Source organism: Meles meles, chromosome X (genome assembly GCF_922984935.1).
Source record: "Meles meles chromosome X, mMelMel3.1 paternal haplotype, whole genome shotgun sequence".
Classification (NCBI taxonomy): domain Eukaryota; kingdom Metazoa; phylum Chordata; class Mammalia; order Carnivora; family Mustelidae; genus Meles; species Meles meles.
Genome location: NC_060087.1, coordinates 65,669,829 through 65,741,917, shown reverse-complemented (window position 1 = coordinate 65,741,917; position 72,089 = coordinate 65,669,829). Strand labels below are relative to the sequence as shown.

At 36.4% G+C, this 72,089-nt stretch overlaps 1 protein-coding gene and 1 pseudogene across 1 annotated transcript; both read left to right on the top strand.

Annotated features, from left to right (window-relative positions):
- Positions 1 to 30,314: 30,314 nt before the first annotated feature.
- CYSLTR1 (cysteinyl leukotriene receptor 1) lies at positions 30,315 to 71,484 on the top strand. Its single transcript, XM_045994445.1, has 3 exons — positions 30,315 to 30,539; positions 65,214 to 65,294; positions 68,791 to 71,484. The coding sequence occupies exon 3, from the start codon at positions 68,818 to 68,820 to the stop codon at positions 69,838 to 69,840; it is 1,023 nt and encodes a 340-aa protein (XP_045850401.1). The 5' UTR covers positions 30,315 to 30,539; positions 65,214 to 65,294; positions 68,791 to 68,817; the 3' UTR covers positions 69,841 to 71,484.
- On the top strand, positions 60,064 to 62,032 carry LOC123934385 (annotated as a pseudogene).
- Positions 71,485 to 72,089: the final 605 nt, after the last annotated feature.

Sequence of the window (72,089 nt, the reverse complement as noted above, 5' to 3'; positions counted from 1 at the left end):
AAATTAAGGAGTCAATCCCATTTACAATTGCACCCAAAACTATAAGATACCTAGGAATAAACCTAACCAAAGAGGCAAAGAATCTATACTCAGAAAAATATAAAGTACTCATGAAAGAAATTGAGGAAGACACAAAGAAATGGGAAAATGTCCCATGCTCCTGGATTGGAAGAATATTATGAAAATGTCTATGCTACCTAAAGCAATCTACACATTTAATGCAATCCCTATCAAAATACCATCCATTTTTTTCAAAGAAATGGAACAAATAATCCTAAAATTTATGGAACCAGAAAAGACCTCGAATAGCCAAAGGAGTTTTGAAAAAGAAAGCCAAAGTTGGAGGCATCACAATTCCGGACTTCAAGCTCTAGTACAAAGCTGTCATCGTCAAGACAGCATGGTACTGGCACAAAAACTGACACATGGATCAATGGAACAGAATAGAGAGCCCAGAAATTGACCCTCAACTCTATGGACAACTAAACTTCGACAAAGCAGAAAAGAATGTCCAATGGAAGAAAGTCAGCCTCTTCAATAAATGGTGCTGGGAAAATTGGACAGCCACATGCAGAAAAATGAAATTGGACCACTTCCTTACACCACACACGAAAATAGACTCAAAATGGATGAAGGACCTCAATGTGAGAAAAGAATCCATCAAAATCCTTGAGGAGAACACAGGCAGCAACCTCTTCCACCTCAGCCGCAGCAACATCTTCCTAGGAACATCGGCAAAGGCAAGGGAAGCAAGGGCAAAAATCAGTTATTGGGATTTCATCAAGATCAAAAGCTTTTGCACAGCAAAGGAAACACTTAACAAAACCAAAAGACAACTGACAGAATGGAAGAAGATATTTGCAAACGACATATCAGATAAAGGGCTAGTACCCAAAATCTATAAAGAACTTAGCAAACTCAACACCCAAAGAACAAACAATCCAATCAAGAAATAGGTAGAGGAAAAAAAAAAAGAAAAAAAAGAAATAGGTAGAGGACATGAACAGACATTTTTGCAAAGAAGACATCCAGATGGCCAACAGGCACATGAAAAAGTGCTCCACATCACTCGGCATCAGGGAAATACAAATCAAAACCACAATGAGATATCACCTCACACCAGTCAGAATGGCTAAAATTAACAAGTCAGGAAATGACAGATGCTGACAAGGATGCGGAGAAAGGGGAACCCTCCTATACTGTTGGTGGGAATGCAAGCTGGTGCAACCACTCTGGAAAACAGCACAGAGGTTCCTCAAAATGTTGAAAATAGAACTATCCTATGACCCAGCAAGTGCACTACTAGGTATTGACCCTAAAGATACATAGTGATCCAAAGGGTCACGTGTACCCGAATGTTTATAGCAGCAACGTCTACGGTAGCCAAACTATGGAAAGAACCTAGGTGTCCATCAACAGATGAATGGATAAAGAAGAGGTGGTATATATACACAATGGAATACTATGCAGCCATCAAAAGAAATGAAATCTTGCCATTTGCGATGACGTGGATGGAACTAGAGGGTATCATTCTTAGTGAAATAAGTCAATCGGAGAAAGATAACTATCATATGATCTCCCTGATATGAGGACCTGGAGATGCAACATGGGGGGTTAGGGGGATAGGAGAAGAATAAATGAAACAAGATGGGATTGGGAGGGAGACAAACCATAAGTGACTCTTAATCTCACAAAACAAACTGGGGGTTGTGGGGGGAGGTGGAGTTGGGAGAGGGCGAGGTGTTTATGGACATTGGGGAGGGTATGTGCTATCGTGAGTGCTGTGAAGTGTGTAAACCTGGTGATTCACAGACCTGTACCCCTGGGGATAAAAATACATTATATGTTTATTGAAAAAAAAAAGAAAGAAAGGATGAATACCCAACTTTTGTAGCAACATGGACGGGACTGGAAGTAATTATGCTGAGTGAAATAAGTCAAGCAGAGAGAGTCAAGTATCATATGGTTTCACTTATTTGTGGAGCATAACAAATGACTTGGAGGACATTGGGAGATGGAGAGGAGAAGGAAGTTGAGGGAAATAGGAAGGAGAGGCTAACCATAAGAGACTATGGACTCTGAAAAACAACCTGAGGGTTTTGATGGGGCAGGGGTGGGAGGTTGGGGGAACCAGGTGGTGGGTAATAGGGAGGGCACGTATTGCATGGAGCACTGGGTGTTGTGCAAAAACAATGAATACTGTTACGCTGAAAAAATAAATAAATATATTTAAAAAGGAAAAAAAACAAGATTCATCTATATGCTGCCCATGAGACTTATTTTAGACCTCAAAACACCTGCAAATTGAAAATGAGGGGATAGAGAAACATTGATCATGCAAATGGATGTCAAAAGAACGTTGGAGTAGCAATACCTACATCAGAAAATTAGATTTTATTTTATTTTTTTTTAAAGATTTTATTTATTTGTCAGAGAGAGAGAGAGTACACACAAGCAGGCAGAGAGAGAGGAGGAAGCAGGCTCCCTGCCGAGCAAGGAGCCGGATGAGGGACTCGATCCCAGGACCCCAGGATCATGACCTGAGCGGAAGGCAGTGGCTTAACCAACTGAGCCACCCAGGCGTCCCAGAAAATTAGATTTTAAACCAAAGACTGTAACAAGAGATGAAGGACACTTTATCATAACAAAGGGACTATCCAACAAGAAAATTTAACAATTGTAAATAATTATGCCCCCAGCTTGGTTGCACACAAATATATAAAATAATTTAAAATAAGCATAAAGGAATGCTTTGATAATAATACAATAATAGTACACTCCACTTACATCAATGGACACATCCTCTAGATAGAAAATCAACAAGGAAACAATGTTTTTATGTGACATACTAGAACACATGGACTTAACATATATATTCAGAACATTCCATGCAAAAGTAGCAGTATACACATTCTTTTCAAGTGTACATGGGACATTCTCCTGAAGAGCTCACATAATCACACACTAGATCACAAATCAGGCCTCAACAAGTACAAAACTATTGAGATCACATAATGCATATTTTCTGACCACAATGATATGAAACTTGAAGTCACTTACAAAAATAAATTGGAAAGACCACAAATACATGGAAGTTGAACATCTTACTAAAAAATGAATGGGTCAACCTAGAAATCAGAGAGGAAATAAAAAAGCACATGGAAACAAATGGAATTTAAAACACAATGGTCCAAAACCTTTGGGTTGTAACAAATATGGACCTATGAGGGAAGTATATAGCAATTATAGCAATATAGGCCTACCTCAAGAAGCAAGAAAAATCCCAAAATACCCAACCTAATATTACAGCTGAAGGACCTAGAAAAAGAACAAGAAATGAACCCTAGAGTCAGCAGAAGAAGGGAAATAATAAAGATCAGAGCAGGAATAATGATATAGAAACTTTAAAAAAATAGGAAAGATCAAGGAAACCAGGAGCTTATTCTTTACAACAACTAATAAAACTGATAAACACCTAGCCAGGTATTTCAATAACAGAAGAGAAATGACCAAAATGAATAAATTCACAAAGCTAGAGGAGAGAAAATTATTTTAAAAATTATATTCTGGCAATTCAGACGATCTGAAAAACTAGATAAAATCCTAGAAATCTATAAACTACCAAAACTGCATCAGAAAGAAATATAAAACTTGAACAGACTGATAACTAGCAAAGAATTTGAATCAGTAGCCAAAAATCTCCTCACAAACAAAAGTCCAGGGCCTGATGGCTTCACAGGTGACTTCTACCAAACATTTAAAGAAGAGATAATACCCATTCTTTTCAAACTATTGCAAAAAAAAAGAAATGGGCCGAAAACTTGCAAACTCATTCTATGAGGCCAGCATTACCCTGATACCAAAACCAGACAAAGACTCAATTAAAAAAGAGAATTACATCAATATCCTTGATGAACATGGATGCAAAATTGTCCACAAAATACTAGCCAATCAAATTCAACAATATTTAAATGAATTATTCACAGGACCAGATATAATTTATTGCTAGACTTCAAGTATAGTTTAATATTCACAAATCAATCAACATGATATACCATATTAATTAAAGAATGGATAAGAACCATGTGACTTCGCAGGACACCTGCAGTCGGTAAAGTGTCTGCCTTTGACTCAGGTCATAATCCCAGGGACCAGGATTTGAGTCTTGCATCAGGTTTGTTGCTCAGGGAGTCTGCTTCTCTCTTTCCCTCCACTCTTCCCCGTTTGTGCTCTCTCCATATGTGTTTTTCTCTCTAATTCAGCTCTGTCTCACTCTCAAATCAATAAATAAAAATCTATTTTAAAAGAACTATATGACACTGGAAAGAAATATTTAAAAATAAATAAAATAAGGGGCACCTGGGTGGCTCAGTGGGTTAAGCCGCTGCCTTCGGCTCGGTCATGATCTCAGGGTCCTGGGATCGAGTCCCGCATCGGGCTCTCTGCTCAACAGGGAGCCTGCTTCCCCCTCTCTCTCTCTCTCTCTGCCTGCCTCTCTGTCTACTTGTGATCTCTCTCTGTCAAATAAATTAAAAAAAAAACAAAATAAATAAAATAAAAGAGCTATATGACCTCTCAAAAGATACAGGAAAAGCATTTGACAAAGTGCAACACCCATTAATAATAAAAACCCTCAACAAAATAGGGATTGAGGGAATATACTTCAACCTCATAAAGGCCATATATGAAAAACTCACAGCCAATATCATCCACAATAAGAGCTTTTCCTCTGCAGTCAGGAACAAGATAGAGATGTCCATTCTCACCACTGTTATTTAACATAGTACTGGAAGTGCTAACCTCAGCAATCAGTCAACAAAAGAAATAAAAGTATCCAAATCATCAATGAATAAGTGAAACTTTACTATTTGCAGATGACATGATACTTTATATAGAAAACCCAAAAGACCCCCCAAAATTTATAGAACTGATACACAAACTCAGTAAAGCCACAGGATACAGAGTCAACACACAGAAATCTGTGGCATTTCTATGCACCAATAATGAAGCAGCAGGAAGCAAAATCAAGGAACTGATCCAATTTACAATTACAACAAAAACCATAAGACACCTAGGAATAAACATAACTAAAGTGGTAAAATATTGTTATTCTGATAACTACAAAACACTAATGAAAGAAATTGAAGTTGACACAAACAAATAGAAAAACATTCCTTGCTTGTGAATTGGAAGAACAAATATTGTTAAAATATCTATATTACCTAAAGCAACGTACACATTTAATGTGTTCCTTATCAAAATACCATCAGTATTTTTCACAGAGATAGAACAAACGAACCTTAAGTTTGTAGGGAACCACAAAAGACTCCAAATAGCCAAAGCAATCTTGAGAGAGAAAAAAAAGCAAAGCTGGAGACATCACAATTCCAGACTTCAAGTTTATTATAAAGCTGTAATCATTAAGAGAGTATGGTACTGCCAGAAAAACAGACAGATCAATGGAACAGAATAGAAAACCCAGAAATGGAGCCACAACTATATGGTCAATTAATCTTCAACAAAGCAGGAAAGAATACCCAATAGAAAAAAGACAGTCTCTTCAACAAATAGTGTTAGGGGAACTGGATGGCAACTTTCACAAGACTGAAAGTGAACCACATTATTACACTATACACAAAACTAAATTTAAAATGCATGAAATACCTACCTGTGAGACAGGAAATCATTAAAGTCCTAGAGGAGAACACAGGCAGCAACCTCTTTGAAATCAACCATAGCAAATTCTTACTAGATATGCCTCCTGAGGTAAGGGAAGCAAAAGCAAAAACAAACTACTGGGACTTCAACAAGATAAAAAACCTTCTGCACAGCAAAGGAAACAATCAACAAAACTAAAAGGCAACCTTTGGAATAGGAGAAGATATTTATAAATGATGTTTCTGATAAAGGGTTCATATCCAAAATATATAGAAAACTTACGAAACTCAACAGACAAAAAAGCAAATAATCCAGTTTAAAAAAATGGGCAGAGGACATGAATAACCCTTTTGTCTCCCAAAGGAGACATACAAATTCCTAACAGAACCATGAAAACATGCTTGACATCAGAAATCATAAGAGAAATACAAATAAAAACTTCAATGAGATATCACCTGACACCTGTCAGAATGGCTAAAATTAACAACACAGGAAACAATGGATATTGGCGAGGATGTGGAGAAGGGGAAACCTCTTACACTACGTGGGAATGCAAACTGCTGCAGCCATTTTGGAAAACAGTATGGAAGTTCCTCAAAAATTTAAAAATAGAATTACCCTATAGATCTAACAATTGCACTATTGGGTATTTACCCAAAGAATAAAAAAGAACTAATTAGAAGGGATATGTGCACCCTGATGTTTATAGCTGCATTGTCAACATAGCCACATTGTGGAAAGAGCCCAAATGTCCACCAAGTGATGAATGAATAAAGAAGAGGCGGTATATACATAAGTGGAATATTACACAGCCATCAAAAGGAATTAAATATTGCCATTTGCAACAACATGGATGGAGCTAGGGTGTATTATGCTAAGTGAAATAAGTCAGTCAGAGAAAGACAAATACCAATGATTTCAGTTATATGTGAAATTTAAGAAACAAAGCAGATGAACATAGGGGTAAAAAAAAAGAGAGGCAAATCAAAAAACAGACTCTTAACTATGGAGAACAAACTGAGGGTTGCAGGAATGGAGGGTGGGGGGATGGGTTAAATAGGTGATGGATATTAATGAGGGCACTTGTTGAGATGCACTGAGTATTGTATGTCAGTGATGAATCACTAAATTCTACACCTGAAACTAAAATAATATTAATATTAATAATGACTCCAAGTTTTTAATGTGCATTGCTGTCTCTTAAGCTTAGAGAAATCTTTTAGACTGTAGTATCCCAGCAATTTCATTTCTCTTAAACACAAATTTAAATTTGATATTTTTATTTGGACTATAATCTCATTAAAAATAACTTACACATAAAAAATTTTAAAAATTTCTGAGTGGACATCCTTTTCTTGTCTCTGACCTTAGAGGAAAAGTTCTCAGTTTTTCCCTGTTGAGGATGATTTTACCTGTGTTTTTTTTTTCATATATGGTCTTTATTATGTGGAAGTAGTTCCCTGTGACCATACTTTGTCATGGGCTTTTATCTTGTATGGATGTTGCACTTTGCGAAATGCTTTTACTGCATCTATTGAAATGATCATTTTATCCTTTATTTCCTTGATATGATTGATCATATTGATTGATTTGCAAATGTTAAAACACTCTTCCATCCCAGGAAAAAATCCCACTAACTGTGGTGAATAATTTTTATAATATATTGTTTGGTTCAGCATAATAGCTTTATCTGTTTTTGTATCAGGATAATGCAGGTCTCATGGAATGAACTTGGAAGTTTTCCTTCCTCTTCTATTTTTTTTTTTTTTGGATAATTTGAAGAGAATAAGTATTAACTCTTCCTTAAATATTTGGTAGAAATCCCCTGTGGAGCCATCTGGTCCAGGACTTTTGTTTGTTATGATTTTGTTAATTAGTGATTCAATATCATTACTGGTAGTTGTTCTGTTCAAATTTTCTATTTCTTCCTGATTCAGTTTTGGGAGATTATATTTCTAGGACTTTTTCCATTTCTTCTATATTGTCCAAAATATGACATATAGTTTGTCTTAAAATTCTCTTACAATCCTTTTTATTTTTGTGGTGTCAGTTGTTATTTCTCCTTTTTCATTTTTTAATTTAATTCTCTCCCTCTCTCTCTCTCTCTTTCATGTCTCTGACTAGAGGTTTATTGATTTTATTAATCTTTTCAAGGAACCATTTCCTGATTCATTAATTTTTGTTTTTGTTTGTTTGTTTTCTTGTTTTTTTTAATATTTCTATATCATTTATTTCTACTCTAATCTTTATTAATATTCTCCTTCTACTGCTTCGGGGTTTTGTCTGTTCTTTTTCTAGCTCAGTTAGGTGTAAGGTTAAATAATTTATTTGAGATTTTTCTTATCTTGAGTTAGGACTGTATTGCTATAAACTTCCCTCTCAGGACCACTTTTTCTGCATTCCAGTGATTTTTGGACCATTGTGTTTTCACTTTCATTTGTCTCCATGTATTTTTTTAAAGACTTCACTTTTAAGTAATGTCTACACCCAACATGGGCCTCAAACCCACAACTCCCAAGATCCTGAGCCATCCAGGTGCCCCATGTCTCCACATATTTTTTTTTTAATTTCCCTTCTCACTTCTTGGTTGACCCATTTATTGTGTAGGAGCATGTTATTTATCCTCTATATGTGATCTTTCCAGAATTTTTGCCTTGGTTCATTTCTAATTTTATAAGTGATACCACATTGTACTCAGCTAATTACTCTTCTAGAATATTGTACTGCAACTCACCCATGTTATATGTGTAGGTCTTGTTCATTCATCCTTACAGTGTTGTATTGTACTGTAGACAAAATTTATTTAGCCTCATGGTCAGAAAAGATGCCTGGTATGACTTTGATTTTTTTTAATTCATTGAGACTAGTTTTGTGCCCTAATATGTGCTCTATTCCAGAGAATGTTCCATATACACTTTAAAAGGATGTATATTCTGCTCTTTCAGGATAGAATGTTCTGAATATATCTGTTAAGTCATCTAGTATAATTCAAAACTAGCATTTCCACTTTTTTTGCTTCAATGATCTGTTCACTGATGTAAGGGTAATGTTAATATCCCCTACTATTATTGTATTACTATGGATTTTTTCCTTTATGTATGTTATTAACTTTTTTATGGTTAATTTATGTTCCCATGTTGGGAGCATAAATATTTTCAATTGTTATATCTTCATGTTGGGTTGTTCATTTTCTGATTTTTGTTTCTTTCTTTGTCTCTAGTTGCAGTATTTGTTTAAAGTCTATTTTCTCTGCTTTAAGTAACACTGCCCTGGCTTTCTTTTCACAACTATTTGCTTGATAAATGTTTTACAGTCTATTTTGTCTGATATAATTATTGTTATACTGGGGTTTTTTTTTCACATTCATTTGCATTATAAATGCTTCTCCACCCCTTTACTTTCAGTCTGTCTCTGTCTTTAGATATAAAATGAGTCTGTTATAGATAGCATATAGAGGGATCTTGTTTTTTATCTGTTCTATCAAACTATGTCTTTTTTTTATTTTAAAGATTTTATTTTATTTTATTTTCCATTTTATTTATTTTTTCAGCATAACAGTATTAGAGCATTTAGTCCATTTACATTCAATATAATTATTGATAGAGATGTGTTTATTGCCATTTTGTTACCTGTTTTATGTTTGTTTAGTTCCTCTCTGTTCCCTTCTTCCTTTGCTCCCTTCTCTTGTGATTAATTGCCTTTCTTTAGTGATAAACTTAGATTCTTTTCTCTGTTTTTTCATAACTATTACAGGTATTTGATTTCTGGTTGCTGTTAGTTTTGTATATAACACCTTGTGCATATAACAGTGAATGTTAAGTTGATGGTCACTTAAGTTTGAACACATTCTTTACTTTTCTCTCTCACATATTTTAAATATATGGTGTAATACTTTACATTCTTTTATTTTGTGAGTCCTTGGGCTGATTTTTATTGATATACTTACTATTTTTGTGCTTCCTTCTATTCATACTCTTACATTTGGTCTTTCCTTTCCATTCAGAGAGTCTTCTTTAGCATTTCTTTTAGGATTTGGTCATGAATTCCTTTAACCTTTGTTTGTCTAGGAAACGCTATCGTTCCTTCTATTTTGAATCGTAGCCTTGATAGATATTCTTGGCTGCAGATTTCTCCCTTTCATCACTTTGAGTATCTCATGCCACTCCCTTGTGGCCTGCAAGTTTTTTGCTCAAAGAAAAAAAAAAGTGCTGATAGTCTTATTGGGTTTCCCTTGTATACAAGTGTCTTCTTTTCTCTTGCTGCTTTTAAACTGCTTTTAAAATTCTCCCCAACATAAATTTGGAAGTCTTCATCACTACTTTTTTCCATTTTAATTACTATGTATCTTGGTGTGGACCTACTTCGGTTGATTTCGTGGAAGATCTCTATGCCTCCTGAATTTGGACTTCTTTTTCCTTCCCAGATTTAGGAAGTTTTCAGATATTATTTCTTCAAATAAACTTTCTCCCCTTGCCCTTTCTTTTTCTTGTCCTTCCGGGATCCCCATAGTGTGAATTATATCATGTTTAATGGTGTTGCTGAGCTTCCTAAATCTATTCTTGTTTTGCATTATTTTTTTCTTTCATGTGCTCAACTGGCTTAATTACCTTTACTCTGTTTACTCTGCAATTTACTCTGTTATTCAGGTTGCTGTCTCATTTTTCTGTTTTTCAGCTTCCTCTAGTCTACTATTTATTCCATCTAGTGTATTTTTTTTAACTTCATTTGTTGTGTTTTTCATTTCTGATTGGTTCTTTTTGGCTCTTTGTTAAGGGTCTCACTGCTGTCCTGCACTTTTTTTTCAAGTCCAGTTAGTATCCTTTATGATCATTACCTTAAATTCTCTATCAGACATATTACTTTTCTCCATTCTGCTTAGATCTTTTTCTGTGATTTTTGTCCTGGTCTTTCATTTGAGACATATTCCTCTGGCTACCTAATTTGTCTAACTCTCTGTGTCTCTTTCTTGAGTTAGGAAAGTCAGCTACATGTCCTTCTCTTGAAAGTAGTGGCCTTATGAAGAGGCGCTGTACTGCCTTGCAGTGCAGTATCCCCTGTTTACAAGAACCTGGTGCTTCAGGGGTGTCTACTATGTGTTTTGCATGTGCCCTGCTATTGTGGCTGAGCCACTTTTCCCTTCAGTACAGGTGTTTTTAATGACTCTCTTTGACTGTTCTGAGCTGTGTTTGGTCCCTCTGTTGTTAGTGGACCAGTCTGAGGCTGCCTCAGGCTTGATTTGACTTTGACCAGGCATTTTTCAGAGATGCAGTAGCACCAAACTGCAGGACCCTTTCCTTGTATTGCTCCCTAAGAAGCTCTTTATTGGTGTGCAGTGCCTAAAGTCAGACCCTCTGCCTACCCTCAGCCCACTGCTGGAGCCACAGTATTCCTGGTGTGTGTGGCTGTCTTTCCCTCTCCCTGGGGCAGGAGTGACTTTGGAGTGGTATTGGCCTCTGTTAGGGATGCTTGAATACTGCCAGGTTTGTGACATCACTTTGGATATGCCCTGGCCACAAGTTTATTGGAGGGGCCAGAACTTCAATGTCTGCAGGGTTGGAAGTTGCAGCATTAGGAAGGATTGAGTGTCAGTCCTCTGCAAGAGGGTACTTGCCACCATTGCAACCAAGGCTGATTGGATTAGAGGGGATGGATCCACAAAGCTCATGGAGGCAGGAGGTATGGTGTTAACAAGGTTTGCCCCAGTCTTCTGTGGGGGGAAAGACCTGCAGTGCCAGTTCTGAGTCAGTTCTGCCTGGAGGGGATGGATTTGCTGAAAGGGGGGCAAGATGTGTGGTATTAGCAAATTAGACAGTGAGTGTAAACATCATGCTGGTTCCTGTAGGTGGCCATGTGTTTTGCTGGAGATTGGGTGAGGGAAATAGCACCTACCAACTCCATTGTTCCTGGAAGTCTCTCAAAGATCTCTGTCCCTCCAGGACATGATCTGAGATTAATAAACAACTATCCCTTCTATATGACTTAGATGTTTTTCAAATTGCTGCTTCTGTGCTATATTTATGGGGTATCTTTGCTGTGCTATCTTATTAAGTGTGGAGACTCAGTTTCCTCCTGCAGTCTTAGCTCTCCCAGAACCAAGCTGACTGATTTTTAAAATTCCAGGTTTAAGACCTGCTGGTTGTAGGAACTCATGAAATTCAGCGCCTCTGGTTTTCTAAGCCAAATGTTATGGGAATTCTTTTTCCCTATGTGGGATCTTCAGTGTGACAGTCTATTTCTCTTCTATGTCTGCCCTTGTAGGTCCCTCCCTTTCACAGACAATCCAGCAAGTCTGTTTAGGTCCACATCTTGTGTGCACCCTTCTGACTTTCTTCAGTGTGACCTCGTTACTACATTAAGTTGTGGAGTTTGTTCTGCCAATCTTCAGGTCATTTTCTGTGTTATTTATACTTAGTGAGTGGTTATATTGTTGTGCCCATGGGAAGAGGTGAGGTTAGGGTCCTCCTACTCCATCTTCTTCCCAGAAATCCTCCCCAACATATAATTTGAATTTTAAAAAGATTTTGGCACATTTTTCTAGTAACATATGCTGTGTGACTGGTGAGGGGGTGACCCCACCTCCCAAGCTACATTCATTCAGATGAGAGGAGCTTTCTGTACCAGATCCTGTCCTGCTGCACAGTGGGGTACACTGAGCAACATTGGAGGTGGAGGGTCCAGCTATCTGAGGCCATTCACAGCTGTATAGCACTGCCATATAATGCAGTGGGATTCTAACTTAGAAGCATTCGGTCATAATCCCACAAATGGTAGCTTTGCCCCACTGGCTCCTCAATCAAGCACAAACAACATAATTTTTTAAAAATTTTTTGTTTTTAAGTTTTCAATTTTTAAGAAACATCTGTACAGAGAAGGGTGACTTTCAATAGATCAGAGCAAGAAAAATGCTCTGTAGGTGACCTAGAAAACACACAAAAAATTAATGAAAAGAAACCTAAACAGAGAAAAAAGAGAGATTGCATTTGATGTTATAGAAAAAATTAATAATCGTTAAATAAAAATAACAGGTTGAAGGTGTCCATTGATAGACAAATAGATAAGGAAGATAAGGTGTATATACACAATGGAATGTTAAGTAGCCATAAAAAAGATAAGATCATGCCATTTGCAACAACATGGATGGACCTAAAGAGTATTAAACTAAGTGAAATAATTCAGACAGAAAAAGACAAAGAGCATATGATTTCACTCATATGTGGAAACTAAAAAGCAAAACAAACAAACAAAAGACAAAATCATACATTTAAATACAGAGAACAAAACTGACAGTTGCCAGAGAAGAGGGGTTTAGGGAAAAATGGGTGGAAGATACAGTTCCCAGTTATGGAATGAGTAAGGCATAAGAATAAAAGGCATACCATAGGGAATATAGTCAGTTATACTGTAATAGCATTATATGGTGACCCATGGTAGATAAACCCAGGGAGCATAACATAATGTATAGAGAAGATGAATTACTATGCTGTACACCTGAAACTAATGCAGCATTTTGTGTGAACTAACTCAAGTAAAAAAATTTAAAGAAACCATTGACCAAAACAGGTTGGTAAGTAATATGTATAATGTTATCCTATTTTATTGAATATATGTGTATACATTTTAAAAAGCATAAAAGACTATAACACATACATATTAAGAGTGGGTTAATTTGGAAACGTGAGATCATGGATGATTTCCTTAACTGGTTCTTTTTTATTTTTTGTTTAGTGATATTTGTAACTTCATATAACTAAAATAAAATAGTCACCTCAGAGAAAAAAAGAACAATTTAAATTTCTTTACACTGAAATGTTAACAATTTCTCAGATCCACTTTCCTTCAAAATTTTGCAACTCAGCATAAGAAGAGAAGCTGTGGATGCCTGGAAAGCAAGAGATTAAAAAAAAGGGAAAAAGGGGCGCCTGGGTGGCTCAGTGGGTTAAAGCCTCTGCCTTCGGCTCAGGTCATGATCCCAGGGTTCTGGGATCAAGCCCCGCATCGGGCTCTCTGCTCTGCAGACAGCCTGTTTCCTCCTCTCTCTCTCTGCCTGCTTCTCTGCCTACTTGTGATCTTTGCTGTCAAATAAATAAATAAAATCTTTAAAAAAAAAAAGGGAAAAGAAGAAGAAGATTAAAATGTACAAACTTCCAGTTATAAAAATCAATAATTCACAGAGAGGAAAAATACAGCATATGGAATATAGTTAATTATATTGTAATGACCTTGCAGGATGATGGATAGTAATTATAATTGTGGTGAACACTTAAGAATGTATAAGATTGTTAAATCACTATGTTGTACACCTGAAACTGACAGAATATTGTCTGTCAACTATAATTCAATAAAAAAAAATTGATGGGGGGATGGGCAAAATTAGTGAAGGAGAGCAGGAGATACAAGTTTTCAGTTATGGAATTAATAAGTCCTAAGAATAAAAGTCACAACATAGGGAATATTGTCAGTGATAGTGTAATAGTATTATATGGTGACAGATAGTAGCTACACTTGTGGTGAGTATAACATAACATAGAAAATGCAAATCACTACATTGTACACCTGAAACTATTGCAAAATTGTATGCCAACTATACTTAAATAAAAAAATTTTTAAGATTTTATGTATTAGACAGAGAGCACAAGCACGGGGAACAGAAGGCAGAGGGAGAAGCAGACTCCATGCTGAGCAGGGAGCCAAACAAGGAGCTCAACTGCAGGACCCTAGGTCCTGGGGTCATGACCTGAGCTGAAGGCAGATGTTTAAACAACTGAGCCACCCAGGCAACCCAAATAATTTTTTTTAATTTTAAAAAGAAGTCAATAATTCTTTAATCTGTTTACAAATTGAATTTGACCTCAGTATAGTTACCATCTGATTGTGTTATGCATGTAGAAACTTTTACAATAAAATAAACAAATAATATTCATGGAAAGTCCAAAGAGGGGGAAAAAAGTGCTCCGTTTAGAAATGAAGTGAGGGGATGCCTGGGTGGCTCAGTTGATTAAGCAGCTGCCTTCGGCTCGGGTCATGATCCCAGCGTCCTGGGGATCGAGTCCCACATTGGGCTCTTTTACTCAGCAGGGAGCCTGCTTCTCCCTCTGCCTCTGTTTCCCCTCTGCCTGCCTATGCTCGCTTTCTCTCTCTCTCTGGCAAATAAATAAATAAAATCTTTAAAAAAAATAATTTTTTTTAGAAATGAAGTGAGCATAAGAACCATTTCATAGGAGAGAAGACACAAATAATATTACACAAATGAGAAAGTTCAACATACTCTAACAAGAATATTTCTCCACCAACAGTAGGCTAACAAAAAAATCATCTCAGACTGACAATGAATTCCTGTTTTTAAAGTGCTTTCACAAATTTCATTTGATCAACAGTAAAAAACTGAAAAACAACAGTTCAAATTCTGCTAAGGGATGTAACAAAAGTGATCAGTTTACATGACTGAAACCAGATAAACCTTTACTCCTCATCCTATTAAGGTATTTTCCTTCTGTATGAAAAATGTTCAACCAACCAGAAACCACAAACTTGTCCCCTTTCCTTTCCCACATTTTTCTCTATGGGTGAGAAATTAATTGTTATGTACAATTTCATGCAACCAAAGGCAATTTGTAAACTGATAATGTGAATTTGAGGTTGATCCATAAAAGTATGTTCCAAAACAAAAATGAAATTAAACAAACTAACCCTTTTGTTCCATAACCATATCTATTATAGTTCCAGGGATTCAGCTTAGCTCCATGAGATAAATACTATCTTTTGTGGTCTTTTAAGAACAGGAAAAAAAAAATCTTCATTTTTGTTAGTTTGTTTTAGTCAAGGTCAAAACTTTGACCAGCCAATCTAGTACCAACTATTCAGTAGTGACGAGCCTTCTGTACTAAATTGGGATGAACATATTTATTAGGATATAATCAATATGAAGTAAAGCAATTTTGATCACCTGAAAGCAACAGTTAAAAAGAAAAAAATTACAGGGGCGCCTGGGTAGCTCAGTCGGTTGAACGTCTGCTTTCAGGTCAGGTCATGATCCTGAGGTCCTGGAATCAAGCTTCACATTGGTCTCCCTGCTCAGTGGGGAGCCTACCCCTCCCTCTCCCTTTGCCCCTCTCCCCTGCTCATGCTCTCTTTCTCCCTTGCTCAATTTCTCTCTCTCAAATGAATAAATAAAACCTAAAAAAATTACAAAAAAATGTAAATTGGAAAGGCAGTGGAAAATCACTGAAAAAAACCCAAAATTTTATTTTGTATTCAAATTTGTGCCTAATATTTCCTGAGTGTTGCTTTACTTGCACAAACCACCAAAACACCAAACCAACAAGGCTAAGAGGCAGGGAAGATCTTAACACTCCAAACTAGAAGTCATTCTTTAGGACAGTGTCTATATCCTGGTTGGTAACTTTAAAATATAACTCTGAGTGAGCAAAATCATAGTTTAAATAAAAATAAAGCTAGAGAGTCAAGTATCATATGGTTTCACTTATTTGTGGAGCATAACAAATAACATGGAGGACATGGGGAGATGGAGAGGAGAAGGGAGTTGAGGGAAATTGGAAGGGAAGATGAACCATGAGAGACTATGGACTCTGAAAAACAACCTGAGGGTTTTGAAGGGTCAGGGGTGGGAGGTTGGGGAACCAGGTGTTGGGTAATAGGGAGGGCACATATTGCATGGAGCACTGGGTGTGGTGCAAAAACAATGAATACTGTTACACTGAAAAGAAATTTTTAAAAATGAAATAAATAAATAAAATAAAATAAAAATAAAGTTATATTTATTGGAAATATTATTTATGCCTGCACTATTGCATTGAATTCTTGTAACAACCCCATGAGGTAGTGTAATTATTGCAGCTATTTTACAGACCAGGAATCTAAGGAGCTCACAGGTTGGATAATTTATCCAAAATCACAAATAACAAATGATGGAAATAACATTCAGCCCAGATCTGTCTGTCTCCAAAGTTCACAATGTTAACTACTAGTGCATACAGCCTCTCAGAATATAGTTACTTCTGCTACCCAGTACATTCTCTAAAGAAGGGGTTCTGAAAGGGATAAGGGGAATCATTGAAAATGTGATTTACTTGTTCCAAAATTTTCCCCAGTCTAGTTCTGCTTGCAATTTTTCAAAGTGTGTCCCAGTAACAGAGGTGAAGCTAGGTTAAGGACTAGACCCCCAAGTCAAATGTTTAAGTCGCTTTCCCTTCTTGGCTAGAGAACTGATTGGTCCCCAATGAAATAAAGGAAATATACAAAAGGTAACTTTTTTATTTTTTTTTAATTTTTATTTTTAAAATTTTAAATAAACTTATAATGTGTGTTTATCCCCAGGGGTACAGGTCTGTGACTCGCCAGGTTTACACATTTTCAAAAGGTAACTTTTAAACATGTCCCTGAAGGATTTCCCCTGATACTTGGAAATAACAATGAGGTTGTTTGTATACCTATTTACAGTTCACAAGTGCTTTCACATGCATTAGCGCACTCTGATTCCCAGTGAAGGACATAGTGGCAATTATTAATCCTTATTGTTATTAATTATGAACAGGAAAACTGAGGCTCAGACAATTCAAATGGCTTGCTCTCTTGCAGGTCACACCAAAAGATGTAGCCAATAAACCCAGGTCTTGGGATTCCATTTTCAAGTTAAATAAATGTTTTCACCTTACCTTCAGAGATCTCTGGTAACTTAGTTTTACAAATAACACTTCACTGGCCCATACACACAGCAAACACACACAAATATGCCTAGCAAATAGTGTCATTGTGACAAACTTACCCCTAGATATAAAAATGGGCTTTTGCAACTAGATCCTTAATGGCATTAATTCCCTGCCCTTGAATTATAACACCTTACAGTATCCCAAAGTGTGCCAAAGTTACCCAAATTGCTCTCAAAAAATTTTTATTTATGAGAACTCCTGCAATATTTTAGGTGAGAAATAACACTGTGCAGAAGATGAAGGAGAAATAGTTAATGGAATAATTTTATCTGAATAATACCTTACAGTCCATAAAGCCTTTTTATGGCCCTCATTTTAGTATTTTTCTCCCAAATTATTTAAATTCATATAAGTTAACATATAGTATAATATTAGTTTCAGGAATAGAATTAAGTGAATCATCACTTACATGTAATACACACTGGTCATCATAACAAGTGCCCTCTTTAATACTTATCACCCACTTAGCCCAACCTCCATCCACCTCCCCTCCATCAACCTTCAGTTTGTTCTCTATCATTAAATCTCTTATGGTTTGCTTCCCTCCCTCTCACTTTTGTTTTTTGCCTTCTCATATGTTCATCCGTTTTGTTTCCTAAATTCCACATATGAGTAAAATTGTATGGTATTTGTTTTTCTCTGAATGATTAATTTTGCTTAGCATAATATGCTCTAGCTCCATCTGTGTCTTGAAAATGCCAAGATTTCACTATTTTTGATGGCAGTGTAATATTACATTATATATATGTATATATACACACATATATATACATATATGTATAAACCACCTCTTCTTTATCTGTTCATCAGTCGATGGGCACAGACTCCTTCCATAGTTTGGCTATTGTTGATAATGCTGCTATAAACATCGGGGTGCATGTACCCCTTTGAATCTGTATTTTTGTACTCTTTGGGTAAATACCTAGTAGTGCAATTGCTGGAATATAAGGTACTTCTATTATTAACTTTTTGAGGAACATCCACATGCTTTTCAAGAGTGGTTACACAGGGGCGTCTGGGTGGCTCAGTCGGTTAAGCATCTGCATTCAGCTCAGGTCATGATCCAGGGATCCTGGGACTGAGCCCTGTGTCGGGCTCCCTGCTCAGCAATGAGCCTGCTTCTCCTTCTCCCTCTACCTGCTGCTCCCCCTGCTTGTGCTATCTCTCTCTCTATCAAATAAAAAAAAATAAAATCTTTTAAAAATAGAGTGGCTGCACCAGTTTGCATTCCCACCAAGAGTGGTAAGAGAGTTCCCCTTTCTCTGCATTGCCCCAACATCTGTTGTTTCCTTGTTATTAATTTTAGCCATTTCAACAGGTGTGAGGTTGTATCTCTTCATGGCTTTGATTTGTATTTCCCTGATGATGAGTGATGCTGGGTATCTTTTCATATGTCTATTGCCATCTGTATGTCTTCTTTGGGAAAATGTGTGTCCATGCCTTCTGCTCATTTTTAACTGGATTATATCGTTTGGGGGTGCTGAGTTTGATAAGTTCTTTATAGATTTTGGGTATTAACCCATTATTACCAGATGTGTCATTTGCATATATTTTCTTCTATTCCACTGGCTATTAGTTTTGTTGATGGTTTCCATCATTGTGCAGAAACCTTTTGTTTTGATGAAGTTCCAATAGTCTGTTTTTGCTTTTGTTTCCCTTGCTTCAGGAGACCTACCTACTAAGATGTTCCTACCGCCAGTATCAAAGATGTTGCTGCCTTTGTTCTCTATGATTTTAATGGTTTCCTGTTTCACAATTAGTCTCTCATCCATTCTGAATTTATTTTTGTGTATAGTGTAAGAAAGTGGTCCAGTTTCATTCTTCTGCATGTTGCTGTCCAGTTTTCCCAACACCATTTGTTGAAGAGACTATCTTTTTTCCATTGAATATTCTTTGCTACTTTGTCAAATATTAGTTGACCATATAGCTGTGGGTCCATTTCTGGGTTTTCTTTTATGTTCTATTGATCTATGTGTCTGTTTTTGTGCCAGTTCCATACTGGCTTGATCACTACAGTTTTGTAATATAATTTGAAGTCCAGAATTATGATGCCTCTAGCTTTGCTTTTTTTTTTCAGGATTGTTTTGGCTATTTGGGGTCTTTTGTGATTCTATACAAACTTAAGGATTGTTTGTTCAAGCTCTGTGAAAAATGCTGTTGGTATTTTAATGGGGATTACATTAAATGTGTAGATTGTTTTGGGTAGTATGGACAATTTAACAATGTTTGTTCTTCCAATCCATGAGCATGGAGTATTTTTCTATTTCTTAGTGTCTTCCTCAACTTGCCTCATAACTGTCCTATAGTTTTCAGAATACAAATCTTTTACTTCTTTGGTTAGGTTTATTCCTTGGTATCTCATTGGTTTTGGTGCAATTGCAAATGGGGTTGATTCCTTGATTTCTTTTTCTGCTACTCCATTAATGGTGTATAGAAATGCAACAGATTTTTGTACACTCATTTTATATCCTCTAACTTTGATGAATTCATTTATTAGTTTCAGCAATTTTTTAGTGGTCTTTCAGGTTTTCTACATAGAGTATCATGTCATCTGCAAATAGTGTAAGTTTGACTTCTTTTCTGATTTCGATACCTTTTATTGCTTTTGTTGTCTGATTGCTGTGGCTAGGGCTTCCAGTACATCTTAAATAGTAATTGTGAGAGTGGACATCCCTATCCTATTCCTGACCATAGGGGAAAAGCTCTCAGTTTCTCCCCACTGAGGATGATATTAGCTGTGGATCTTTCATATATGGCTTTTATAATGTTGAGCTGTGTTCCATCTATACTATTTTGTTGAGGATTTTTATCAAGAATGGATGCTATATTTTGCCAAATGCTTTTTCTGTATCTGTTTAGAGGATCATGATTCTTATCCTTTCTTTTATTAATATGGTGTATCATGTTGACTGATTTGTGATATTGAACCATTCTTGCAGCCCAGTAAGAAATCCCACTTGATCATAGTGAATGATTTTTTTAAAGTACTGTTGGATTTGATTTGCCAGTATCTTGTCGGGAATGTTTGCATTCATGTTCATCAGGGATGTTGGCTGGTAATTCTCCTTTTTAGTGGAGTCTGTCTGGTTTGGGGATTAAGGTAATGCTGGCCTCATAGAAGGAAATTGGAAGTTTTCTTTCCATTTCTGTTTTTTTGAAACAACTTGAGAAGTATAGGTATTAACTCTTCTTTAAATGTCTGGTAGAATTCCCCTGGGAAGCCATCCAGTCTTGACTTTTGTTTCTTTGGAGATTCTTGACTGCTGACTCAATTTCTTTCCTGGTTATGTGTCTGTTCAAATTTTCTATCTCCCTGTTCCAGTTTTGGTAGTTTGTATGTTTCTGGTAGTAATTTGTCTGTTTCTCCTGGATTGACCAGTTTTTTGGCATTTAATTTTTTATAATATTCTCTTCTGATTATTTGTATTTTTGTGGTGTTGGTTGTGTTCTCTCTCTTTCATTCATGATTTTATTTATTTGGGTTCTTTCTCTTTTCTTCTTGATAAGTCTGGCTAGAAGTTTATCAAGTTTATTAATTCTTACAGAGAACCTGCTTTTAGTTTCATTTATCTGTTCTTTTTTTGTTGTTGTTTCTATATCATTTATTTCTGTCTAATCTTTATTATTTCCATTATGTTCCTGTCTTTAGGCTTTATTTGCTCTTCCCTTTATAACTCCCTTAGTGTAAGGTTAGGTTGTGTATTTGAAACTTTTCTTGCTTCTTGAGGTAGGGCTCCATCATGATATACTTCCCCTCTTAGGATTGTCTTTGCTGCAATACAAGGATTTGGAACTGTCATGTTTTCATTTTCCTTTCCTTCTGTGTATTTTTTTATTTCTTCTTCAATTTCATGGTTAACTAATTCATTCTTTAGTAGGATGTTCGTTAACATGCATGTGTTTGTAGTCCTTCCCAATTTTTTCTTGTGGTGGACTTCAAGTTTCATAGCGTTATTGTCTGAAAATATGCATGGCATGATCTCAATCTTTTTGTACTTGTCAAGGCCTGATTTGTGACCCAGTATGTGATCTATTCTGGAGCATATTCCATGTGCTTTCAAAAAGAATGTGTATTTCTCTGCTTTAGGATAAAATGTTCTGAATATATCCGTTAAGTCCATCTGGCCCAGTGTGTCATTCAAAGCCATTTTTTCCTTGTTGCTATTCTGTTTAGATGATCTCTATCCACTGCTATAAGTTTGGTGTCAAAGTCCCCTACTATTATTGTATTATTAACAATGAGTTTCTATATGTTTATTATTAATTTATGTAAATATTTGGGTGCTCCCAAGTTGAGGGCAAAAGTATTTACTAATGTTAGATCTTCTTCTTGTATAGACACCTTATTTATGATAATGCCCTTCTTCATCCCTTGTTACAGTCTTTGGTTTAAAATCTAGATTGGAATTTTTTTTTTACTTCTAAGGCTTTTATTGGAATGCCTTACAAACTTTACATTTTTACTAACATCACATCAAGTGAAAAAGATAATTTAATTAGTACTGTATCCTTTATTTTCTAATATTTGATTATAAGTAACACACAATGTTACATTAGTTTTAGGTGTACAGTATAGTGACTCAACATCTCTATACCTTATGCTATGATACAATAATTACTTCTTATTATCCAGAATTTAGGGATGCTTCTTCCATGATTTATCCTACCAGAACAGAGTTGATAATGTTGGTATTAAAAATAAAACAAGTATAAATAAAAATTCTTAAAAAACAAAAAGGTAAACATGCTATTATGCATCTTAATCCTTGTGTAGAATTTTGGTAAACTATTTTTTTCACCACATGTTCTTTTCATAGGGAAAGCCCGTTATTTTTCTTTTTTGTATGTCTAAGCAGAATTTTTTAAAAATATCAAATACAATGCTTATGACAAGAAATATTATTGTATGTCTCTTATTTTATTTAATTTTTAAATTTTATAAAATAGGGAGAGCTGATATTTCTATCATTTTTTTCTAATAAGAACACCTAGACTCATGAGAGTCAGTCCTTGATGGTCCTTAGTGGACCTGAATTTAAAGGCATTGAAATAAAAGGGACTCTCATTGTGAACTACATTTAATAGTATTTCAGGTTTGGGGTGCCTGGGTGGTTCAATCAGTTAAGCATCCAACTCCTGATTTTGGCTCAGGTCATGATTTCAGGGTTGTGAGGTAGATCCACATATCAGGCTGCATGCTCACTGTGTAGTCTGTTTAAAATTCTTTCTCTTTCTGTCCTTCTCCCCACTCACAGGCTCTTTATCTCTCTTAAATAAATAAATAAAATCTTTTATAAAAAGGTATTTCAGGTTTATGCTAGCATATTTGGAGTAGTAAGAGTTTTGAGTAGCTGTGCATTTCTTAGATATTCCTAAAATAACTCAGTAGTAGTTGTAGTTCCCTGACCACACACTCCCAACATACTGTCTCGCACTTCAGTTGCCAAACTGACCCACCAGTCCAGCCTGTTTCCCCACAAACATCCTTCTCCACCTGAACTCAGAGATATTAAATATAAAGGAGTAAAGCTGGAGTTGATCAATACTATAACTTCCATTTGTATAACTTTCTTTTCACTCCATGTTCTTGTGTACTACCTCTTTTTGTCCTGTCAGGAAAGAATAGTAAGAACTGTACAAAACCAGGTAAAGGAGCTCCCTCATACTTGCTAACTAGATGCTTTCCTCCTAAAACTTCAAGCCCACAAATAATGTCACATATACAGTGTACCTCAGTTATGCCCATAGATAGACAGAGATAGAAATAACTACATAGGGTGTGGAAATGAATCTGATTACTCTTGACCTGGAATCCAGAAGCCTTATTCTTTTTCCAATTGTGGCATTTAATTATATGATCTTGTATTTGTGATACTTCCTAGCCAACCTAGATATAAATTTTAAGCTCTATTCTATTTTTTATTTTAATTCCAGTGTAGTTAACAAAGTGTTATGCTACTTTCAAGTGTACAGTATGGTGATTCAACAATTCTGTATATTACTCAGTTCTCATCAGGATAATTGTATTCTAACTCTCCTTCACCTATTTCACCCATCTCCTGACCCACCTCCCCTCTGATTTCTGGTCTGTCTCTTCTCTACAGACTATATTTTGGTTTGTCTCTTTTTTCTTCTTTTTTTCATTTGTTTTGTTTCTTAATTTCCACATATGACTAAAATCATATGGTATTTGTCTTTCTCTGACTCATTTAACTTAGCACTATACTCTCTAGCTCCATCCATGTCGTTGTTAATAGCACCATTTCATTCTTCTTTATGGTTAAATAATATTTTGTTATATATATAATATACATAGATAGTCTACAAACATGTAAAAGTGCATTAGTTAGGTTTTTTCCAGGGAAACAAAAAGTTTTCTGTGAAGTCATACTAGTATATATAAGTATTATATTACATCTTCCTTATCCATTCATCTGTCAGATGAATGGGCTGCTTCCATAATTTGGTTACTATAAATAATGCTGCAATAAGTATTAAGGTGCATGTATCCCTTTGAATTTGGTTTTTTGTACTTTTGAGATAAATATCCAGAAGTGTGTTTCCTGGATCATAGGGCAGTTCTACTTTTAGTTTTTTTTTTAAAGATTTATGTATTTATTTTAGAGAGAGACAGAGCATGAGTCATGGAGGGGTAGAGGGAGAGAGAGAATCTCAAGCACACTCCCCACTGAGCACGGAGCCTGGTGCAGGGCTCCACACATGAAGCTGAGACCATAATGCCCTAAGCAGAAACCAAGAGTTGGACGCTCAATTGACTGAGCCGCCCAGGCACCCTTATTTTTAAGGAACTTCCATACTGTTTTTCACAGTGGCTGCACCAGTTTGCATTCCCACCAGCAGCACAAGAGTGTTCCCATTTCTCCACATTCTTGCCAAAACTTGTTATTTCTTGTGTTGTTGATTTTAGCCATTCTGATAGGTGTGAGGTGATCGCTCATTGTAGTTTTGATTTGCATTTCTATGATGAGGAGTGATGCTGGGCATCTTCTCATGTGTCTGTTGGCCATCTGGATATCTTCTTTGAAAAAATGTTCATGTCTTCTGCCCATTTTTTTTGTTTTTTTTTTCCAAAGATTTATTTATTTGACAGATAGAGATTACAAGTAGGCAGAGAGGCAGGCAGAGAGAGAGAGGAGGAAACAGGCTCCCAGCTAAGCAGAGAGCCCGATGCGGGGCTCGATCCCAGGACTCTGGGATCATGACCGGAGCTGAAGGCAGAGGCTTTAACCCACTGAGCCACCCAGGCGCCCCCTGCCCATTTTTTAATTGGATTATTCATTTTGGGGGTGTTGAATTTTGTAAATTCTTTATATATTTTGGATACTAACCATTCATCAGATATGTCATTTGCAAATATCTTCTCCATTTTGTAGGTTGTCTTTTAGATTTGTTGGTTGTTTCCTTTGCTGTTCAGAAGCTTTATTTTGATGTAGTCTCAATAGTTTATTCTTTGTTTTGTTTCCTTTGTCTGAGGAGACATATCTAGAAAAATGTTGCTAATGCAGATATCAGAAAAAATTACTACTTATGTTCTTGTCTAGGATTTTTATGGTTTCAGGTGTCACATTTATATCTTTAATTGATCTTGAGTTTATTTTTGTGTTTGGTGAAGGAAAGTGGTCCAGTTTCATTCTGTTGCATGTAGCTGTCCAGTTTTCCCAACACCATTGGTTGAAAAGATTATCTTTTTCACATTGTTTATTCTTGTCTCCTTTGTTGAAGATTATTTGACCATATAATTGTGAATTTATTTCTGGACTCTCCGTTCTATGCCATTAATCTATTAATCTATCTATATGCCAGTACCATACTGTTTTGACTACTACAACTTTCTAGTATAATCTGAAATCTGGAATTGTGACATGTCCAACTTTGTTTTCCTTTCTTTAAAAAAAAAAGATTTTATTTATTTATTTGACAGACAGAGATCACAAGTAGGCAGAGAGGTAGACAGAGAGAGAGAGTAGGCTCCCTGCTGAGCAGAGAGCCTGATGCAGGACTCAATCCCAGGACCCTGGGATCATGACCTGAGCTGAAGGCAGAGGCTTTAACCCACTGAGCCACCCAGGCACCCCTGTTTTCCTTTCTTTTCTTTTTTTTTTCATTTTATTTATTTTTTCAGCGTAACAGTATTCATTGTTTTTGCACAACCTGTTTTCCTTTCTTAATATTGCTTTAGTATTGGGGTCTTTTGTGGCTCCATACAAATTTTAGGATTTTTTTGCAGTTCTGTGGAAAATGCTGTTGGTATTTTGATAGAGATTGTATTAAATCTGTAGAGTGCCTTTGGTAGTATGGGCATTTTAACAATATTTCTTTTTCCAATCCAGGAGTATGGAGTATCTTTTCATTTGTTTGTGTCACCTTCAATTTCTTTAATCAGTGTTTTAGAGTTTTCAGAGTACAGGTCTTTCTTCCTAGGTATTTTTTTATTTGGGGTGCAATTATAAATGTGATTATTTTCTTAATTTTTTTCTGCTCCTTTATTATTAGTGTGTAGAAATGTAACAGATTTCTGTACATTGATCTTGTATCCTGCAACATTAGTGAATTTATCAGTTCTAGTAGTTTCTTGGTGGAGTCTTTAGGGTTTTCTACATACAGTATCATGTCATCTCTAAATAGTGAAAATTTTGCTTCTTCCTTACTAACTTGGAGGCCTTTCATTTCTTTTTCTTCTTTGACTACTCTGGCTAGGACTTCCTGTACTATGCTGAATAAAAGTGGTGAAAGTGGGGGCACTTGGGTGGCTCAATGGGTTAAGCCTCTGCTTTCGGCTCAGGTCATGATCTCAGGGTCCTGGGATCGAGCCCCGTTTCGGGCTCTCTGCTCAGTGGGGAGCCTGCTTCTCTCTCTCTCTCACCTGCCTCTCTGCCTACTTGTGATCTCTGTCTGGTCTGTCTGTCAAATAAATAAATAAAATCTTTTAAAAAAAAGTGGTGAAAGTGGACATCCTTATCTTGTTCCTCACTTTATGGAAGAAGCTCCTAGTTTTTCACCATTGACTATGCTTTGAATCTATTTTAAAACCATGTTATTCAATGCAGTATCCACTAACCATATGTATCTATGAGTATCTGGAAGGTGGCTAGTATGATTGAAAAACAGAATTTATTTTATTTTATTTTATTAATTTACAATTTAGTTTATTGTTTTTTTCTTTTTTTTATTTTTTCAATGTTCCAAGATTCATTTTTTATGCACCATACCCAGTGCTCCATGCAATATGTCCCCTCCTTAATACCCATCACCAGGCTCACCCATCCCCCCTAACCCCCTCCCCTCCAAAACCCTGTTTTTCTCAGAGTCCACAGTCTCTCATGCTTTGTCTCCCCTTCCAATTTACCCCAATTCACCTTGGGGTGAATTCACTTTCCTTCTCCTAATGTCCTCCATGTTATTCCTTATGAACCACAAGTGAAGCCATATGGTAATTGACTTTCTCTGCTTGACTTATTTCACTCAGCATAATCTCCTCCAGTCCCATCCATGTTGATACAAAAGTTGGGTATTCATCCTTTCTGATGTAGGCATAATATTCCATTGTATATATGGACCATCTTCTTTATCCATTCATCTGTTGAAGGGCATCTTGGTTCTTTCCAGAGTTTGGCTATTGTGACCATTGCTGCTATGAACACTGGAGTACATATGGCCCTTCTTTTCACCACATCTGTATCTTTTTTTTTTTAATATTTTATTTATTTAACAGAGAGAGAGGTCACAAGTAGGCAGAGAGGCAGGCAGAGAGGGAGGGAGAAACAGGCTCCTCACTGAGCAGAGAGCCTGATGCGGAGCTCGATCCCAGGACTCCGAGACCATGACCTGAGCCGAAGGCAGAGGCTTAAACCACTGAGCCACCCAGGTGCCCCTCACTACATCTGTATCTTTGGGGTAAATATCCCGTAGTGGAATTGCAGGGTCATAGGGCAGCTCTATTTAACAGTTTAGTTTAAATAACCAAATGTAGCTAATGGCTACCATATTGGACAGCACAGAATAATGTAAGGATGTTGACTTCAATGATCTGTACAATCTGTCCTAGGATTTCATTTTCAACAGATTTTAGCAGATTTCTTTTCAACAGATTTCATTCAAATTCATCTGAAATTCTGTTAGTGTACCCTGAACTCTCCAGAAATGATAATCCAAGATTGCTTTATACTCATGGGGTGGGCCCTGAGGCAGAAAGAGGAAAAATGTTCAAAACCTTATTTTCACAGATAGACTGATTTTTTTTTCTTTTCATTTAAATTCAATTTAGTTAACATATAGTGTATTACTAATTTCAGAGGTAGAATTTAGTGGTTCATCAGTTGCACATAACACCCAGTGCCCTCATTAATGCACATCACCCAATTACTCCAACTCCCCACCTATGTCTCCATCCGTGACCCTGTAGTTAAGAATCTCTTATATTTTAATTCGTATTTTATTTTTCCTTCCCTCACCCTATGTTCATTTGTTTTGTTTCTTAAATTCCACATATGAGTGAAATTATATGGTATTTAGACTGATTTTTTTATTGTCTCTGGGTTTCCATAAGCTGAAAGGATGAATCAAGTCTATTCCAGTTTCTGTGAATGAATGTACATGTGTGTATATAACTGTACTATGATTATAGAAGCACTTTTTATCTTCCTTTCAAAAGTGTCATTAATTTTGATTGTGAATTTATAATTAAATAAGAATTTCAGTTCTGGAAGAAAAAAAATGACTCCTCTTGCTTTTGTGGTAAAACGAGTACATCTTGAGAAAGTCTCTCTCTTAGCCTTAGTTTCCTCATCTCTAATATAAGAAAGCTGGACTAGATTTGTTTATTTGAAAAACCAAACAAGGCAGTAAGCTAGTATCTTGGGACAGAATCATCAGTTAGACCTTTGATACCTTCAAGAATTCAACTGAATAAAAAAATCTAAACAAAATTAGTTTAAGACCACTTTTCAGCTCTATGAACCCATGTAAGCTATGAATCTTATGGCTCATAGTTAATGTGTGAATGTTGTATGCAAATCCTTCCTTCTACCTAAGTCCTACTTCATTAAGACAGAGTTCCCATCCAACTACATGCTATTCCCCTCTTCCTCACCGTTCCCTACTTGATCCCTTCCAACTCAGTAATAAAGTAAGAACTGGTACAGTCTGAGGAAATGAGAAAGAGTAGAGAGAAAACAGCAGAGGCATCAACTTGAGCATTTCACCATTTCCTGAAATGACAGAAAATGTTAGAATAAGTATATAATGAAGATAAATAGAAAGGAGAATAAAAGATGGAAATGTGAAGGAAGGAGATGAGTAGTCTTCAGTTAATTATATCAAACATCCTATAAACTGATACAGCTAAACAGGGGAAAGACCCAATTGGGTATGGCTGGAGCATTACCCTTCCCCATGGCTCAGGAAGCAGAGAAGCAGCTAAGGGAGGAAGTAAGTAGGGGAACACACAGGAGCAGCACAAGGCATTCCCTCTCTGTTATAGCTATTGTGATCCTATCTTGAAGATCAAATATATAACCCCTTTCTCTTTACTTCCTGACTTGAGTATAAACTACTTTTCCACTATAGCTCAAGATGACTGTAACAGTCCAGATTAGAGGGGAAGTGATAAGTCATCCTTTGCCTCCCTTATTAACTTTCCCCTGGGTCTCTGAGGATCCAAACTCAGCTGAAGAAATTCTAGTTATAATGTCACTTTAGTTAGTAAAACTCCCCAGGGGAGGTTTAAAGAGTCTGGTCTTGGATCCAAATGGTATCTTCCTTTTTAACTTGCTTGGATGGCCTTGTCCTCCACCCACTACCACAGCTAAGAATTCTATGAAAGAAAAAGACTTCAGAACTCTTAGTGTCCTGGCTCCAGGTTTCCTCTGATATAATTTAGGTACCTACAGATGTAAAGTTTGAGTAAATGGCTTTGTTTCTGCAACCAGTAGCAAGCCAGAGGGCTCCTGTTTTACTGAGTACCAAATTAATTATAGTTATTGTTGTAGGACCATGTTTAAAAGATATTAAAATGAACATATTTATACCCATCCCCTTATAGTCCACCTCAATGTAACTCAATATAATTGACGTAACCAACTTACACCAAGGTCTCATCCATTTTGTTCATAATATCAAGGTGCCACCCCAAGCTCCAATCAAGACACAGCAGACTGCTATGTCCTTATTCTCCAGAAGACAGATAGAGCATCCCATTATTTCAACACCCCAGAGCCTAGCCAAAATCTAAGAGTATTCATTCGACTTCCAAATTCCTAAGAGAGAATTGATTCCAGGTCATTCATTCCAGGTCATTCTCAGTGTGACAGAAACAAAATTACCTGTTATTCATGGAGGCAATGTCTGTTGTGGGGATTTCAGGAAATGAAACTCAAACTAAACAATTATTTGCCAGAACATAAGGCACCAAAAAGAAAAAGACTCTTTAGAGTGTGGTTACAGCTGCAAATATAATAAAAAGAAAGAGCGACAGAAAGAGAAAGAGAATGGGGGAGAGGGAGGCTTGGGGGATGAAATTTATCTTGCCTAAAATCAAGTTTCACATAATGGCAGTTAGATTAGCATATGCTGGTAAGATTATCTTTCTCAGCCTAAAAATATTCTAACCACCCCCACTCCACCGAGTCATAAAAATTAGAGACAACTAAGCTGGACAGAGTATACTCCTTCCTGTTTCCCATCTCAGAGCAGCTACAAGATTTCCTGAGAATTCTGTTGCTGGAGCTAGACGTAAAAGCTTATTTATAGACACAACAACTTGCAAGTATCCAGTTTCTATTCTTCTTCCCTCCCCCTGCTTTCCCCTCCCCCACTTTGCACCAGAGAAGCCAAATTTAGGCGTGCTTTACAGTTTGAGGACTAATCTGAAAGAGGAAGAAGAATCTGTATACATTGGCTAGCATATATGCCCTGACCTCTTTCTTCTTGAAAATCGTAGCAACCCATCTTTTCAAAGAAGCTTGCCTAAAGAACAGGCACCCTGTAAATAGAGTGTGCTTTCAAGACCCTTCAGGGTATTCAGATTCACTATGAAGCTCACCAAGGGACAAGTAGATTGGATTTAATGAGGACTTGGAGTGTGCTTCTGAGAATAAATGCAAAAGGACCCCGAACTGTCAATCTTGAAGGCAAAAGGTAAGATTTGATATTTCAGTGCTATGACTAAAACAGTATGTAGTAAAATTGTGCTGTTAAGAGATTTTAGCAAATTCCCAGAAGTTTGGGATTCTTAATCTGCTTTGCCTGCTTTAAAATTAAGCTACTACTATTAATTCTTTCTGATTTATTTATTGGCTAGATATTTGATAACTAGTCAGTTTGTCAACAAGTATTGCTAAGTGCTTCTGCTAGGAGCTCAATGTGGCAAAATACAGAGGAGACACTACCCAAGCCTCCAGCTCCTTTGCAACTAAGTTAGAAATAGAAGGCATAGTTTAAAATCTTATTTTAAGGACTCAGTGAGGTTTCTCTAATCTGTAGTGGCAGTTTCTTTCATTTATGGAAAGAAAATAGTGACTGATAAAAATAAAACAAATACTGAAGAATGACCTGGTATATTTACAAAGTAGTTTCACATTCATTATCCCATTTGAACCTCTCAACATCCAGCCTCTTAGGGTGAGTGTTATTATCCTTATTTTGCAAATAAAGAAATAGCTGCAGAGGCATTAACAAATTTGCTAACAAACAGCATACAACTAGAAATTGACAAGTTCCAACTAGCTACTGCAAGTAGGAAGTTCTCACAACTATAAATGACTATCACGAAATTGCATGATCTATTTAGTAACATAGACATATCTGACATAGACAAGGTTTACATAGAGCCAACACTTCATACATTTAAATCAAAATCTTTGGTCTGGAGCATAATGCCATTTAGCAGCAAAGAACCTGTTTTCAAGGGTAAACAAATAAAATGAAAAAAACCTTAAATCTAGTGGCTCTGCCTTTCAATGCTCTGATTCTTTTGAAGGCTACAAAGAGGCCATGACATCATATATTTAGAAACTAATTATTGTAAAACAAAATGTAAGTAAACTGGGACTTGGGACTGCAGCATGTTTCAGATATATTAGTGAAATTTGCTTCTAGATAATTTTAAGCTTATAGTGTCTATTGCAATCATTTAAAAATATTTTTTATTTTTGTTTTACTATTAATTGCCCAATTAGAACTAAAAGTGCTCTCTGTTTACATAGCAAATAAATGACCTCACATACCACATTTATATTTTTAATACACCCCTAATAAAAACTGCTCCCCAGGCCCCCATAATATTTAAATGACTGCAGTAGCTGATCAGTTCCTGCAAATGACATAAATCACTGTGGGAGTCAGTGAACCCAAACAGAATAGGTTAAAGAAAATTTTCAGATTGAGTCCATTCCAAATTCAGCATTCTGGTGTCTTCCTTGCCCAGAATCATCAATTTCATTTTTAACTACTTTTGTAGTTACCCTCAATCAAAGTTTTGATATATTTAGGAAGTACTTATCTGGGATAAAAGCAAGATTCTTCCGTGATGCAGAAAATTACAAATTTGCCTTTGCAGGATCACTGGCTGATAATAAGGGATTAAAGGGATGGCACTGATCCTTAAGAAACATATCTAATCTTATTTGATGCCATGAAAGCAATCATTATCTCTTAAATACCATAGCTCTGCATGGACCTCTACCTTGATCCATTTTTTTATTTCTCATGTTCTCATTAAAATATCTCAAAGCTGCTATAATCTGTTAAACAAGTATCAGTTAAGTTCAGTACATTATGTGACACAAAGGTAAGATGTAGTTCCTGCCCTTGAGGAATTTACAATATTGGAGGGCATACAAGACCTACAGAACATAAAAATATGAGACAGTAAACCAATGTGGTTTGGGGGGAGTTTTTTCGTTGTATTTTAAAGATTGTATTTATTTATTTGTCAGAGAGAGAGAGAGAGAGAACATGACCTGAGCAGAAGGCAGATGCTTAACTGACTGAGCAGAAGGCAGATGTTTAACTGACTGAGCCACACGGGTGTTCCACAATGTCATGTTTTTAATGGTAAAGGAGTTTATGGAAGAAAGAGAGCAATGAGCGGGCTGAATGAAGAAGGCTTCATAGAGGAGGTAAAATGTGATAGGCCTAGAAGAATATCTAGGATACGGGACCATGCTAAGCAAACTTTCTGTGCACATAGTAAGTGATGATATATGTTGTTTGAATTCAATTCTAGTCACAGAAATGATATCAGAAATATATAGTATCAAGAATGAATTTGACACCTGCAGTGATTTTGACACCTACAGGGTACACACCAAAGAGCCTAATCTGACTAGAGTGAAGGGATTGAGTTGAAGAGTCATAGAAAATAAATTTGGATAGAAATTTAAGACCAAACTATTAGACACTGAATTCCAGGCAATTTTAAATAGGAAATCTATCAGCAAATTTTGAATAAATGAGAATATGATAGAAAAATGTTTTTAGTAGATTAATATGGCAGAGTTTCATAGGCCTGACTACATTTGAAAAAACTGGAACTTGAAAAGCTCATGTAAAGTGTAGAAATTAATGGCGCTATAGGCTAGTTTGGTGGCAGTAGAAATGGAATGGAGAAAAACTCAATGAGACATTTAAGAGGAATAATAAATGGAAGTTGGTGAGTGATTAGATAATAGGCAGTGTAGGAAAATCAGAGCTATCCCTGAAATTTTGAACCTGTGGGATCTGGGCAGTGATTTTACTACTATTCATAGAATTAGGTAACTTGGGGATGGAATTGGGGATTGTATGACATGATGATCTGTTTTTGACCTATTGAGTTTAAGGAGATGGCAAAAATTCCAAGAAATAATGTCTTATGATGGTTGGAAACAATGGCCCTGAATATGAGTGATGAGTACGTGGCAGAGGCCAAAGTTAATGTGAAGAATGTGACAGCCAAGGCCATAAGACTGTCTCATCTTAGAGAAAGCAAATCTAAGATGACCAAAAACTGGAACTTGTGCGGTTCATACAGTTTTGGTCAAGAGAAAGAAGAGATTCCTGAGAAATAAGTGCCACAGAAATATAATTCTTCTCATCAAAATATACCAAGAGTCTTGAGAGAAGGTACCAGGTTATATATTCTTTTAAACTTCTTCCCAACAATAACTAGCATAGTGTTACATACATACCATGAGCACCCAATAAATATTAAGTTATTCTAATATAAATAAGCATAGAGTTCTTTTGTTTCAAGTTATCTTTCAAATTGGACTCTGTCATAAACTCAGCAACAAAACAGTGGCATCTTTAAACTACTTTGCTGCATGGGTTTCAGTGGGAAGGAAACTGGGCCTGGATAACTGGGAGTTCATCCTAGATTTGCCTTTCAATCGGCTGTGTGTTCTCCAGCAAGTTATTGAACATCTGTATTTCTTGGTTTCCTCATGTATCTAATGTAATAATGAGCTTACAGAGATATTTTTCAGATCTACTAAAATGAAATTCACTTGAAAATGCAAACTACCATCCAAAAGGATTTTGTTTAAATTCCATTCTAGGAGACTAAGATACATAACAAAGTTGAGTGCATGTGGAGGGAGTGTGGCCAGTTACTTTCTGCTCCTAGTACTTCACCTCTAAACGGGGACCTTATTCTAAGTAAGCATCAGCAATCTCATCCTACTTTTAGGATGTCAGTAGGAACCAACTTTCTGGTTACCACAAATTCTACTATACCTGTGCAAGCCTTAATGTGAATGCCAATTTGCTGATTTTCACTGAGGAAATGCAACTGCTAAGAAGACTAATGTACTCACAGAAGGTGGTAGTATAACCTCATACTTACAGAAAAGGCAACAAAGTAGGTCATTTAACCTGATTTGATTTTTGGTCCATTTGGTCCATTAATTCATGTTACAATACTGATGCTAATTATAATTACTTTTGCTTTCAGCTGATAACTCTTTGTAGATTGGTAGAAAAGACCACTGTTTAAGGAAGTTGTGCACTACAAAACTTATCTATCGTGCTTCCTCATTCCATCCCATGTCACTTCCTCCCATCATAATTTCTCTTTTCTTTATGCCCCACCAGTTTTTCTTCAGTATTTAGGGGAGAATTAGAAAGAAAAAACTTTAAATGTTTGGGAGAATTTAGAGAGTTGCCCTGCAGAAATAGGGGGAAAGAGACAAAACAGAAAAGTAAACATAGACCCTTGAGCCTTTAAACAGAGTTGATTTTCTTTTTAGTGAATAAAATGTCATTACCATATTTACAGGATTTGTAGAATCAATATATCCCAGACATTTGAGCATCTACTTAAATGTAGCTAATGGAAAAGGAAAAGGAGCTGAGATCTAGACTTAGAATCCCCTGGAACATTCAGGCTTTTTTCTATTTTCTATCAATCCCTCTTTAAAAAAAAAAAAAAAGAAAGGAAGGAAAATCCAGTTTGGAATCACATTTTGAGATATCTAACATGTAAGACTTACTGATATTTCTCATCTATTTCAGATTAACAGTCTCTGTTTTTATGTAGAGTTGTCGTTGTGTTGTCATAGATTTAACGTAAGTGGAATTGAGCTAATAATAACAACACTCAGACATCTCTGACACATCTTATGTATTTATTGCAAAGTTCCTAGGAAGTTCAGGCCTCAGAAAATGTAAAAAGTTTCTTTTCATTCCAAATTGGTTACCTGTTTTATTTAATCTGAATTTGAATTCTGATTTAAGACAAAGGCCTTCAGTAAAAAAGAGTCTCCTACCGAAAAATTAACCTGGTTCTAAAAGCCAGGCATCTAAATTCCAAGAAGTTAAAGGCAGGCCTCAGAGTCAGCTGCGAGCAATGACCTCAGAACTTAGGGGATTTCCAAGTTGTTGGTAATTACATAGAGACTTAACAGGTATCCTTGTAAGAAAGTAGGCCTTCCAGTTAGTACTTTACAATAAGTTCCCAAAAGTATGTAAGCTGTCTGTAACATATTTCTATCACCCAGACTAAGGTAGAACTATCTTCCCACTGTGCATCCCCACCAACACCCAGGATAAAACATTTGAGTTCCAGCATCATGTAAAGGGACATACTGTGTCATTAGCTCTGAATGACACAGTCCAGGTTCTTTTTGGGCTGAACACTTTCCTTGGTTTGGAATCCAGCTGTCTGGCAAGAGCAGCCCAATTTGATTGGTACAGTGTTCTCCCCTTAATGATAAATAAGCCATCCAAGAAAAAACATCTTAGAGTTGTCAGCAATGCAGTATTTACTCTCCTGTAGTTTCTAATACCAGTGAGAATGCTGCTAAGCATCAAGTTAAAAAGCTACTTATTGGGGCGCCTGGGTGGCTCAGTGGGTTAAAACCTCTGTCTTCGGCTCAGGTCATGATCCCAGGGTCCTGGGATCAAGCCCCACATTGGGCTTTCTGCTCCATGGGGAGCCTGCTTCCTCCTCTCTCTCTCTCTCTGCCTGCCTCTTTGCCTACTTGTGATCTCTGTCTGTAAAATAAATAAATAAAATCTTTAAAAAAAAAAAAAAAAAGCTACTTATTGTGACAGTAAAGTTATTGTGATGACAGGCGGTCTTTCTACTCCCCTCCCACAATTTTTTTTTTTTGCCATGGGGAAAAGTCTCTTCAATCATTAGTACAAGTCTGATTGTTTATATATTAAAATCCCAGAGTGGATGTGTAGCTTTGTTCCAATTAATGACAAATCACTCAACAAACATTTATTGCACATTTTCTATGGCACAAAACATTGTTATAGGCTAGGTTTGTGGTTCACAGAGCTTAAGCAAAAAAAAAAGTCTGGACTTTTTTTCTCCTACCCTAGAGAAGTTCACAATCTACCTAGGGAGACAAGATTCCTACACATTATAAGCTAGAGGATAGTAGAATACTGACTGCCGTCTTACTGGTACAGGCAATAAACATAATACAAGTTGAAAGAAGAGAGATATAAGTATAGAATAGGGTGGTCAAAGTAGGTGTCAGGAAGTAGAGTATGTGTAGAAAGAAAGTCATAAAAATTTACATTTTTAGTGCTTTACAGTTTACAAAGCACTTATATTTGCTTATTCTATTTGTTATGCATCCATTCAATAAACACTTGTTGTAGCAGAAAATTAACAGAACATTGTCCCAGTTTAATAACTTGATGGGAGAGTTCTCCTCACTGTGTATGTGCATGTATAAATATCAACACCACATTGTACACTTTAAATATCTTCTGATTTTATTTGTCAATTATACCTCAGTAAAGCTGGGAGAAAATTGTCTCTCACTTCCTTGAGCTTACCTTTATAGGATAAACAGCACAACACACTTTTTCCATTTTACAGCAATAGGATACATGGAGAATAGCAAAAACGGCACTGGGGAGTCGGCCAAATAAAAGTAGGGCCCCACTGAACTGTATTTTCATGAAAATCAAGCTTCCTGGATCTTGCTGCTGCTCAGCAGAAGTATCTGTCTCAGAAGACTGAGCCCCAAGTCCCAACCTCCCCCACTTCCTCTTCTGCTTTGGCCCTGCCCTCATCACCCCATCCTTGTTGGCAGTCCTCCAACACATGCAGACCATCCGGTGCATGCTAGCATTTACTAGAAAGGCAAAGGAAGTCTTGGAGGAGGTTTCAAACTTAATTCAATCATAATACTACATCCAAATGCTGATTTGATCTTTCTGTCTCTCCTGTTGGCTGAATTCAAAAACATTCATTATCAGTTTCACCCAAACCTTATAGTCAGACACATCCTTGGGCCTCTGGATTCTCATCAATCTCTGACCCAGACCACTTTTGAGCTCTCCTTCAGCCCCAACAAGCTACATTTGTTTTTTTTTTTTTAATTTAAATTCAATTATCCAATGTATAGTACATCATTAGTTTTTGATAAAATGTTTGGCTTTTTTTTTGTTTTAAGGCCTTTGCCTTCTGTCCCTTTCTAAATGTGTGGATTCATTTGCCCTACCTCCTTTACTTTCTTCTCCAGTGATTTGTGGTGTTCATCCACAAGTCATAATCCCCTATACTATTTTTGAGTTTTTCAGGTTTCTTTTTAATAGACTTTACCCTCCTAGTGGAGTCCATATTTCACTCCTATTTTATGCCATTATCTAGATTCTTGCACAATAAAGCCTGTACTTCCACACCAAAAACTTGCTTCTTCTTCCACCTCCCCAGGCACACAACTTGGGGAAGTAAGGCAATGTCTTGCTCAAAAGCACCCAATACCACACAATTATTCTTCCAAAGTTGCTCAGTTACAAGGGGAAGAGAGCAAAACTGTATGACGTAGACTCACTGTCATTAATAGGGTCACTATCTAAATGGATATGAAAGACATGTAATCAGAAAGAGTGATTACAGTGATTATTTACAGTAATAAATAAGGCAATAGAGCCACAAGCAAGGGAACATTTGTAAAGAATAGGACCTTCAACTTGAATCGTGAAGTATAAGTAGAAATTTACCAAGCTCACCTCTTTGAATATGTAAGAGTGAAAAAGGATACATAGTTTGAGTATCTTCAGATAGACAAGACATGATGAGACAGAAACCCTGATATAAATTGGTAGGAGAATGCCAAGAAACACTGCAAAATAAGAATCAACAGAACTTTGGGTTCACACATGAGGAATGAGGTCAGGGAAGATCAAATATGACTACCTTCATCATAGTTGCCAAATAACTGCAAGACATTTAATGTCAATTTAAAAAAAAAAAACAGAAAAGTCAGTTGGAACAGTTGATTTGGGAGAGAAAATAGTATATATGTCTTTAAGCATGCTGAAATTGAGGAAAAAGCATTAAGATCCAAGAAAAGAAATCTTATAGGCAGTTGAAAATGAGACTAAAGTTCAGGTGGGTGGTTTGTGGCTGAAACAGAGATTTGAGTCATCCACATGAAAGTGATCTTTTTAAACCATGGGAGTTGGTAGTTTTTCAAGGGAAAGAGAGAGGCAAAGAGCTAAACACCAAAACACCAAACATTTGCATTTCACAGATCTTGGATACACTTAACAACCTCCGTTGGCTATCTGAAAAACCTGCCTGTGATGAAGGGAGACCAAAAAGAAGAGTAGCAGTGTAGTAACAGAACTGGACTGAAAGTTGTAATGCCTGGGTTCTAGTTCCAGCCCTGTCATTAGCCATATGATCTTGAGCAAGTCATCGCTATTCCTCTCCTATTCACAGGTTTCATTTTTTCACATGTAAAAGCCCTTTTGAACAGGATTTCCAGGATCACTTCTGGGTCAAACTGGCACTTCTTGTTACATTCTACTAACATGACTCAATAATACAATTTTCTTTTATTTATTTTTTATAATTTTCTTTTAAAAGAATGGCAACATGGTCCAGCCTTTTTCAAAGGTCTATTCGTAGATATAAAACAAACTCTCTTTAAGTAAAACCTTTGCTTATAGACACATTTCCTAAGTAAAGCCTAACAAATCCAATATGAGTGAAACACTGTACCCTGGAAACAGAAAGGAGCCCTGGGTGGTTAACAATAGTTGTGTCATATAACCTTTTGTCACTCCCACCACAACAGCAGACACACAACCTTAAACTAAGCAAAAGTTTTCTAAATTTAGATACTTCCAAACAAGGCATCTTAGGTTATATGTAAAGGTTTAGTAAATTATTTATTACGTCTCTTATCTTTAATAATGGACTATCATATTTAACTTATAATCGAAATGGAAAGAAAGCTGTTATACCATGTATTACTATACCAGGACTCAGAGTCTCCAGTCTACGTTTAGTTCACATTAAAATGGAAGCAAAGAGGCAAACCAAGCTAAAAATAAAATGTTCTACAGAGATGAAAAAAAAAAGAATAGCATAGAATCTCACTAGACATTCATTGTGTTACTGCTGTGTATGCAAAGTACCATGCTAACCACTCTAGAAGAAAACTGGGGAGATATAAAAGGAAGTAAAATGGGAAAAAGAAAACAAAGAGTTAAGCCCTGTTTTCAAGGAACTTGCAATCTAGTTGAACTTACTGGCCTCACTTTCAGCTGATCCACAGTAAATCATAATTCTATTGCCAGACTTGTGTATCATTTTAGTTGGATGAGGAAACAAATTATTTAAATTTAGTTCTCATACAAAGTTGTACTTAATAACTTTTTTGCTTTGGTAAAATGTTCTGAAAAAAATCCCTGTTCCTGTTTCAAAAGTTACACTAAAGGGAAAATAAGAAGAAATATAATAAAAGAAATATACATCTAAGGTGACTCAATAAAATAATTTTGAAATGAGTTAGTCTGATTCAACACATTTATTGAGGAATGAGTGTAATGTTCCTTGCTAAGCTCTAGAGAAATTATTCATATTAATTAGATCTGGTCTTTGTCCTCAAAAAAGTCCATAATTTAGTAGTAGAGATTATGTAAATACACAAATTACTATAAGAAAAAGTTTAAAAGGTAGAAATACAAAATTGAATTCTGCAGCTGAACCATTGACCACTGTGGTCAAATGTTCTCCAAGGTTCTAACATCTTGAGAATACCCTGTACTTCTTCCCTTCTAATTTTTCCTTCCACATCTAACCTTTCCACTAACCCCCTCCTCACTGTGCCCCCTAGAACCTCCTTTTTCATTATAAATTCCCCTATATCCTAAATCTCTTCAAATAATTCTCCCACCATATCATTGCTTTATGTGAAACCTGATCCTCCTCCATCAAAAGTAAGCTGCTTATTTTTCTACATCCTATCTACTTTGAGACCTAGAGAGTCTGTTGGATGTCTCCTGGCTTCCTGGTGCCACATTAAACTGTTACTCTTCTACCATAATACGAAAGCCACTCACCTATGCCACCCTTTAATCTTCCTTATTAATATCACCATCTATTGACCTCTGGTTATTTTTCTCTAGCTCACTGAATAATGTAGCATTTGGCTTGTGGTCTCCCTCTCTACCTCAAATCCTTCTATCACCTTCATCTTCCATGTAAACAACCAACCTAGTAAACTGACTTCAAATTACTTGACTTCCTTATCTAGAGCAACCATTCCCATTCCACCTTGCCTACTCATTTCATGGCCAAACTTGGAGCCTCATTTATTATCACATAACTGAGATCTTAAACTCCAGTGTACCACACTCTGACCACAGACTCCTAGACTTTCAGTTCTATCACACCCTTATTGCCACTACACCAATTCTTTTTTTTTAAGATTTTATTTATTTAAAAAAAAAAGATCTTATTTATTTATTTGATAGAGAGACAAACACAGCAAAAGAGGGAACACAATCAAGGGGAGTGGGAGAGGGAGAAACAGGCTTCCTGCTGAGTAGGGAGCCCACCAAATATGGAGCTCAATCTCAGGGGCCTGAAATCATGACCTGGCCAAAGGCAGATGCTTAATGACTGAGCCACCCAGACGCCCCGCCACTACACCACTTCTTAAATTTCAGTAAATCTTCGAGTCCCTTGGTCACTCCCTTTTCTCCCAATCTGTTAAAACTTCTTCATAGTTTCATTGTTAACCACTCTTTTAGCAGCATCATCTTTCAACTTCCTTTTCTTACTGTCCTTCCATAAATTTGCCCTATTACTCCCAATCTTATATCAATGTAAGCATTTATAGTCTTTTTCTCTCCTAAATCCAGGCTGTTGATAAATCCCAGGCTGGAATAAATCACACAATTGTGCAGACTGGATCCATTAAAAACTCACACTCTCCAATTTCTCTTGGACCTCCAATCTCTTCTTGGTCATATTTCTGTTCCATTTCCCAGAGCTACCATTCAAACCTTCATTAACTTTCAGAGGACCTGACCCTGAGTGAAGCCCTCTATTTCTCACCAGACAACATTATTATTTTTTTATTTTACCAAGAAAATTAAACCTCTTGGGATGATCAACTTCTATCTTTTCTGCTCCACTTCCTCTTTCATTTACATGTCAGTATTGTCAGTATTTTTTCTCACTCTGCACCCTCTAATAGCTCCCTACTCCCTAGAGGATAAACTTGAATTCTCCAGAATAGTATACAATATTTTTAATGACCTAGTTCCTGTATTTCTCTCCAACTTGTTTTCTTACTTTTAAACCCCATAGTTCAATAACATACAGATACATACACGCAAACATGCACACCTGCACACACTTTTTTTTTCCATTTTATTTATTTTTTCAGCGTAACAGTATTCATTCTTTTTGCACAACACCCAGTGCTCCATGCAAAACGTGCCCTCCCCATTACCCACCACCTGTTCCCCCAACCTCCCACCCCTGACCCTTCAAAACCCTCAGGTTGTTTTTCAGAGTCCATAGTCTCTTATGGTTCGCCTCCCCTCCCCAATGTCCATAGCCCGCTCCCCCTCTCCCAATCCCACCTCCCCCCAGCAACCCCCAGTTTGTTTTGTGAGATTAAGAGTCATTTATGGTTTGTCTCCCTCCCAATCCCATCTTGTTTCATTTATTCTTCTCCTATCCCCCTACCCCCCCATGTTGCTTCTCCATGTCCTCATATCAGGGAGATCATATGATAGTTGTCTTTCTCCGATTGACTTATTTCACTAAGCATGATACGCTCTAGTTCCATCCACGTCGTCGCAAATGGCAAGATTTCATTTCTTTTGATGGCTGCATAGTATTCCATTGTGTATATATACCACATCTTCTTTATCCATTCATCTGTTGATGGACATCTAGGTTCTTTCCATAGTCTGGCTATTGTAGACATTGCTGCTATAAACACACTTTTATCTTATATTTCATCCCTATCACACGTTTACTTTTCCTTACACATGTCAGCCTATTTCTCATCTCCAACCCTTTGTTTATTCTACTTTCTTCCCCTGCTGAAAAATGTTTTTCCTACCTGCCATACTCTTCTATATTTTATGAAACATTTACTAACATGCATGCACCATTTATATTCTCGTTCTATGTCCCTTATAAACTTCTATTAGTGCAGCTGTAATGGTGCAGTGAATTAAATTGTTAACACATCTGTGTCTCCCTCTAGTGGAGTGTAAACTTTTAATGGACAGGGTTTGTATCTTATTTTCCAAAGGTCTAGCACAGAACTGACATATAGTAAGCGGCTTATATATCCCTTTTAATATGACCAATATATCACAGTAGTACAGAGGATCAGGAAATTTTAAGGGAGAGATGATGTAAGAGATAGTCTTAAGAGATGGCTAAAATTACATCTAATAGCAATGAGGGAAAATAGCATATCAGATGACAAAATGACCTGAGCAAAGGAAAGGAGTGTGAGGAAGTAACTCTCACTAACACCATCTTAATCATACATTCTGTCAAGAAGAATACAAGGAAGATAGTTTCCCAGACAAAAAACAAAAAGCAACAAAAAAACCCAACCAAACAAACAACAACAACAACAACAAAAAAAAACCTAACCCAGCCCTACAAGAAACACTAAAGGGGATTCTTTGAATGGGAAAGAAAGACCAAAAGCAAAAAAGACTCTAAGGAAAAGAGAAAATCTCCAGAAACAACAACAAAACAAGTAATAAAATGGCACTAAATTCATATCTATCAGTAATCACTCTGAATGAAAATGGACTATATGCTCCAATCAAAAGAAAAAAGACATAGAGTGTTAAGATGGAATAAAAAAAAGATCAAGACCCATCTATATGCTGCCTACAAGAGCCTCATTTTAGACCTAGAGATACTTGCAGATTGAAAGAAGGAGGATGGAGAAACATTTACCTTGCAAATGGACATCAAAAGAAAACCAGAGTAGCAATACTTATCTGACAAAATACATTTCAACCAAAAACTGTAACAAGAGATGAAGAAGGCACTGTAATAAAATAAAGGGGTCTATCCAACAAGATCTTAGAATTGTAAATATCTATGCCCTGAAGTTGGGAGAACCCAAATATGTAAAACAATTAATAATAAACATAAAGGAACTCATTGATAATAATACAGTTAGAGTACAGGACTTAAACACTCCACTTAGAGCAATACAGAATATCTAGCAGAAAATCAACAAGGAAACAATGGCTTTGAGTGACACACTGGACCAGATGGACTTAACAGATACACTCAGAACATTTCATCCTAAAGTAGCAGAACACATTCTTTTTAAGTGCACATGGGACATTCTTCAGAAGAGACCACATACTGGGTCACAAATCAGGCTTCAACAAGTAAAAAAGATGGAGACTTATACAATGCATATTTTCCAACCACAATGCAATGAAACTTGAAGTCAGCCACAAGAAAAATTTGTAAAGACCACAGATCCATGGAGACTAAGGAACATCCTACTAAAGAATGAATTGGTCAACTAGAATACTAAATAACAAATAAAAAATATGTGGAAAAAATAAAATGAAAACACGATGGTACAAAACCTTTGAAATGCAGCAAAAGCAGTCAGAGGGAAATATATAACTATACAGACCTACCTCAAGAAACAAGAAAAATATCAAACACACAACCTAAGCATACACCTAAAGGAGCTGGGAAAAGAATAAAAAAAAATAAAAAGAACTTTTAAAGGAGTCTAAAACCAGCAGAAGGGAAATAACAAAGATTAGAACAGAAATAAATTATATAGAAACAACAAAAAAAGTAGAACACAACAATGAAACCAGGAGCTGGTGGTTCTTCTTAAGGATTAATAAAATTGACAAACCTCTAGCCAGGTTTATCAAAAAGAAAAAAAAAGAAAGGACCCAAATAAATAAAATAATGAATAAGAGAAGAGAGACCAAAACCAACACCAAGGAAATACAGACAATTATAAGAGAATATTATCACCATAATGATAATCACCAAAGAAACTGAATCAGTAACAAAAAAAAAAAAAAAAAGTCTCCCAAAAAACAGAGCCAGGTGGTTTCCCAAGGGAATTCTACCATACATTTAAAGAAGAGTTAATACTTACTCTTCTCAAATAGTTCCAAAAAATAGAAATGGAAGAAAAATTTCCAATCTCCTTCTATGAGGTCAGCGTTACCTTGATTACAAAACCAAAGACCCCACTAAAATGAGAATTACAGGCCAGTATCCCTGGTGAACATGGATGCAAAAATTCTCAACAAAATACTAGCAAATTGAATACAACAGTACATTAAAAGAATTATTCAGGAAAAAAAAAGAATTATTCACCACAATCAAGTGGGATTTATTCCTGGGCTGCAAGCATGGTTCAATATTCACAAATCAATCAAAGAGATACACCACATTAATAAAAGGATAAAAAACATATGATCCTCTCTATAGACACAGAAAAAGCATTAGACGAAGTACAGCATTTATTCTTTTTTTAAAGACTTTATTTATTTATTTGACAGAGATCACAAGTAGGCAGAGAGGCAGGCAGGGTCCGGTGTTGGGGGGGAGGGCGGGAGCAAGCTCACTGCAGAGCAGGGAGCCCAATGCGGGGATCTCTATCCCAGGACCCTGAGATCATGACCTGAGCTGAAGGCAGAGGCTTTAACCCACTGAGCCATCCAGGCGCCCCCAGCATTTATTCTTGATAAACTTCCTCAATAAAGTAGAGATAGAGGAAACATATGTCAACATCATAAAGACCACAGATGAAAGACCCACAGCTAATATCATCCTTAATGGGGAAAAACTGAGAGTTTTTACACTGTGGTGAGAAACAAGACAAGGATGTCCACTCTCACCTTTATTAGTTGAATAGCACTGGAAGGCCTAACCTCAGCAATCAGACAACAAAAAGAAATAAAAGGCATCCAAATTGGCAAGGAAGAAGTCAAACATTCACTATTTTCAGACAACATGATTCTCAATGTAGAAAACCTGAAAGACAATAAAATTCTGTAATTTGAAAAAAAAAAAAAAGAAAACCTGAAAGACTCCACCAAAAAATATTAGAACTGATACACAAATTCAGCAAAGTCATGGTATACAAAATCAACATACAGAAAACCGTTGCATTTCTACATAGCAATAATGAAGCAGCAGAAAGAGAAATCAAAGAATTGATCCCATTTACAATTGCAAGAAAAACCAAGAGATATCTAGGATTAAATCTAACAAAGGAGGTAAAAGACCTGTGCTGAAAGCTTTAGGACACTATGAAAGAATTTCCATTTTTTGTGTGTGTTTATCTTCAATTTCTTTCATAACAGAAATAAATGGAAAAACATTCCATTCTCATGGATTGGAACAACAAATACTGTACAAATGTCTATACGATTCAAAGCAATCTACACATTTAATGCAATCTCTATCAAAATACCACAATCACTTGCTCAGAGCTAGAACAATCCTAAAATTTGTATGGTACCACAAAAGACTCTGAATAGCCAAAGCAATCTTGAAAAAGAAAAGTAAAACTGGTGGTATGATAATTCTGGACTTCACATTATATTACAAAGCTGCTGTCATCAAGACAGTATGGTACTGGCACAAAAACAGACACATAGATCAATGGAACAGAATAAAGAACCCAGAAATGGACCTTCAACTCTATGGTAAAGTAATCTTTGACAAAGTAGAAAAAAATGTCCAATGGTGGGGGAAAAAAAACTGTCTTTTCAACAAATGGTGTTGGGGGAAATGGATGACAACATGCAAAAGAATGAAACTAGACCACTTTCTTATACCATACACAGAAACACAAAATGGATAAAAGACCCAAATGTAAGAGAGGAAACCATCAAAATCCTAGAGAACACAGGCAGTAACCTCTTTGTCATCAGCTGTAGCAACTTTTTCCTAGATCTTCTCCTGAAGTAAGGGAAACAAAGGCAAAAATAAACTATTCAAACTTCATCAAGATAAAATGCTTCTGCACAGTGAAGGAAACCATCAACAAAAAAAGGTAACTTTTGGAATGGGAGGAGATATTTGCAAATGACATATCTGATAAAAGGTTAGTATCCAAAATCTATAAGGTTCTTATCAAACACCCAAAAACAAATAATCTGGTTAAGAAATGGGTAGAAGACATGAATAGGCATTTTTCTGAAGAAAACATAATGGCCATCAGACACATGAAAAGATGCTCATCACTCATCATCAGGGAAGTACAAATCAAAACTACAATGAGATATCACCTAACACATGTCAGAATGGCTAAAATCAAGAACACAAGAAACAACAGATGTTAGCAAGGATGCAGAGGGAGGTGAACTCTCCTACACTCTTTTTGGGAATGCAAAGTGGTTCAGCCAGTGTGAAGAATTGTGTGGAGGTTCTTCATAAAGTTAAAACAAGAATACCCTATGATCCAGCAATTGCACTATTTGGCATGTACCCAAAGAATACAAAATACTGATTCAAAAGGACCCCACTGTTTATAGCAGCATTATCAACAATAGCCAAATTATGGAAAGAGCCCAAGGGTCTAACAACTGGTGAATGGATAAAAAAGTATTGGCATATATATATGGAATATATTACTCAGCCATAAAAAAGAATAAAATTTTGCTATTTAAACATCATGGGGGCTGCCTGGGTGGCTCAGTGAGTTAAGCCTCTGCCTTCAGCTCAGGTCATGATCTCAGGGTCCTGGGATCGAGCCCCGCATCAGGCTCTCTGCTCAGCAAGGAGCCTGCTTCCCCCTCTCTGCCTGCCTCTCTGCCTACTTGTGATCTCTCTCTCTCTCTCTCTGCCAAATATATAAATAAAATCTTTTTTAAAAAAAGAAAGAAACATCATGGATGGAGCTAGAGAGTGTATTATGCTAAGTGAAACATGTATAAGCTAAATGAAATATGCTAAGCAAAATAAGACAAACGCCATATGATTTCACTCATATGTGGAATTTAAGAAATGAAACAGATGAACATAGAAAAAAATAAGAGAGAGACAAACCATAAAACAGACTCTTAACTATAGAGAACGAATTGAGGGTTGCTGGAGGGGAGGTGGGCATGGTGATATGGGTTAAATGGGTGGTGGGTATTAAGGAGGATACTTGTGATGAGAACTGGATGTTATATGTAAGTGATGAATCACTAAATTCTACTTTACTTCTGAAATTAATATTACACTATATGTTAACTAACCTGATTTTTTTTAAACTTGAAAGGAAGGAAGGAAGAAAAAGAAAGAAAGAGAGAAGGAGAGAGAGAGAGAAGGAATGAAGGAAGGAAGGAAAGAAGGAGGAAGAAAGGAAGGGAAAGAAAGAAAGGAAGGAAGGAAGGGAAAGAAAAAGAAAGAAAGAAAGAAAGAAAGAAAGAGAAAAAGGGAGGGAGGGAAGGAGTGGGGGAGGGAGGGAGGAAGGAAGGAAGGAACTACAGAGGCTTATTAGGCATTCACCTTAGTTACATCTTCTAACACATTTAATTTTTCAAAGTAATTTAGAATTCTAACCCCTACCTGTACATTGGTAACAGCTGCATAAAATAATAATTCTGTTTGCTGGCCTATTATTGAGGATATCAGTAACAGTGGTAGGCCAAGGCCAAATCTGTAAAATATGGCTTCTATTAGTCTCAGGCCAACACAGATCAATTATCATTCTCAAACATATCCCTGCCAATTCAATACTAATCATTAACACCTCTGAGGGTTTACCATGTCCAAATTCTGAACTAAGCTTGTTGAGAAAACAAAGATGAGAAATTCATGGTACCTGCCCTAAAACCTTCGGGTGAGAAGAGCTGAGCCAAGTACATAAACAGAAATAATAGAGGTTTAGAATATATTCTTAATAAATTGAATATAATATTAGGCATAAAGTAGTAAGTTGTAGAGTTATATCACATTTTTCTGCTTTATTATTGAGCATTACAAAGGATAGAATTTAAGTTTTAAATCAGCCTTTCTCTTTACAAAATCAGCTTAATTTCCTCTTAATACTTCTAGTACTTAATATTTTTTCTTATTTAATTTTTTACGTTTTTATTTAAATTCCAGTCACCTAACATACAGTGTAACATTAGTTTCAAGTGTACAATACAGTGATTCAACACCTCCACACATCTCCTGGTGACATCACAAGTGCATTTTTTAATCTCTCCCACATATTTAGCCCATCCCCCCACCCAACTCCCCTCTGGTAACCATTAGTTTGTTCTCTATAGTTAAGAGTCTGTTTCTTGGTTTGCCTCTCACTTTTTTCCTTTTGTTCATTTGTTTTGTTTCTTAAATTCCACATATGAGTGAAATAATATGGTATTTGTTTTTCTCTGACTGGCTTATTTCACTTAGCATAATACTCTCCTCTCTAGCTCCATCATGTACTTGCAAATGGCAAGATTTCATTTTTTTATGACTGAATAATATTTCATTGAATATATATATCCATTCATCAATCATGAATTTTGGGGCTGTTTCCATAAATTTTTTGTTTAAATAATTTAGCTACTGTAGATAATGCTGCTATAAACATCAAGGTGCATGTTTCCCTTTGAATTAGTGTTTTTGCATCCTTTAGGCAAATACCTTTTAGTGAGATTACGGGATCATAGAGTATTTCTATGTTTCACTTCTTGAGGGACCTCCTCACTGTTTTCCACAGTGGCTGAAACAGTTTGCATTCCCAGTGACAGGGCAAGAGGGTTCCCCATTCTCTACATCTTCACCAACATCTGTTGTTTCTTGAGTTCTTAATTTTAGCCATTCTGATAGGTGTGAAGTGATATCTCATTGTAACGTAATTTTGATTTGCATTTCCCTGTTGATAAGTGACGCTGAGCATCTTTTCATGTACCTGTTCACCATGTGTATGACTTCTTTGGAAAAATGTCTATTCATATCTTCTGCCCACTTGTTAATTGGATTATTCATTTTGGAGGTACTGAGTTTTATTATCAGATACATCATTTGCAAGTATCTTCTCCCACACACTGCCTTTTAATTTTGTTGATTATTTCCTTTGCTATATAGAAGATTTTTATTTTGATGTAGTCCCAATAATTTATTTGTGACTTTGTTTTCCTTGTCTGAGAAGACATATATAGAAAGAAGGTACTATGGCAAATGTGAAAGAAGTTACTGCTCTGCTATCTTCTAAGATTTTTATGGATTGAGGTCTCACAGGTCTTTCATCCATTTTGAACTTATTTGTGTGTATGGTGTAATAAAGAGGTTCAGTTGCATTCTTTTGCATGTTCCTGTCCATTTTTCTCAACAACATTTGTTGAAGAGACTGTCTTTTCTCCATTGGAAATTCTTTGCTACTTTAATTGACCATATAATTGTGGGTCTACTTTTGGGTTTTCCATTCTATTCTATTGACCTATTTATTTTTGTGTCAGTACCACACTATTTTGATCACTATAGCTTTGTAATATAACTTTAAGTCTGGAATTGTCATGCCTCTGGCTTTGCTTTTCTTTTTCAAGGTTGCTCTAGATATTTGGGGTTTCCACTCAAATTGTGGGTTTGTTCTAATTTTGTAAAAAAAAATGCTACTGGTATTTTTTTAAGATTTATTTATTTATTTTGGAAAGAGAGAGCATGAGCAGTGGTGAGGGGTAGGTAGAAGGAGAGAGAGTGAATCTCAAGCAGACTCCCCACTGAGTGTGGAGCCTAATGCCAGGCTCAATCCCACAACCCTGAAATCATGACCAGAACCTAAATCAGGAGTCACTTAACCAACTGAGCCTCCTAAGCACCCTAGAAATGCTGTTGGTATTCTGATAGGGATTACATTAAATATGTAGATTGCTTTGAGTAATATGGACATTTTAACAGTATTTTTTTTCCAATCCATGAGCATGAAATGTCTTCCATTTCTTTGTGTCATCTTCAATTTCTTTCATCAGTGTTTTGCAGTTTTCCGAGTACAGATTTTTTACTCCTTTGGTTAGGCTTATTCTTAGGTGTCATAGTTTTGCTGCAATCCTAAATGAAATTGATTCCTTAATTTCTCTTTTAGCTGCTTCGTTATTGCTGTATAGAAATGAAACAGACTTCCGTATGTTGATTTTGTATCCTGTGATTTTACTGAACCCATTTATGAGATCTAGCAGTTATTTGTTGAGTCAAGTTTTCCACGTGGAATATCATGTCTTCTGCAAATAGTGAAAGTTTTACTTCTTCCTTGCCAATTACAATATCTTTTTGCTTTGTTTTGTTTTCTTATTGTTATAGCTAGGACTTCCATCACAATGTTGAATTAAAATAGTAAGAAGGGACATATCTTTCTTGTTCCTGACCTTAGCAGAAAAACTCTCAGTTGTTCCCCCATTGAGGATGATATTAGGTGAAGAGTTTTCATACATGGCCTTTATTATGCTGAGATATGTTCTTAATGTGATGTATCATGTTGATTGATACACAAATATTAAACCATCCTTACAGCATAGGAATAAATCCCACTTGATCATGGTGAACGATTTTTTTAATATGTTGTTGGATTTAGTTTGCTAGTATTTTATTGAGGATTTTTGTGTCTGTGTTCATTTTAGTTTGCTTCATTTAGTTCATTTAGTTCTCATCATTTAGTTCTCTTTATAGTGGCATCTTTATCTGGTTTTGGTATCAGGGTAATATTGGCCTCATAGAGTGAATTTGGAAGTTTTCCTTTATTCCCCATTTTTTAGAATATTTTGAGAAGAATAGATATTCACTCTTCTTTATATATTTGGTAGAATTCACATGTGAAGCCATCTGCTCCTGGAGTTTTGTTTCTTGGGAGTTCTATTTCTGTGCTGATTTTCTGTATCTAAGTTTTTCCATTTTTCCTTTTTCAGTTTTGGTGGTTTTTATGTTTCTAGGAATTTATTCACTTCTTCCAGTTTATGCCATTTGTTGGCATATAGTTTTCATAATGTTCTGATTGTATTTCTTTGGTGTTGGTTGTTACTTATCCTCCCATTCTGATTTTATTTGAACCCTTTCTCTTTTTTTCTTGATAAGTCTGGGTAAAATTTTATCAATTTTATAAATTGTTTCAAAGAACAAGCTCCTAGTTTCATTGATCTCTTCTACTGTTCCTTTAGTTTCCATATCATGTATTTCCACTCTAGTCTTTATTATTTCCTTCCTTCTTCTGGTTTTAGGCTTTGTGTGTTTTTCTTTTTCTAGCTCCTTTAGGTGTAAGGTTGGGTTATTTATTTGAGATTTTTCTTGTTTCTGTAGGTAGGTCTGTATTTGCTACAAGCTTCCCGCTTGCTGCATCCAAAAAGCTTTGGATCATTGTGCTTTCATTTTCATTTGTTTCTGTGTACTTTTAATTTCTTCTTTGATTTCCTGGTTGATCCATTCTTTGTTTATAGCATGTTGTTCAACCTACATGTATTTGTGGTCTTTCCAAACTTTTCCTTGTGGTTGACTTCTAGTTTCATAGCATTCTTGTCAGAAGAAATGTATGATATACGCTTGATATTTTTGAATTTGTTTAGACTTGTGTTTTGGGCTAATACATGATGTATTATGGGGAATGTTCTGTGTGTACTTGAAAAGAATGTGTATTCTGCACTTTTAGGATGGGATGTTCTGAATATAGCTATTAAGTCCATCAGGTCCAATGTGTCATTTAAAACCATTGTTTTCTTGTTGATTTTATGCTTAGATGACCTGCCCATTGATGTAAATAGGATGTTAGAGTCTACACTATTATTAGGTTATTACCAATGAGTTCCTTTATGTTTGTTATCAATTATTTTGTATGTTCCAGTGTTCCCATACTGGGTGCATAATTATTTACAAATGTTTTATCTTCTGGTTGGAGTGTCCCCTTGATTATTACATAGTTCCCGTCATTTTTTTGTCTTGTTAAAGTCTTTGTTTTGAAGTCTATTTTGTTCGATATAAGCATTGCTATTCTGCTTTCTTTTCACATCCATTTGCATGATAATTTCTCCATTCCCTCACTTCTAATCTGAAAGTGTCTTTAGGTCTAAAATGAGTCTTTTGTAAGACACATCTCTAAAGGCAAGGGAAACAAAAGCAAAAATGAACTTTTGGGACTTCATCAAGATAAAAAGCTTCTGCATAGCAAAGGAAACAGTCAACAAAACAAAAAGGTGACCTACAGAATGGGATAAGATATTTGCAAATGACACTATAGACAAAGGGTTGATGTCCAAGATCTACAAAGAACTTCTCAAACTCAACACCCAAAAACCAAATAATCAAGTCAAAAAAATGGGCAGAAGACATGACTAGACACTTCTCCAAAGAAAACATACAAATGGCTAACAAACACATGAAAAAAATGTTCATCATTATTAGTCATCAAGGAAATTCAAATCAAAACCACATTGAGATTACAACTTTACACCAGTTAGAGTGGCAAAAATCAACAAGGCAAGAAACAACTGTTGGAGAGATTGTGGAGAAAGGGGAACCCTCTTACACTGTTGGTGGAAATGCAAATTGGTACAGACACTTTGGAAAATAGTGTGGAGTTTCCTCAGAAAATTAAAAATAGAGCTACCCTGTATCCCAACAACTGCAGGACTGGGTATTTACCCCCAAAGATACAGATGTAGTGGAAAGAAGGGCCATATGCACCCCAGTGTTCATAGCAGCAATGTCCACAATAGCCAAACTGTGGAAAGAGTCAAGATGCCCTTCAACAGATGAATCCATAGAGAAGATGTGGTCCATATACACAATGGAATATTACTCAGCCATCAGAAAGGATGAATACCAAACTTTTGCAGCAACATGGATGGGACTGGAGGAGATTATGTTGAGTGAAATAAGTCAAACTGGGAATGTCAATTATATGGTTTCACTTATTTGTGGAACATAAGAAATAGCGGAGAGGACATTAGGAGAAGGAAGGGGGAAATGAAGGGGGGTAAATCAGAGGGGGAGACAAATCATGAGAGACTATGGACTCTGAGAAACTAACTGAGGGTTTTAGAGGGGAGGAGGGTGGGAGAATGGGTGAGCCTGGTGATTGGTATTAAGGAGGGCACATATTGCAAGGAGCACTGGGTGTTTTATGCAAACAATGAATCATGGAACAAAACATCAAAAACTAATGATGTACTGTATGGTGACTAACATAACATACTTAATTAATTAATTAATTATTTCAAATGAGTCTTTTGTTGGCAGCATATACTTGGGTCTTGTTTTTTGTTGTTGTTTGTTTTTTTTTTTTTTTGTCTGTTCTGACACCCTATGTCTTTTGACTGGCATTTTAATCCATTACATCAAAGTAATTGTTGATAGATAGATATTTGTTGCCATTTTATTACTTTTTTGTTTTTTTTCCTAGAGATTTTCCCTGTTCATTTCTTGTCTTTGTCTCATATTTCCAGGTTTTATTTAGTGATCTATTTGGATTTCTTTCTCTTTATTCTTTGCATATCTATTAGTAGTTTTTTATATATGGTTACCATTATACATGTATATAACCTCTTCTGTACATAGCAGTCCATATTAAGTTGATGATCATTCACATTTGAACCCATTCCTTTTTCCTTTACTTGTCACATTTTTGGTGTATGTTATTATATTCTATATCCTTTTTTTGTGTGAGTCCCATGACTAATTTTTACAGAAACACTTATTTTTACTGCTCTTGTGTTTCCTGCCTTTATGTTGTCACTTTTGGTCTCTCCTTTCCACTAAAGAGCCCCCTTTAATATTTCTTGCTGAGCTGGTTTAGTGGTCACAAACTTCTTTAGGTTTTGTTTGTCTGGGAAACTCTATCTCTCCTTCGATTCTGAATGATAGTCTTGCTGGGTAGAAGATGGTTGGCTTCAGATTTTTCCCATTCAGCACTTTGAATATATCATGCCACTGCCTTCTGACTTGCCAAGTTTCTGTTAATAGATCACCAGCTAGCTTTATGGGTCTTTCCTTATAAGTTAGTTCTGTCCTGCTACTTTTAAGATTTTTTCCTTATCACTTTTCAAATTAATTTCAATATGTCTTGATGTTACCTTTGTTGATTCTGATGGGAGTTCTCTGTGTCTCTTGATCTGGATGTCTCTTTCCTTCCCCAGATTAGAAAAGTTTTTCAATTGTTATTTCTTCAAGTAAATGTTCTGCCCCCTTTTCTCTTTCTCTTTTCTTCTTATGGGACTCCTATAATACAAATGTTATTACATTTGATGGAGTAATTGAGTTCCCTAAGCTTATTTTCATTTTGCATAATTCTTTCTCCTTTTTGTTCAGTTCCATTGCTTTCCATTACTTTGTCTGGGTCATTAATTTGTTTCTCTGCCTATTCTAGCCTGCTGTTCATTCCATGAATCTTGTTTTTAATCTCATTTGTTACATTCTTCATCTCTTTGATTCTTTTTGGACTCTTTTATCTCTATGGTAAAGGTCTCCCTTATGTCTTCTTTTCTCAAGCCCAGTGAGTAACCTTATGATCATTGTTAAGTTCTCCATCAGACATTTTACTTATATTCGTTTCACTTAGGTCTCTGGCAGTGGCCTTATCTTGTTCTGTCTTTTGAGATAAATTCTTCTGTCTTCACATTTTGTCTCAGCCTCTGCTTTCTTCTCTATGTTAGAAAAAAATGGTTATATCTCCTGCTCCTGAAAGTAATGGCCTTATGAAGAAAAGATCATGTAGTGCCCTGGGCCTGGTGCTTCAGGAAGTACCTCCAGTGTGTGTTGTGTGTTCTCTGCTGTTCTGTTCTGGCTTCTCTATCCTCCAAGCCATCTGCAAAGGTTTTCCTTGACTGCTGTGGGCAGTGTTTGGTCCCTGGCCTTTGTGGAAAATTTTAGCTAAGTGTGCTCTTGTCTGCTTATGAAATGAGACTTGTCACCACCTCTACTGGAACTGAAGCCTTGCAAAATTCTCTGGTCTAGAAAATGGTGTGGGGAGGGATTTGTGCTAGTCTTCTGGTGGAGGTACCTGCAACACTGGGACTGAGGAAGGTGTGACCAAGAAGGGCAGTTCCATGAGAGCACAGGGGAGTGGGGCTTAGTGTAAGCAATTTAGGCAGCCAGTGTCAGTGCTGTGCTATTTCCTGTAGGTGGCTCTGTTTATGCTGAGGGGTGGAGGAGGGAAATGTTGCCAGCCAGCAACTTTTTCCCTGAGAGGTGTCTCCATGAATGCTGTATCTCAATGAGGTGCTCTGAGAAGAAAAAATAATCTCTTCACTGTGTGCTCCAAGTGCTCTTTGTGCTCTTTAGATTGTTGTTTCCACCCTGTCTGCCGTTCTTTGCCTGTCTTCTCTGCAGGAGCAGTGCAGTGCTTTCAGGGCTCTATCCCAGCCAAGCATGCTGACCATTTAAATTTTAGGCTTTAAGCCCGACTGGTCGTAAGAACTCATGAAATTCAGCACCTCTTGTTTTCCACACCAATGACTTTGGGGAAATTTTTTCCTTGCACATTTCCTTGTGTGTTCATCTCTTTCTTGCCCTTCTCCAAGGACCATGGCTCCCTCTCCTCCACAACACCCACAGTCCATTTCTTCTTTAAACCACTTCTCAGAACTTCCTGCCTTCTTCAATATGATGTTTCCTCTCCCCCTTTCTGTTTTTTTTTCTGTCTATTTTCAAGTCACTTTCTGGAGTAGTTAGGATGATTTGAGAACTATCCAGTTGTGTTTGTGGGACGAGGTAAACCTAGGGCCCTCCTACTCAGCTGCTACCTTTTTGCTCCTCATTTAGTATTTACTACAAATTGATCTTGTATTTTTACCAGTCTTTATAGATATAGAAATACAGAGGTTAAACTTAGAGATTCAGTTTCCAACCTTATCTTTAAAAAATTTCTGTTCAACTTTGGTAAGTTTAGCTGAATATGTAATAGTTTGAGGTAATTTAGTCAGGACTCAGCAGACATTTCATTTTATTCTATTCATGACAAACAATAAGCCATTGATCAAATAATTAAAACAGAAAAGTTTTGCTCAATTAAATTAAATTTAGTTAAGTTTTCATCTGCCATTGCATAGTCATAGACCATTTCCATTTCACTTTAATCACTAAGAGTATATACCTAGGGATATATTAGCCAAAGTCTCAAAAATGTATACATTCCTGAGAAAAATGTAACTGCATTACTGTTCTGTAACATTTATGGAAGTAAGGCATAGTCTGTTCCTCCACACAAAAGGCTACCCAATATTGAGCAACTGGATGATCTATTTCCCCCTTGAGTTTCTTTAATGGCATTTTGTGCCTTTTTAAAAGAGCTGCTTTCCATACTGAAAAATCTTGCCTTTATCTGGAAGCTTTCAGTTTCATTCCTAGCTTTTCCTCTAAGTTAACCAGGAGACTTCACCTGGACTCTAGGCAAAGACTTCTGATCATCTTTTTCTGTTAGAACATTTATATGCAGACTACAACTGTTTCACTCCCACCTTACCAGGAAAAAAAGTGTCTGAGAAGAAATGAACACCCACTTGAAGAACTTTAACCAATTATCCTTGCATTTCTATGTATAAACCCACACTTCTATTGCTGCTACTCTTTTGCAGATTTTTCTAGCTTGCCTTTGGACAACACTTTCCTCCCTAGAAAATCCCTCCTAGATATTTCTTCTTTGGAAGGTGAAATTTAAAGATAGTTCCAGGACTCCTTCTCCCTCGTTAACAAGCCCTATAAAATCAACCCCCCTTGAGTGTGGATGGGACTACGAATATGAGGGAATTTCATTCATATGTTAGAGTACCAATCAGTTGGCTTTCAGTTAACCAAACAAGAAGTTATCCTGGGTGGCACTATTTAATCAGGTGAGCCCTTTAAAAGAAGACCAGCCCCCACCTCCCACAAAAGACCTGAAGTTAATAGAAAGAATTCAGAAAGAATTGAACAGAGAGATCACTCTCTTGATATCCTGAAATAAGGCAAATCAAATAACCATGTTCTGAGAGAAGGAGGTCATGTGTCATGGGCCTGAGGGTGACCTCTAGGAGCTGAGAGTGGTTCCTGGCCAATAGTCAGCAAGAAAACAGGGCTTAATCATACAAAGACAAGGAATGAATTCTGCCAACAACCAGTGATCTTGGAAAAGGATCCTTAGCCTCCAGTGAGGTCAGAGTTCTGGCTGACAACTTGATTGCTGCTGTGTAATACCCTAAGCAGAAGACCCAGATAACTCATACCTGAATTCCTAAACCATGGTAACTAAGAGAAAATAAGTTGATGTTGTTTTAAGTTTATGATAATTTGTTATACAACAATAGAAAACTAATATATCTTTGTTCATCCTTTTTCTCTTTTTATTGATAATGGTTATCTAAATGGAGACCAAAAAATCCGATTAAAAGTTTTAACTCAATATTCTATTGTAAATGTATTCTCTAAGGTAACCACTGGTCTCCTAATTACCAAATCCAATCACCATTTTATGAATTTCATTCTCTTTCATCTTTTGGAAACATTTAAAATCAATGATCACATTCTTCCTAAGATTGTTTTTAAACTTAAATATTTTCTATTTGGACATTTCTTCAAATTCTAAACTTTATTTTTTTTTAGATTTTATTTATTTATTTGACAGAGACAGAAGGAGCACAAGCAGGGGGAGTAGCAGGCAGGGGGATAGAAAAGCAGGCTCCCCACTGAGCAAGGAGCCCAATCTGGGGGCTCAATTCCAGGACCCTGGGATCATGACTTGAGCTGAAGCTAAATGCTTAACCAACTAAGCCACCCAGGGACCCTCAAATTCTAAACTTTAAAATAAAGTGAGTTAATAACCTCCTTGTGGAGTTTGGAGTATTTTAAACAACTGTAGTCCTCTTGCTTATCCATGATATAAACTGAAGGAATTTTCTGCTACCCCTCAACACCATAACCTACATCTACCTTTCTCAAAAACATACATTTTTTAAAACCAACTTATCTTAAAATCAATCATGTTCCTTTTCCTCTAATTTTGAATTATTTCACTGTCTTCCTATATTTTGGAAAACATAGTAGACTCAGTGTAAATTTCCACATTATCTTCCTGTTCCTTATAGAATGTATAGCTCTCTCCTAATGCAGATTATTTTGGTTTTTTAGGCACTTAATAACCTAAATTAGTGAGTCCTTTTCCCAAGTAAGAAGATTTGTAATTTGCCTTAGTTCAACAAAATACAATCATAGTGTAAAGTCCCCAAATTTAGATTAATACAGCTATTAAAAATTTTCTCACAGTCTCTTGGGAACCAAATTTCAGAAGTAAGGTCATCTCATAAGACCATTTTAGAGTCCAAAAGCCAGAACACAAACAAACTCCTACCTGTCATTCTGTTGGTCAAAGTTGGCCCTGGCATCTCCCCTGATTAGGATTATTAGAGATATCAAGTATACTTGATTATCTCCAAAGATATTACTTAAAAGCAAAAAAAAAGTTTATGATTGGGGCACCTGGGTGGCTCCATGGGTTAAGCCGCTGCCTTCGGCTCAGGTCATGATCTCGGGGTCCTGGGATCGAGTCCCGCATCGGGCTCTCTGCTCAGCAGGGAGCCTGCTTCCCTCTCTCTCTCTCTCTCTCTGCCTGCCTCTCTATCTACTTGTGATCTCTCTCTGTCAAATAAATAAATAAAATCTTTTAAAAAAAGTTTATGATTTGTTTAGATTGGATCAATAACAAGGTCAAAATAGATGTTTCATTGCTCAAAATATGTTTCAAGTAGGGCAGGGCTGGAGGTGGGCCTGGGGGGAAGGAGTTGGGTAAAAACCATGGATACGTGGAAATGATGACAGGATAACATTAAAAACAACTTAAACCTTGGTACTATAAGGCATAATCTCAGGGAGAAAAAAATCACGGATCCGAAGAGCAGGGATATTGGCTTAATTTGGTGGCTCCCTATACTACACTCAAGGAACATGCCTGTCAAAACAATCAGAATTTTAAACTTGCATGTCAGGATAACCTTGTCCCTGACCCAAGTCTGGCCAAGAGTCACTATTTCAATAACTAGGCTGTCACTTTCATTCTGCATCACATCTTAGTTTGAAAAAACTATACATCCAAAAAGACCCCACAAATTATTTCAGGGCTCTCCTTCTGACAGCCCTAGGCTCTCCTCCGTACTTACTAGTGGATTTTTTCTTTTACCAACTACTAATACTTCCTTGGCTTCTGTCATTGTTATCTTTCTCTGTAAGACAGAAGGTTGTATAGGAGACTAAGGTTAGATTGTGGAAGCGGTTGCCTGAAATATAAGGTTGGGATTTTATTATAGTCATTGTAGGCTCTTGAGCAGCCAAAAAACAATTGTAACTGAAAGTTAAAGAATGACTGATGTGAAAATAATTTTAATTTTTTTAAAAGGAATGGCCAATGTGGCAGTAATGTGTAAGATGATTTTGAGGCAAAAAGGCCTGAAATTAATAGGGTATGAGAAAACTCTCCAGGAATTACAAACAGTTCAGCATGGCTAAAATACAAGGTTCATGTAGAAAGTAGGTAATTATGTCATCTATGTATGAGGTAAGGAGAGCCAGAAGTGAAGAAATAATACCAGTAATGAAAGAGAATGAAGGAAAAAAAAGAGTAAAATGTAGTATCAGATAGTCATTTAAAAGAAATTAGGACTTGTTAGATACTTTGCAGGATAGATGTCACGTATTAGCCAAGATATGAATGGATGTATTGTTGGTCCTGCAACCCTAACACCATATGATCAAGCATGAGGGGCATCTCATAGAAAAGATGACAAAAAGGAAACACCAAAGATGACTTTAGAAGTTTCTCTGTTAGAAGATCTGAAGAATGGTGATAATACTGCCAGAACAAGCGAGGTTGTAACTTGTTATTATATAATAAAAGGGGTAAGGCCAGTGAGAAAAATGTCCTAGGAAGTAGGACGACTTTACATCATAAGAGTAGCACTTAGTTTAGAAACCACTGTCAACCCCTTCCTCTTCCTGTGCTGGTTAGCGATGGCGGCCGTGAAGACCCTGAACCCCAAGGCCGAGGTGGCTGGAGCCCAGGCGGTGCTGGTGGTGAACATCAGCCCAGCCCGGGGCCTACAGGACGTGCTGAGGACCAACTTGGGGCCTAAAGGCACCATGACGATGCTCGTTTCGGGAGCTGGAGACATCAAGCTCACTAAAGACGGCAATGTGCTGCTTCATGAAATGCAAATTCAGCACCCAACAGCCTCCTTAATAGCCAAAGTAGCAACAGCCCAAGATGACATAACTGGTGATGGTACCACTTCCAATGTCCTAATCATTGGCGAGCTACTGAAGCAGGCGGACCTCTACATTTCTGAAGGTCTTCATCCCAGAATAATAACAGAAGGATTTGAAGCTGCAAAGGAAAAGGCACTTCAGTTTTTGGAACAAGTCAAAGTAAGCAAAGAAATGGACAGGGAAATGCTTATAGATGTGGCCAAAACATCTCTGCATACTAAAGTGCATGCTGAACTTGCTGATGTCTTAACAGAGGCTGTAGTGGACTCCATTTTGGCCATTAAAAAACAAGATGAACCTATCGACCTCTTCACGGTTGAGATCATGGAGATGAAACATAAATCTGAAACTGATACAAGCTTAATCAGAGGTCTTGTTTTGGACCATGGGGCACGGCATCCTGATATGAAAAAAAGAGTGGAAGATGCATACATCCTCACATGCAATGTGTCATTAGAATATGAAAAAACAGAAGTGAATTCTGGCTTTTTTTTTAATTTTATTTATTTTTTCAGTGTAACAGTATTCATTCTTTTTGCACAACACCCAGTGCTCCATGCAAAACGTGCCCTCCCCATTACCCACCACCTGTTCCCCCAACCTCCCACCCCTGACCCTTCAAAACCCTCAGGTTGCCCCAACCTCCCACCCCTGACCCTTCAAAACCCTCAGGTTGTTTTTCAGAGTCCATAGCGGGCTATGGACATTGGGGAGGGGAGGCGAACCATAAGAATTCTGGCTTTTTTTACAAGAGTGCGGAAGAGAGAGAGAAGCTTGTAAAGGCTGAAAGAAAATTCATTGAAGATAGAGTTAAAAAAATAATAGAATTGAAAAAGAAAGTTTGTGGTGATTCAGATAAAGGTTTCGTTGTTATTAATCAAAAGGGAATTGACCCCTTTTCCTTAGATGCTCTTGCAAAAGAAGGTATAATAGCTCTGCGTAGAGCTAAAAGGAGAAATATGGAAAGGCTGACTCTTGCTTGTGGTGGAGTGGCTCTAAATTCCTCCGATGAGTCCTGATTGTTTGGGACATGCAGGACTTGTCTATGAATATACATTTGGGAGAAGAGAAGTTCACTTTTATTGAGAAATGTAACAATCCTCGCTCTGTCACATTATTGATCAAAGGACCAAATAAGGACACACTCACGCAAATCAAAGATGCAATAAGAGATGGCTTGAGGGCTGTTAAAAATGCTCTTGATGATGGCTGTGTAGTTCCAGGAGCAGGTGCAGTGGAAGTGGCAATGGCAGAAGCCTTGATTAAGTACAAGCCCAGTGTAAAGGGCAGGGCCCAACTGGGAGTTCAAGCATTTGCTGATGCATTGCTCATTATTCCCAAGGTACTTGCTCAGAATTCTGGTTTTGACCTTCAGGAAACACTAGTTAAAGTTCAAGCAGAACATTCGGAATCAGGTCAACTTGTCGGTGTGGACCTGAACACAGGTGAGCCAATGGTAGCAGCCAAAGTAGACATATGGGATAACTATTGTGTAAAGAAACAGCTGCTTCTCTCCTGCACTGTGATTGCCACCAGCATTCTCCTGGTTGATGAGATCATGCGAGCTGGAATGTCTTCTCTAAAATGTTGAATTTGAAGCTTCCTTCATGTCATCTGAATCATGAAGACTATAGAGTAATCCTAAGAATATAGCAATGGAATTTTTGTCCAAGCTTCAAGTAATTTTCAAAAGAATTTTCTTTTCCCATATGAAAAAAAGAACACTGACACTTAACTTCTGAAGTTCTGAATTTTATTTTTTAAATTGCACTGCAGTGTACACCCATCAAGCAGGCCATTTTTACCCAATGAGAAGGATGTTTGCTTTAGCTTCAGTGATACAAAAGTCCCATATTAGTTAAGTATATGTTACCTACCTTGTTATTAAATGTAACTTGAAAAACAAACAAAAAAAAAGAAACCACTGTCAAAGCTAGAACTTCTGTGTTGCCTTTAGAGGGCCTGGCCAAATTTGTATCCTGAGAACAGCAAATATAATCAAAGAGGAATGGGGTATTTCTCTCAGATGTTCACCTAAAACTCAGGGAACACCTACTAGTCTTAAATCAAGCTTGCAAACATTATTTGCATTATTAAAAATACTATTTAAAAACCAGGCTTTTGTCCATGTTCCTCTTCACTAAAACCATAGGTCTCTCATCTTACTTGCTCCTTTTGTTCCTAAGATTAAACAAGGAAAAAAAATTCCTCTAAACCAAGGAAAATGATACCCTACCCTTCATAGATTTGTAGAATGACAAACTGAAAGGAAATTCAGAGATATATAATATAAACCTATTGAAATACAGATAAGTGAAGAGATCATAGGGAGGAAGTAATTTACTCAAGATTGCACAATTAATCATCCACGATAGCCTGAGGTATGATCCAGGTCTTGGGCCTATCAGTCTTACAAAGTTTCCACCATGTTCATTGTCTTTCTCCATACAAGGATTCCCTCTGATTTTGGTAAAACATCACAAAAAGTTTATAGAAAACTGATTAATTCAAACCAACTGATATTTAAAACACACTGAACTGTGCACAGCATGAAATAAAGAAAGAATAAGACTTGGTTATGCTCTTTAAGTCTAGTGGAATTAGGGTGGGAATTATGACAATGACACAAAACAATAAATGAAAATTATCAAGAAAAGTACAAAAAAACACTGCAGGACATCAATGGAGAAACATACTAAATTGGATTGAGAAGAAGAGGAATGGCTTTTTGTTTGACCAGAAATAAAAGAAGAAGCACTATTACCACCTTCATTTAATAGAAGACACCAGCCTAGGTAGGTAGATCCCCAGCTCTACCCAGACCACACTTAGTACAAAATGTATAAGTCATTCTTTTTTATAGGTAGTTCCAGTGCAGCAACAATAAAGAGTATGGTATGTGAATTGGGACCTTGCATTGTCAGACTATTTCTGAATCTCTTACTTCCCTCATTCACTGGAGCTTGCTTGACCAGGTTATAGTTTCATTGGAGGCTAAAGCCTGAAGGAAAGAATACACACACACACACACACACACACACACACACACACGTGCGCGCGCACGTGCATTCATGGATTTAAGGTGACCCAAACAAAATATCTAAATAAAAAATCAAAAATTGTATATCCACACTTTCACTTATTGGCCTGATGTCTACCCACCCTATGACCCAGATAAGAATGGTAGAATCCAATTTTATCAGAAGCTACTGTCAGAGACAAAAGTCCTCGAGGAAACTAGAAAAAAAAAGGCAAAGAGTGAAAATATTGAGTGCCTGCTATATGCAAAGCTCAGAATTTCTAAAAAAAAAAATAATAATAATAATAGAAGATATGTCAGAATCCCAAATTTGAGGAAACACTGTGCCCAGACAATGTGACATGTAATCTCTTGTGCATATACCATGAACTAAACTATAATTGTACAACTACCATGGATATGGATAACTAGTACATTAGCCTGGTAAAACTACACCTCTCAAAGATGGGTCTTAGAAGCTCACAAACTTTCTCTTTCCACACTAGGAAAAAATATAAGCTTTGACTAAAAACAAAATTGTGACAGAGTAAAGTTAATTTTCTCCATAGATGAATGAAATCGTATAATTTTAGGCTCAGATTTTTTTCATTCAATATTCAGTCATTATACCTTTATTGATTACAGATATCTAGGGCAAGCTAAACAAAAAAAGAAAATTTATTGACTGAGTAAAAAAATAAAAATCCAACTCAGTTTGACTAGTTCCTCACCTGCAGCCCATACTTCACCCAGACTGCTAGTAGTTAGTTACCTATAACAATTCCTTTTTGGGAGAAGAAGGGAAATTCAGAAAGGGAAAATAAATTGGAGAGGATCTAAAAAATGGTTATTTGAAGACAGAGTGGATTCAAACAGCAATATTAGAGCTGCAGGTTCATATTCCTACTTTTAAAACTTGTCTCCATTTTATATTTTTAATTTCCTTTCTTTTCCATTTGATTTTTTTCTTCATCAGAGTTCCTTTAGAAAATTCTGGTGTGTTGATACTTGCTAAGGATAAACTGAAAGGTATTTATTTTTTGGTACTTGGGCCACAGATAAATGAAAAGTGGCCAGTCTATGTGGTGCCCGCATTCAGGGATGAAAATTGCCATCGGGAAATATAAACTGGGGGGTGGGGGGTGCTCAGGTTGCTACCATTTCACAAAAGCCCTTATTTGTTTATTTCTTGGAGATTTGTTACACTTTGTTAGATTTTCTGATATAGTTTAATTGAAGAGAAGAAGCATATACTCATGAAAATTTAACAATACAAACTACAAAACAATTGATTTCTGAAGGCATATAAATATGCCAAATTAATGATATAAACAATAACTGATACTGTGAGATTTTAGGGAGAAGGGCCCAAGGTCTTCTAATCCATAATTCCTTCAAGAAAAACTGTCCATAAGCCATTCCAGACTGATATATTTGATATTTTTAATGTTCTAATGTTTTTTCCTAAAAAACTAGATCCTTGTATATGAACTTCCAAATTATTTCCCCTTTGAACTTAATAACAAATATTTTAGAAGAGAAAATAGGGGAAATATCATGGTTTCATAGAGAGGAGAGTATTTTTATAATCCTGAGTTCATCTTTATATATAGAAGCTTCCTGCACACAGCAACAAAAATTTGTGATCAGCCCTGGTCCATACTGAAAGTTCCACCCCCATCCCCTGGGGATGTAAAAATAGAAGAAAGAAAGAGGCATGGAAGGAATCAAATAACTACGCCTAAATCTGTTAGTAAAGCTGTGATGTCCCATAACACACCCTGGATCTGTACTTAAGGCCACTAAGTTCCCATGACCCTTCTGGACTCTTTCTAAGGTCACTGACTTTCTTTTCAATCTTGTGATTTCATTTTAGGCTTCATCTGAAATTACATCACAAGAAGCGCTGAGCACTAACTAGGAACATTCGTGAAAGGCACTGCAGTGTCAGAAAGAGGTATGGTTCCACTTTCTAAATCAATCCTGTTTCTTCAACTTGCAAATTATCTTAACAAAGTAACTTCCTTTATCATCTGCACAAAAAATTAATTTATTGTGTTTATTGCTTGTTTATATTGACCAATTAATAACCCATTTTCTTTGTTCTAAGATAGTTCTTACCATACTGTATTATAAATTATTCCATACTTCTGAGTTATCACTGCCCCTGCCCCTACTTTGAGCAGCTTGAAAGCAGGGATAGGATCTTAGGTATCTCTGAATTCATATAGTGTGGGTCTCATTATTTGGGGATCATAGCAAATTCTATAAAAATAAATTAAATGCTGTTCAAGACAATCAAAGCCATAATTTGTGAAATGAGTGGCTTAGACTAAATGATCTCTATCCTTCTATGAGTCATTACTTGTTTGAAAGTTTTGCAATTTTCTTTTTATGACCTAATACAAGTCATTGATTTGACTTAGTTATAAATAAACAATTGAACCTAAGATACCAACTTTACTAGGAAAGTTTATTTTGGTCTGTAAGGACTGGAAAATTTATTAATGGGACTAATGACCATCTGCTGTCCATTAATTTATCAGTTTTATTTGGCACCTTTCATTCAAAGATCTGGAATGTCAAATTTATAATATTTAACACAAAAACAAATAAATGATTATTCTGTGTCAAGATATGAATGTTTTTCAATCTTACAGTTAGCATTACGATTTAGTTCCTTCCTTAATACCTTAAGAAGCAACTTTAGGCTCTGAGGCTGGAAAGATTTTAAATGATACTGGAATGCAAAGATAACTCTAAGTGGTTTTGAATGATAAATAATAATTTAAAATGACAAACTTGTTCATCATTCATTTATTCATTAACTCAATTTATTGAATACTTATATAAGGTCAAAGTACATATGTCTTAGCCTTGCATGACATGCTTTCTTATATATCAACCAGAGAGCCTATAAGGGAAGATAACATATATATACAAATCATTGATCTGAAAGAGAAATTTAGAGTTCTCTAGAAGGGAAAATGATGGAAATTACTTTGGAAGGAGAATAAGAAAATCTTAAAGTCTTTACACCCAAAAAGGGTGTATTTCGAGTTTGTGCATATACCTAGATGGTGGAAAGAGTATTTTAGGGAAAAGAAATGCCATAAAAATAAGACAGTCAGGTGAGAAAACATGTAGCATATGTCCCTAGCGTAGTAAAATAGTTGTTTCATTGAATTATAGGGTGTGCAAAGAAGAAAAGTGAGAGAGAAGCTAGGAAAATTTAGTTGAAATTAGACTATAGAGAGCCTTAAATACCATGCCAAGAAGTTTGGATTTTATTCTGAAAGCCTTCAGGGACCATTGAAGTTTTTAGAACAGAATATTATATAGTTGGAAGAAGCCCCAATATATGGACAATTTATCTAGAGCTTTTAGAAAGATGTAGTGGGGATTGATAGTGGTAGGAAAGACAGAGGTAATTAATCTAACACCTTTCAAGTGTAGTTCTCGAAGGGTATAGCAAAAAATCTCAGCAGCGCCATCTAGTGCCTAATCATAACTGCACAATTTCTGGAAAACCTAGCAACAGAGCTAACAGAGAAAGACTTAAGTTGGCAGTTTCCCTCTTTTCACAATTGCACCTGAGTTCAGGGAACCAGTGGTGACAGAGGCAGGTAACTGGAAAGCAAACTGAGAAATAATGCAGAAGTTTGGAATAGTCAACTCATTTATCTCTTTGACCTTAGATATCCACCCTCAGAATGATTCATCCTCAATTTTTTGTCATATACCAACAGTTCTTGGTGAAAAATTATGACATTTTTCAATTAAAGGAAAAAATGAAACAACTAGATAAGTTGTTAGCAGTAGTAAACCTGGAAGTTATATCCCACTTACAACCACTCCCATAGCTGTTCGTTTCATTATCTCTAATTCAGAGACAAGATCAATCCCCTCCATTGTTGGGAGTTCTTGCATGTTCAAGCAGTCTTTCCACCTTACAAACCCCAACTTTCTTTTCCTAGGGAGAAAGAACTGTGTAAAGGGCCAAAAAATCAGATTTTAACCAAATATTATCCACAAAAAAAGATTATCTACCATATTCTATATTGATGAGTTGCTCCCACTTTCTTAAAGAATAAAAGAATCTGGAGGAACACTAGAAATCATTATTTTCACATTGCCTCATCCCTAGATCTATCTGATCAGAGCTTGTTTACTGCCTTAATTGACTGTCTTGATATAGCTTAACTAACCTAGACCAAGTAACAACCTCTTGGTATGAAAGAAATGACCATACATCATTGAATAGTATGGCTTTGAGAGTGAGTCTAGGAAGAGAGCAAGAATAAACAGCTTCAACAATATCCTTACCCAGAAAGTATATTTTAACTAGTTATGTTACATCTTTCCTCAGGGCCTTAACCTATGGTGCAGATTTTTTTAAAAAATTTTTTACCTCTTTGGAACTTTTTTCGCTCATTAAAACAATTAAATGATGGGGCACCTGGGTGGCTCAGTGGGTTAAAGCCTCTGCCTTCAGCTCGGGTCATGATCCCAGGATCCTGGGATCGAGCCCCACATCAGGCTCTCTGCTCAGCAGGGAGCCTGCTTCCTCCTCTCTCTCTGCTTACTTCTCTGCCTACCTGTGATCTCTGTCAAATAAATAAATAAAATCTTTAAAAAAATAAAATAAAACAATTAAATGAGCTTCAACCAGCAGATGTTACCTAGGAAGCCCTTTTCTTGAAGAAACCAAGTATTTTCTTTTTTTTCTTTAAGATTTTATTTATTTATTTGACAGACAGAGATCACAAGTAGGTAGACAGGCAGGCAGAGAGGGAGAGGAGGAAGCAGGCTCCCTGCTGAGCAGAGAGCCCAATGCGGGGTTCAATCCCAGGACCCTGGGATCATAAACTGAGCTGAAGGCAGAGGCTTTAACCCAGTGAGCCACCCAGGCTCCTCTGGGAACCAAGTATTTTCATATAGATTTTATTCTCCAAGAAAATTCAATGCTCTTCCAATAGATAGATGATAGATAGATAGCTGTAGATAGATAAAGGATGGATATATGGATATTTATATTTATGAAAAATGACTATCATTAAATATTTTATCTAATAGAAAAACTCAATTAAAAAGGAAGATTTACAGAATAGCACTAAAGTAATATGACTTAAAAGAAAAGCAGAGCTATCCTGGCTAGGTTTTGAAGATTAGAAGGAAGTCCATTAAACAAACTTGGTTGGAAAAGGAGGAAAAAAGAGTTTTCTTGATGCCTATAGGACCCAAACCCTTCTCCAGGAAGCAAGGTGCTGCTGAATCCCTCCTTATTGCCCCACGACCTCTGCTTCCTGCCGTGGTCAAAAAGTATATATAATGACAATATAAAATGAAATCTTAATAAGCCCTGTAATTTATTGTCTAATAAAAATTGACAAGGATATATGTGTGTGTGTGTGTGTGTGTGTGTGTATTTGTATATATATATATTTTTTTAGGCACCAAGGAGACAGTCCTAGAGAAACATGGATGGAGTCGGGAATCTGACATTATCTTCTGCCAATAACAACACATGCAATGACACTATTGATGACTTCCGCAATCAAGTGTATTCCACCGTGTACTCTATGATCTCTGTTGTGGGCTTCTTTGGAAATAGCTTTGTGCTCTATGTCCTCATAAAAACATATCACAAGAAGTCAGCTTTCCAAGTATACATGATTAATTTAGCAGTAGCAGATCTACTGTGTGTGTGTACACTACCTCTCCGTGTAGTCTATTATGTTCACAAAGGCATTTGGCTTTTTGGTGACTTTTTGTGCCGTCTCAGCACCTATGCCTTGTATGTCAACCTCTATTGTAGTATCTTCTTTATGACAGCCATGAGCTTTTTCCGGTGTATTGCAATTGTTTTTCCAGTCCAGAACATTAATTTGATTACACAGAAGAAAGCCAGGTTTGTATGTGTTGGCATTTGGATTTTTGTGATTTTGACCAGTTCTCCATTTCTTATGTCCAAAACTTACAAAGATGAGAAAAACAATACCAAGTGCTTTGAGCCTCCACAGGACAATCAAGCTAAAAATTATGTTTTGGTCTTGCATTATGTGTCATTGTTTGTTGGATTTATTATTCCTTTTGTTATTATAATTGTCTGTTACACAATGATCATTTTAACCTTACTTAAAAATTCATTGAAGAAAAATCTATCAAGCCGCAAAAAAGCTGTAGGAATGATCACAGTTGTGACAGCTGCCTTTTTGATTAGCTTCATGCCATATCATATTCAACGCACCATCCACCTTCATTTTTTACACAATGAAACTAAACCTTGTGATTCTGTTCTTAGAATGCAAAAGTCAGTGGTCATAACCTTGTCTCTGGCTGCATCAAATTGTTGCTTTGACCCTCTCTTATATTTCTTTTCAGGGGGGAGCTTTAGGAGAAGACTGTCTACATTTAGAAAGCATTCCTTGTCCAGTGTGACTTATGTCACCAAGAAAAAGAGCTCTTTGCCAGAAAAAGGAGAAGAAACATGTAGAGAATAATTTAAACCCATTTCCAATGAAAATCATTGAAAAAATTTTCCCAAACAAATATTACCTCAAATTATCTACAAAAAAATGAGTATTTCCATTAATAATTTACAAGTACTTAACTGCATATATGCCTATAAATATATCTCATTTATGAATCCACACTGTTAGAGGTCCTAAGGATATTTTAAGTTTTAAAAATTCAGTCCACAACTATTAACTAAATTATAAGTAGTTTTTTGATCATTCACTGAAAAGTGAAGAATATTTTTGTCTTCGCATTGCAAAAAATGGATCTGAGACCAAAGTTTCTTCCCTCAAATAAAAGCTTCACAAAGGATAAGAACTAGTCCTTTAAGATACAAAATTAGCAATTAGTCCCCAATCACTCTAACATATTCCTTTGCATGCGTGCCGTTAGATGAGAACTGGAATGATCCAGGAGTTACATAAAATGTCCTGTCACCCTCTTCCTTTGTAGTATTGAATGACGAGGCAAAGTAAGGCCATTTCCTCCAAAACAGAATATTCAAGTGCTAGAACACCCTAGTATGCAGCCAAATGGCCCTAAGGACTCCATGCAATGTGCAACCTGGAAATTGAGGAATATGAACTTGGTCAAAAGCTAGTTTGTGTCCAGTTTCCTTCTGCTCCTGACCCAGGCCCTCAAAAGAGAATGATGGAGTTTTTGTTGCTTATTGAAGTTCTTACAGGGAATTCTCTCCCTACAATTCTTCCTTAAGAACCAAACAACTGACAGTCCCATATACGAACAGAAGTAATTTAAAATTTATCTAAAGAAGAGGGAAAGGGTTTTACTTTTTTACAGGCTTATTGGGATCAAAACTACCTACAGTGGGTTTTGAATAAAATTTGAATGTTGATACTATAAGTTGTTTTGGAAGTACTTATATTTATGTAACTATATCAGAGATTTTGCTCTATGACACACACTTACGCATGGAAGTTAATTACAAGTATTTTATTATTATTTTGTACTTTTTCTTCTCTATTGGCAAGTAGATAGAAATATCAAGGAGATGTTTACATCGGGTTTTATATTACAGTGGAAGCATTGTTCTTTAAACACACCAACTTGATTAAGGCTGAAATATAATATTCATGGGCAAGCTTTTGCCGAAGTGTGGTCTGTTCCTTCATTCTGTGTTTCAAAAGGCACATTACCTCAGAGAAAATAAATGATAATGGTGAAAAAAAAAAGCTATGAAAGGATTCTATCTGAATCTTCCATGTGTATGTTATTTCTATTTCCCTTCTAATGCTGCAACCCCTTAGGAAAACACTCAAAACAAAAAGAAAGAGGACCTCTAAGGCATAATATATCTAACTAGTATCCATTTATTTTTAACATACCTGAGATTTGGCAGTATCTACACTTTTATCCTATACCATTTTTTCCCTGTTTGAGGTGAAGATCAAACATAATATCTATCAAAACATTCAGTCCTCATTTCTTGTGTTCTTAGCTTTCTGCTATTCAGTAAGTATAGTGTGATGGAAGAGCACTAAATTGGAAGCAGAAGACCTGGTTGCTAATCTGGTCTCTAGTACTTACTAGTGGTGTAACTTTAAACAAGTGACATAAATTCTGATTTTCAACTTCCTCATTTGTAAAATGGTAATAAAAACACTTGTCTTGGGGCGCCTGGATGGTTCAGTGGGTTAAAGCCTCTGCCTTCGGCTCAGGTCATGATCTGAGGGTCCTGGGATCAAGCCCTGCATCGGGTTCTCTGCTCAGCAGGGAGCCTGCTTCCCTCTCTCTCTGCCTGCCTCTCTCCCTGCTTGTGATCTCTGTCTGTCAAATTAAAAAAAAATTGTCTTGCCTTTTTTTACAGGGCATTTTTGAAACTCAAATGTGATCATAGCATACATATGTATATTAACATTCATATGTTAAAGTTTTACCTTTAATTCTAAAGTACTTATAAATGGTTTTGTTACTTAAATATACTGATTCATATTTATAACATCGATTCTAAATTTTGAAAGATTTAGAACAAAATATGGGCATAATTAAATTCTAATGCAAATTAAAAAACCTTTGTCTTACTTTTTCCTACTTCTCGGTGTTTTCTTATGTTCTCACTTTTGCTAGCAGTTCCACTTTCTCCCACAGAGAAGCATACCTACAAGCTAACCACAAATTTGTTGTTATTTTTTACATCATTTATGTTTATATCTTGTATGAAACTGTTTAATAATTATTTTCTAGTTTTTTCTTATGTGTAAGTATTTTCTCC

Excerpts from the sequence above, each read along its gene's own strand:
- CYSLTR1 (XM_045994445.1), top strand. The coding sequence starts at position 68,818 with ATGGATGGAGTCGGGAATCTGACATTATCTTCTGCCAATAACAACACA.